Below are 72089 nucleotides of genomic sequence, written 5' to 3' on the forward strand. Positions count from 1 at the left end.
GATTAAATTTCATTTCTACACTGAGTTCAATCATGGTGGGAGCACAGGCAAGGGGTTGAAAAATCATGTCAGGTTCCAATATCTTCTGTGCATGCTGGACACAATGTAAAAGGAGTGCAGTTCCATGCTGTTCCAGTCGAACTATGTGCAAATACTTTTGCAAGATGCTGAAATGCATTCACACCAGTAATCTCAACGTTTTCAGGCACAGCTGGGAAAGATGCAAATTCAGGCAATAAGCAGACAGGAAATTCTGAGAATGAAAACTTGCTATTGTTTTAATATTGATGGTCAAGCAGAATATTCTATTGTATACAAATTTCTTCTGGGAATCAAAAAAAAAATCAATCACAGAATATATATTTAGTCTTCCAAAAATGGAAATGTTTACACAGTATTTTGATAACCTGTGCCTCAATAGATCAATTATGAATCTTTTGAGAAATATTAGTACCAGCGTTATGGAAATGGACACTAGAATCAACAAAATGGCAACAGCATCATTAGTTGCACAAATATAATAAGTGAAATGAAAATAAAAACACATTATGATGTCTGAGTTTCTCATGATTTCATAAAGTTACTTAAATGTTTTAATGTTAAAAAAAACCTTAATTGGATTAACACTTAAAATAATGCATTTATATGAACATTCTACCTTTGCCACTGGCATACAATCGGCAAAACACACAATACATAATCTGTAAATCATTATTGATCAAATGTATTACTCACTCATTAAGGTTAACAACTGGCATGCATTTTTATAGAAGGTACAAGATCAAGCACCACCAGTGTTTAAAATATTTGTATCGTTACCACATGCTGCAATTATAAATGTGGTAACACATGGCAGAGAGTGCTCTGAGACGCTGATTTTACAAAATATGCCTTATAATAAGGGATTAGTAATGACACATTCGGGATCTCCCTGAAATCCACTGCAGGTTATTTTCCAGTAAACTTGCAGTAGCAATGCCAGAGTCCAGTCTCAAAATGTAGTGCAATACTGAAAATGTTTAATGCTCAAGTACTTATTTACAATGTTAAGAATTTTCATATCCAATACATAGTACCAGGTTCTGGGAGATACAGGTTTGGTCCAACTGATCCCTGCCACAGGTTTCTGAACAAATTCACTTTCTAAACATTTCCCATGTCAGAATGGCATTGAGGGGACTTGAAAACTGTAACGTTGACCAGTAATGGTGGTGGAGCAAATTGTCTCTTCTGTGCAAACCGTAATAAAATCTTAACTATGAATGTTCTTCATAAGCTGAGTTTTGCATTCATGGGTTAGAATGCATCTTTTTCTGATTTGCAGATAGCTGCTATTATATTGATCTTTGGCAGCCAATTTACATCCACATGCACGGTAACAAATGCCTGGTGTCATCCCCACATCAAATCAATCAACAAAAATTAAATGAACATCCCTAGATTGTTAAAATAATTTATAAACACTTCAAGCCCAGTTGGCACCAACTGTTGAGACTGTGAATCAAGATTAAGTTGCCACCATCAAATTCATGCTATAACTGTTGAACAGCCAAAACCAGGTCTGGTTAATGCCAGTTCTCCTAACAAGCAAGACTCAACAATCTGCTGCAAAAAAGGGTGAGGAAATTCAATATCCCTCAACACATTAAATTTTTAATAAAAACACGGACACAACTCAGTTATGTAAGTTATCAATATACACTGTTTAAAATTTCACTTGTTATTCGTGCAAATGAAGGCTGATACCCCCATAAAGAGCAATTACAGATGTGGCTTTAGGAAGTGACTCAGGATAGCTTCTACTCTTCCTGCAAGCACCCAGTGGTTGTGTATTTCAGACTGCGGTTGACGGATTCAAATCGTAAACCTTTACTGTCAGAAGTTACGGTCGTGAAATTTCATCCTACTAATGTCTGGTGCATTTTGCTCAGGCTCCTTGAAGGCTTAACCTACGAGCAAAGGTGTTTTCTCTTTCCTTTCAAAGATGCTGACACATGGTGCATAACTGTTCCATCTGCAGCAACCTGCTTTAGTGCCTTGCTCACGTGGTAAATGCTTAACGTGTGATTGCTTTCATTTACAATCCAGACAAAAAAATGACAATGATAAAGAAATATCAGGCAATGCACTCAGAGACGCATTCACTTATAATTAACTTCAATAACCCTGGTTCTGGCAGGGGGAGGGTGGAAGCGATGAGGGAAAATGCCAAGGTTACTGCTCATGCAGACTCATGGAGCTATACAGAACGGAAACAGACCCTGCACCTCAGATTGTCCATGCCGATCAAGTTGGCATACAGGGCAAGTCCCTTTAAACCTTTCCTACCCATGTACATGTACAATGGTCTTTTAAAAGTCAAAATTGTATCCAGTTCTACAGCTTCAAGAGTTAGATAGAGCTCTTATGGCTAACGGAATCAAGGGATGTGGGGAAAAAGCAGGAACGGGCTACTGATTTTGGATGATCAACTATGATCATATTGAATGGCGGTGCTGGCTCGAAGGGCCGAATGACCTACTCCTACACCTATTTTCTATGTTTCTTCTGGCAGCTCATTCCAACTATAGATTACCCTCTGAGTAAAAATGGTGCCCCCGAGATCCATCTTAAATCTCTCCCCTCTCACTTTAAGCCTCAGCCTTTAGTTGTGGAATCCTCTACTCCAGGAAACCAGACAGTGAGCATCCACTTTATTCACATAGAAGTGCTTCAACATGCATGGGTGTTTCTAAGCATTTTTAGAAGCACAGGCTTTATATTTAAAATTACCCTCTAATGCCAATGGTGACATCTCCCAGATAGTGAAACTTTATTCCGCGTTAAATCTTTGGGACAAGGAGGGAGGAATAAGAAAACTGGAACAAATCTTTTCAGACATTTGCATTTTCCCTCCCAGTGATCGCGAATAACCAAAGGGGGGGGGGGGGGGGTAAAGAATTTGGGAAAAGAGGTAGGACCCAATATCCAATTTTACCTGGGTTTTACCACAGAGCCATGGGCACAGTTTGACTATTACAGGACTTATTCTAAGAAGTCAGACATTTGTGAAGTACAGCATGCCTCTTTGTGCAATGGAAGTAATTTCTTAGAAATCATCACATATGGTTTATTAAATGGCACACATTCATAAAATATATTTTAATGTTGCAAACCCCATGTACCAAAATAGTACCACATGGAGCATTTACACGAACATTTTACAGATACAGAATACTCTTAAAATGCATAATTAAAAAAATTACAGAGATTTTAGGTTGAGCTCTGCAAATGTCATCAGTCATTAATTATCCTGATAAATTGGCGGGTCTCAAGGAACATTCTGGTTACCCAGTAATTTAAGGAAAAGAAAATATCATTGTAAAGATAATATTGTAGAAAATCCAAACACTAGACTAACAGATTATAAAATTCACACTCTAATAGCAGACTGTGGTTATTTTCTATTTCTTTACTTTCGTCTTTGCAGACCCAATAATTTGCACCTAGCTAAAAAAAACAGAAGAGTAAAACACTATTTGTACGCCACCTCATCAGTAAATGAAGTTATGTCTACCTGTGTGCATCATTCCTACAGGTAAATTATTTTAACCCTTATCAAGAGTGCTTTCTACTTACTCAAAGCTCACGCTAACATAATTTTATTTACAACATAAAATATGGGGATAAGAGTTCAACATTATCTCTCACTTAAGCATTGGGTTATGGAGCATTATTTTTAGTTTTAAGAGCATTTGGGGGTTTCAGGGCAGCACACACATGCAGGACTTGCCTACATTTTACAAACAGGTTCCTACCCTCCTATATGCAAGTGCAACTTGATCCTTCTACAGATACTTTTTCCTTACCATCAATGCAACTATTATGGGCAAAGATAAATTATATCCCGCTTGCAAACACAGCAAGTTTTAAAGGGATGAGCAGAACTTGCCTAAATATGTCAGCTTTCCCTCTTCTGAAGGGGAAACCCATCCAGTTTTGCCCAAAGGTTTACATAAAGGCTGAAAACTTTCAGCAAAATGAAATTACATACACAAACCCCAAGCCCTCCAGCATTGAAGAATACCCGATGAACCTTTATTTCTTTAAACAGGTTTCCTATCGGAACATCATGTGGTTACAAGTGGGATGGTACTAACTAAACCTATTAAATTTTTATCCCGCATAAACAAAGACTGTAAAGATCTGTTAGAACTACGCAAAGCATAACATTTAAAATACTTCAAGTTTAGAACCAAATGTATAACTTATGCTACAAAACTACTAATTATTGAATGAAACTGGAATTTTATTTAAAGCACAATCTGATGCTACTAGCTTAAGTAAAAAAGGACTGTCATTTTAATGTATATATATTTTTTCAAAAATGTGCAATCTGAAAATCTAACTTCGTCTGCAAACATACTGCCCCTGAAGAGGAAAAATAAAAACACACCAGAGTGTTTTGATACCAGCAATATAATCAGAATTACCCTGAGCAGTAAAGGCAGGTTTATGTGAACATCAGAAGTCTAACATTTGTTCCCAGAAACTAATTCCTTTAGTGTTTATGTGGCATGTACACCTGCTCTTTGTCTCTAACGCTTGGTAGTTTTAGATAAAATCATTAAAAAAAATTATGTGAATGAGTGAGACAGGCAGAATTAGGTATCACAGCGATGGCATACACCAATCACACTCGCCCGTTCCCTAGACAATGTCAAAAATCAGCTCAGCACACACGATAACAGCCCGTGTCACAAAGGTACATAACTGACTGAGGCTGAACTGCTATAAATGGTATAAGTCATTAAAATGAGGAAAACACAAAGTGCTGGAGGATCTCCGTGAGTCAGGCAGCATCTGTGGAGGGAATGGACTGACGACGTTTGGACTCAGGACGTCAGTATTCACTGGAGTTTAGAAGGATGAGAGGGGATCTTATAGAAACATATAATATTATAAAAGGACTGGACAAGCTAGATGCAGGAAAAATGTTCCCAATGTTGGGTGAGTCCAGAACCAGGGGCCACAGTCTTAGAATAAAGGGAAGGCCATTTAAAACTGAGGTGAGAAGAAACCTTTTCACCCAGAGAGTTGTGAATTTGTGGAATTCTCTGCCACAGAGGACAGTGGAAGCCAAATAACTGGATGGATTTAAGAGAGAGTTAGATAGAGCTCTAGGGGCTAAGTTGAATTAAGGGATATGGGGAGAAGGCAGGCACGGGTTATTGATTGGGGACTTTCAGCCATGATCACAATGAATGGCGGTGCTGGCTCGAAGGGCCTCCTCCTGCACCTATTTTCTATGTCTATGTCTCCTATGTCAGGACTCTTCTTCAGACTGAAGTGACCCGATGCAAAATTTTGTTTGTCCATTCCCTCCACAGATGCTGCCTGACCCGCTGAGTTCCTCCAGCACTTTGTGTTTTGTTCAAGATTCCAGAGTTGTGAATCTGTGGAATTCTCTGCCACAGAAGGCAGTGGAGGCCAATTCACTGGATGTTTTCAAGACAGTTAGATTTAGCTCTTAGGGCTAAGGGAATCAAGGGATATGGGGAAAAAGCAGGAATGGGGTACTGACTTTGGATGATGAGCCATGATCATATTGAATGGCTCAAAGGGCCGAATTACTTACTCCTGCACCTATTTTCTATGTTTCTATTTGCAGTTCTTGTGTCTCCATTAAAACAAGGTCATTTTGAATATCCAAGGTCAGAAACACTCACCTGGTGCAGTGAAGCCTGGGTGAAGGCGCCTCATGTTAAAATATTTAAACACTAAAGATATTCATCCCATGATGGGGGGGGGGGGGTGAATGGGGGAGAGGTGGGGACCTATTCCTCGAAAATGGTCCGTAAAAAAAAGATTTGTTACACAAAGCTGCCTCGTCTGCAGATGCGTCAAGAAATGCAAGACCAATTATTGTTTCTTTACTTTTTTTAAATTCCAAGTGAGCAAATTTTATTCTGGATCATAAATTTATGGGGAGTGATTTGTGAATTCTACAACTAACATCATGTGGGTGTCACCTATACTTGGTATTCTTTCCCATTTCTTTGCAGACATCAATGGTCTGAGGGACTTTCAAAACATGGTGCTACATTAGAGGAGTGTTTTGGGCTGCAAGGAACTAAGAGTAATAATGTATAAAGAATCGTTAAAGCCAAATTCTAAATTTTCATTCCAAGTTTGGACTGGTGTTAATTCAACCCAGAATGCCAAAAATTAAACACCTGAAATGTAATCATTTTCTCATTTATACTTGTGCGATCAAATGCAAAGATTATATTGTATCATCTAGTATTAATTACTTAATTAAACTTTTTTTTTTGGTTTGAATCATTTTTCAATTCAGATTCATAATTTGCCTTATTGTGATTTTGCATGTAACAAAGGTGTTTTTAAAAGGAGTGTTTCATGGAAGTCATGAGTGCAAAGTAGGATTTGGGAGGATGAAAGCAGACTGGGTCAATTGAACATGTACATTCACTAGAGATAGACACAAAATGCTGGAGTAACTCAGCAGGTTAGACAGCATCTATGGAGAAAAGGAATAGGTGACGTTTCAGGTCGGAACCCTTCTGCAGATTCTGAAGAAGGGTCTCGACCCGAAACGTCACCTATTCCTTCTCTCCAGAGATGCTGTCTGATCCAGAGTTTCTCCAGCTTTTGTGTCTATGTTCGGTTTAAACCACCATCTGCAGATCCTTCCTACACATACATTTGCCATATGAATCTGCGGCTATAGTATGTAAAAATCAGCACAGTCTTCAATAAAGATAATTTCTTAATAAAATTTGCAGATGATCAAGTTGCAATTGTTAATCCTTCAGTGTGAACATCATCACGTTTTGGTCAGCGGGCATTGGGCTAGTGCAACTGCAACAGAAACTACAGCCCAGAAATGCAACAGGATAAATTCACTTTTATAAAACTTAATGTGTACATCATTAAAGGAACACCAGGAAGCACCAGAAGTGATTATCGGCATTATCCACAAACCTCCAGTTTATGAAGTCATCCAAATTATTTAACGACTCATAAAGCACCCCTGGGTTGATTATTCAAACTAATCCGATACAGAATCCTTTAGACCTGCTAAGAGTTCAGATTACTAACTTGTAATCTGAAAAGACATTTGATCACATATAGTTTTCATCATCCAACATGTTTTACTTTCTTCCCTGAAACTGACATATGGATGACAAACATGAAGTTTTCTTCAACTAATCATCCTGTAACTGTAGAATAGCACCGTTCATAACCTCAATTTAGTCCCAGGTACTTTTCAGCCAATGGTGTAGCTTTGAAGTTTTGTCAGAGATAGAACATTAGTCTAGTGCTCAGCAAGATCTCACAAATTGTGGGGAAATACAGAGCTAGATAACTTGCATGAATAATACTAGTCATAAGCTCAATATTAACCAAATCACCGGAAGAACGTACTGGCTTGTTTGCCTAAAGATTGCTTTGGGATTTTTTTATATCCATCCAACAGGAACAATTCCGCCTTGTTTTAAAATCTCACCAATGGCAACCAGCTAATTTAGAATGTGCATTTAACTAGGGCATTTTAAAAAGTGAGTTTCATGCAAGCAATGAGTACAAAGCCAGCATCCATGAGGGTAAAAGCAGTTTAGTCATAAGAACAAAGGCAAGTACTATGTGTTTAATCCCTATGCTACACCATGAAGCGGGACAAGATTAAGTGCTCAAGTGGAAGGCACAATTTAAAATGGAAACCATTACAAATTGGAGTGGAATGATTTTTGTCTATATTTATGTTACATTTTCAAATAACATTCTAAATTTGAAGGAAAAATTCCCAAATTTGTAAGATTTGCTCGAAGTTCCCCTTTATTGAGCAATATTACATGATGAAACCAACTTCCCTCTCTCAAAGAATGCGCCACAGGCTATTAGACAGAATTCCAAAATTCACTACACATTTAACTTTAAATTGAATTTGCAAAAGTGGAATGGGATTGGCGAGGCACATGGGAGTAGAGGGGAAATAAACATTTTAATTGCGAGAATCAAAGCATCCATATGAAGCAGACTAAAATTAAATTGTACAATAGCTTTAAACTGATGGTTTTGTTGTTGTTTTTAAAATGTATGATACTAATTTACAGAATTAGGTATGAGTGTATATTATGGATTGGTTCGAATGACTTGGCGATGCTGAAATAGACTGTATAGATTATAATCTATTCCAAAAGGAATTTAGGTCACCACAGTCTTACTGGAAAACATTTGTACACTTCTTTCTATTTCAATCACTATTTACGAACAGTTCTGACTTTTCTCAATTGGAGCTGAACACAACATGTATGCTGAATGCGATTCACGGTGCCAGAGAGAAAGGTGGAAATCCTCAGACTGCAACCTCTGTACTTCAATGTGATATTTCGCTTCATGAGTCCACCGCCACAATGCTATTGAGATCAATTAATATGTTTCATGTTGTATTGCAAAGTTATTTTAATGGGGGCTCTTCGAAATCTGGTTTGAATGACTTCTTTCCATGTAGTGTTTCAACGCAAGCTCTAAAAGAGGAAAGCTTTGTTACATATTAGTTTTTTTTTAATGTTATGTGCTGTTAAAAAAAATGTTTTGAGTATCACATTTACTCAACTGTTAGGTTTCTACATATTTGCACTATTTTCATTATCACGGATCGTTGCACCAAAAGGGCAGGAGAGAACAGGATCAAAATAAACATCCCCATCTGTGTGTGCAATTCCTTCCGAGAAATTCTTTGTAATGTTATAAGTATTTTCAAATGGACTGTGTTGGCACAATGACACTATAGAATTGCACCAGAAAATTATTTTGGATGGGTTTCAAGCACTCTGATGGAGTGCAAGCCAGAATGAAAATGTCGTCTTGGACGGGTTTGTCCGAATATTGTCAAACAGGAACAGATGCTCGACTCCTGGATTAGTTTTGAATAAAACTTCTTTGTGAAGGGAGCTGACTGCCACATCTGACAAACAACAAACCTGCAAAAACAAAAAGAATGCATTTTAATCAAAGATTCCACTGTTCATTTATATATTTCTTTTTACGAGTCTTTTGGTATTTAAAATCCCAGTGAGGGCACGAATAAAGTGTGGGGATTTACCTTTAACTTGCATAAAAGGATTACTAAATTTAGTTGCTCCCCACAGTAGCAGGAGACATTTTCCACAAAGAATAAAGGAAAACTAAAAAGATAGAAAAAAAATCCAGCTTCGCAGAACACTTTTCTGGTGGATATAATGCAACGGTGTAATAAAAAAGTCTGGATACTAATTTCCTACTCATCCTACACGCTGCAAGAACAAGAGACAGATTATCTGACCAAGCCACTGTAAAAGCAAGTTCTTAGATGAAGAATATGAACCACTAGCCATGCAAGACTTTGTGAACAACCTTGAATCAACAAGTAACTATCAAGTTGCATATGTTATAAATTTAGTAAAATTACAAAATAAACACAAAAATAATGTTATAAGGGGGATGTGAGAGGGAGATAGAGAGAGAGGCAGAGAGAGATGCAGAGAGACAGAGAGAGAGAGAGACACACACACACACACAGACAGCGACTGAATGGAGTTGGAAGAGGTAGTGTGGTTAAGAAGAAAAAGGGCAAGACATTGCGGCCTCACTCCCTAATTGATCGCAGGTGCGTGGCAGACACCAGGTTCTGACCCTATATTCATCCCGAGAACATCTGGATTCAGTCAATCCTGCTCCACTTTCAGCATCATCGTTGCAGAATATAGTTCTCAGCATTCTAGCGCAGCCGTTCCAGTGACAAAGTCCAATGTCCGCAATGAAGTAGAGGAGAATCTGACCGTACCCTAGCTTACGGAAGGATCATTCAGAAGTCTGATAAGAGGAGAAGAAGCTGTACCTGAGTCTGGTGGAGCTCTTTTTCAAGCTTCTGTATCTTCTGCTATTATCTCAATGGTGTTAGGTTAGGTAAGGGGAAGGTGCAGCGAAACCTGGGTGTCCTTGTACACCAGTCACTGCGTGCAGGTACAGCAGGCAGTGAAGAAAGCTAATGGCATGTTGGCCTCCATCACAAGAGGATTTCAGTATAGGAGTAAAGAGGTTCTTCTGCAGTTGTATGGGGCCCTGGTAAGACCACATCTGGAGTATTGTGTACAGTTTTGGTCTCCTAATTTGAGGAATTGAGGCAGTGCAGCGTAGGTTCACCAGGTTAATCCCCGGGATGGCGGGACTGTCATACGAGGAAAGATTGAAAAGACTAGGCTTGTATTCACTGGAGTTTAGAAGGATGAGAGGGGATTTTATAGAAACATATAAAATTATAAAAGGGCTGGACAAGCTAGATGCAGAAAAAATGTTCCCAATGCTGGGCGAGTCCAGAACCAGGGGCCACAGTCTTAGAATAAAGGGGAGGCCATTTAAAACTGAGATGAGAAGAAACTTTTTCACCCAGCGAGTTGTAAATTTGTGGAATTCTCTGCCAGAGGGCAGCGGAAGCCAAATCACTGGATGGATTTAAGAGTTAGATAGAGCTCTAGGAGCTAGTGGAATCAAGGGATTATGGGGAGAAGGCAGGCACGGGTAATTGATTGTGGACAATCAGCCACGATTACAATGAATGGTGGTGCTGGCTCGAAGGGCCGAATGGCCTCCTCCTGCACCTATTTTCTATGTTTCTATGCCCGACAGGAGTGGTGAGAAGGGAAAAGTGGCTGGGGTGGGAAAGGTGTTTATGTTGCCTGCATTCCCGAGGTAGCGCGGAGTGTGGATGGAGTCAATGGTGGGGAATCTGGTCTGTATCGGTCAAAGTCGGCATGGATTTATGAAGGGGAAATCATGCTGGACTGAAATTCTGTAATTTTTTGAGGATGCAACAAGTAAAATGGATAAGGGAGAGCCAGTAGATGTGGTGTATCTGGACTTTTAAAAAGCCTTTAACAAGGTCCCACACAAGAAATCAGTGTGCAAAATTAGAGCACATGGTATTGGGGGTAGGGTATTGACATGGATAGAGAACTGGTTGGCAGACAGGAAGCAAAGAGCAGGAATTAACGGGTCCTTTTCAGAATGGCAGGCAGTGACTAGTGGTGTGCTGGGACCCCAGATATTTTACAATATATACAAACGATTTAGACGAGGGAATTAAATGTGACATCTCTAAGTTTGCAGATGACACAAAGCTGGGTGGCAGTGTGAGCAGCAATGATGATGCTATGAGGCTGCAGGGTGACTTGGATAGGTTGGGTGAGTGGGCAGATGCAGTATGATGTGGATAAATGCGAGGTTATCCACTTTGGTGGCAAGGCAGATTATTATCTGAACGGTGTCAGATTAGGAAAAGGGGAGGTGCAACGAGACCTGGGTGTGCTTGTACTTCAGTCACTGAAAGTAAGCATGCAGGTACAGCAGGCAGTAAAGAAAGGCCTTCATTGTGAGAGGATTTGAGTTTAGGAGCAAGAAGGTCCAACTGCAGTTGTACAGGGCCCTGGTGAGACCGCACCTGGAGTATTGTGTGCAATTTGAGGAAGGACATTATTGCCATTGAGGGAGCGCAGCGTAGGTTCACCAGGTTAATTCCCGGGATGGCGGGACAGACATATGATGAAAGAATGGGTCGACTGGGCTTATATTTACTGGAATTTAGGATGAGAGATCTGATAGAAACATATACAATTCTTAAAGGATTGGACAGGGTAGATGGAGGAAAAATGTTCTCGATGTTGGGGGAGTCCAGAACCTGGGGTCACAGTTTAAGAATAAGGGGTGGGCTATTTAGGACTGAGTATAGGAATTTCTTTTTCACCCAGAGAGTTGTGAATCTGTGGATGTTTTCAAGAGAGTTAGATTTAGCCCTTAGGGCTAAAGGAATCCAAGGATATGGGGAAAAAACAGGAATAGGGTACTGATTTTAGATTAGCATTAATAGAAGTGGCTTGTTCTTGTGCTGCACTGTTCTACGTTCTAGCTCCTTCATTTTTGCTGACATTGAAGGAAAGGTTGTTGTTCTGACTCCACATTACTAAGTTCTCTATCTCCTTCCTGTTCTCCGCCTCGTTGTTCACGATTCTGTCCATCACAGGGGTATCAAACTTGCAGAAGGCATTAGAGCCGAATTTGGCCATACAGGTTTGATTGTACTACTGCGTGGTATGATTTGTCTGGGCCGCAAGCAAAAATATTTTTTTACTGTATCTCTGTGCACTTGACAATAATAAACCAATAATTCCCAATGTAGGAAGAAACTGCAGATGCTGGTTTCCACTGAAAATTAACACAAAATTCTGAAGTAACTCAGCGGGTCAGGACTGTAGGAACTTGTAGAGATAAAAGCCAACCCAAGGTGATATGAACACTAAAGTCATATTTGATTGATATTAAAGAAAGCTGCTTTCCTATTGACACATCTGAAGTTGACATTCTTTAATTTGTTTTGTCAGCGTATTTACAATGATTAAATTAAATCCTGTTTGCCTGCTGAGGAACAAATTCTTCCCAGATCAAGAAACAATTAGTAATTATACAAGAGGATTAAAATAGAATTTAAAACCATTAAATGCATGTGAATCGATTTTAACACTTTTGAGGGGGGGGGGGGGGGGTAGCAGGAATTAAAATATTTCAATTCGTATGTAAACTGCACCCAATCCAAAAACTATTAATGTACTGGATCGACATAAATCCTGATGCCATGAAAAATCAGTCACAGTGGCACACTGCCTTACAGCGAATACAGCGCTGGAGACCCTGGTTCAATCCTGACTATGGGTGCTGTCTGTACGAAGTTTGTACGTTCTCCCCATGATCTGCGTGTGTTTTCTCCGAGATCTTTGGTTTCCTCCCACATTCCAAAGACGTACAGGTTTGTAGGTTAATTGGCTTGGTAAAATGTAAAAATGTCCCTAGTGGGTGTAGGATAGTGTTAAAAATTGTCCCTAGTGGGTATAGGATACTTCCAGTATAGTCCCTGGTGGACTCTTCGGAAGTGATGACAAGCACAAGACCAGGCAAATTAAAATGAAAACACCTTGAACGTTAGGGACGGCACAGTGGTGCAGCATTGAGAAGTTGCCTCACAGCACCAGAGACCTGACTACAGGTGCTGTCTACATGGAGATTGCATGTTCCCCTTGTGACCGCATGGCGTTATATCCGGGTGCTCCTTTTTCCACCCATATTCCAAAGGCATGCAGGTTTATAGGTTAATTGGCTTTTGTAAATTGCCCCTCGTGTGTGGTATGTGAATGTGAGATAACATAGAACTAGTGTTCGTGTGATTGATGGTTTGCATGGACTCGGTGGGCCAAAGGGCCTGTTTCCATGCTGTATCTGTAAACTAAACTAAAAACAGTCACGGCCCTGTTTAAACAGCTTATTAACTAAAATCACTCATTATAACTTCTCAAAGGCATCCTCACTTCTCAAATTAAACCATTTCAACCGTGAACTCCATTTTATATATCCACAACCTGAACATTACAGAAATACAAATCAATTCCAGAATGGTTGTAAGTGTCAATTTGTCATTTCATTATGGTCTTAAATTCAGATTTAAAAAAGTGCAGGACTAAATATTCAGAAAGAATTGCCAGGATCTGTCACCGGTAGTTAGAAGAGTATCCAAGTACTCAGTAACTACTTAGTAAGAAGGGTTTCGATCCGAAACGTCACCCACTCCTTCTTTCCTGAGACGCTGCCTAACCCGCTGAGTTACTCCAGCTTTTTGTGTCTACTTAGTAAGTACTACTTACTGCTGAGTACTTACTAAGTAGTACTAAGGAACTAAGTAAAAGTGTGCATGCCAGACTTTATATCTATCTTCACATCTAATTTTTATTTAGAAATTTCACAAATCTGTTGATCTTAGGAATTTATCTAAAATCAGTTATTCACAATAAATTATTAACAATTTCCAGGTTCACCTTTAATCTCAAGCAGAAAGCTAAAAACAAATCTCCTACTTGCATCAAAAAAAAAATTTAAAAATTGTTTCTACCTACAGATGTTTTTATACCTCACAAGACGTGAGGGCTTGTGCAAGAGCAATTAGGCAGCGGTAGTGTTGCTGCCTTACAGCGACACAGACCGTGTGGGCTTCACTGGATGCTCCGGTTTCCTCTCACACACCAAGGTAGCACAGATTTGTAGCTTAATTAACTTCTGTAAACATTGTACAATTGTTCCTAGTGTATAGGATAGTGTTATTGTACAGGATGATCGCTGGTTGGCACTGACCTGGCAGGCCAAAGGTCCTTGCATCTCTAAGCTAAACTAAACTAAAGCAATAATTGTTTGGTCCTTCTCCTTTCATTGCAACTGACAATGTGCTTTAGCACAAAGGAAATCAACTACTTTGGAAAGCAAGCCTGCTTTACGAATGCTATGAACAAGTTGTTTTTCAAACTTCAGACTAAAACTTAAAATTAATTTTCAGCTTGTTGTCACCATTTTGGATGACAGTGCTCAAAAAGTAGGAGTTACCTGAGGCAACGCATTCATTGGAAATTAACTTGGCACCCAGCTACGAGAAGATGGCTGTGAAGTGCTGGGATAAGATGGGTTAGTGGCAATAGGATCCAAGTTGAAATCAAGTCCTTCATCATCCATGAGGTCATGATCAATTATGTAATCCACATCGCAGTCAAGACTTTCCATGAACATATCCAAATCAAGATCTCGGGGGAAATTCTCATGATTCATATTAACTCCTCCTGAAGAGTTGTTGCTGCTGTTCGAGTTGACAGTGGACGGCAAACCAATTTGCAAAGCCTGGCTTACTGGGCACTGGAGTTGGGCCTTCAAAGTGGGCATGTGGTTTGCATCAGGTGGTGGTCCCAACATACTCAACGCTTGAGGTAAAGTATTAGCATTAATAGAAGTGGCTGGTGATCCTGCAGATTTTTCTTGTTGGCTCGGCTGATTAACTTTCGACTCTGCAGATGGACTGCTGAGAGACTCAATGTTCAACAGCATCAAATTTTCACTGGTCAGTCGACCTCCAGTCTGTGGCATTACAGGGTCAACTTGGCTCATCATCACATCAGTATGAGTCGGCGAATCAGAAGTCAGGAGAGCTTCGAGAGTTGCGGGTACACTAAAGTGGCTTTGCACAGATGTCAGTTCTGATGGATCATAGAAAGAGTTTCCATAGGTGGAAGCCTTTGATCCAGAGACAGAATTTTGTGACCTAAATGCATAGGTTGAGCCTTGTTGCATCAATCCAGTGGACAATGATTGTGGAGTTGGCAACAATGCAGATGATGGTGACATGAGGTTTAAATTATCAATGAGTTCAAGTTCTTCAATTATATTTTCCGTGAGCGTTGATGGCAGCTTGCTCGAAGAGCTGGGATAGACAAGTGCAGAATGAAGTTCATCTTCCACGTCCTCCTGTTCTGGCATTATGGGGGACAAATGTCCAGTACTTAACGTACTAGCATTAGAGCTTGTTCTTGGTCTAAAACTGGTCCAAGTCTCAGAATCCTCATTGTTACGCGAGGAAGGACTGCCGGGCCATTTGGAAATTTGTGAACTAGGACTATCAGCATTTCCCTCCTGAGCTGTTTGAAGGGCAGCCTTTTTCCGGGCAGCTCTTCCTTTGCTCTTGACAAGCTTGCTATTATTGTCCATTGATGCTGCTCTTCGCCTGGGCGATTTTCCACTTTTGCCACCTTCAGGATTGAGTATCCACCAAGAGCTCTTCCCGGTAGCTTCATTGTGGACTCGGATGAATTTGCTGTGCAGAGAAAGATTGTGTCGAATGGAATTCTGAAAGAATCACAAAAATACAGGTTAGAAAACTACTTGGGAAAAGTTGAAAACAAAACGGCTTCAATCCAACTGAAAATTGACGCCCAAAACATTAATCATGCTTTACTTTTCAGAAGTTGATTACTGCTATGCATTCAGATGTTCAACACTTGACTTCAGATTTACCCGTTTTTGCTCAATCCAAAAGATGTTACAACTTTTATCTTGCTTTATAAAAGAGGCATAGAGTCATACAGCACAGAAACAGGCCCTTCAGCCCAACTCATCCATGCCGACCAAGATGTCCCATCTAAGCTAGTCCCATTTGGCTGCGATTGGCCAATATATCTCTCTACACCTTTCCTAGCCATGTACCTTCCCAAGTGTCTTTTAAATGCTGTTATATTACCTGCCTGAATTACCTCCTCTGGCAGCTCCTTCCATATACCCATCACCCTCTTAAAAAAAAGTTGCTCTTCAGGTTCCTATTAAATCTTTCCCCTTTCGCACCTTAAATGTATATTCTCTGGTTCTTAATTCCCCTATCTTGACCATGCATATCTTACATGCAATCACTTTAAAAAAAAATTGTATGCAAGAACATCCTGGGTTGACTCACATTCTAGTTTACTGTTTTGACCGTTTTGACCATAAGCATAAAAACATCACCACCATACTTTCAGAGCACATTTTTTTGCTATGATCAAAATAAGTTTGCATTGGAAGACAATAGAGACGTTTTGCAGATATTTATATAATTTTAAGAATGTTAGTCAAGGATTACAGAAATATTTCGCAGTTTGAAGTAGTCCATATGCCGTTGAGTGCGGCCTTTTGCTGAAGTCAAAGCAGCTCACATTGTCAGACCTAAAGAGGGGCTACTGCACTTTATTTAATGGGGAAACCCATTCCAACATGCCACAACGAATGTGTAAAGAGTCAACCTCAGGGATTTGTGGCACTTGCGGTTTTCACCCTTAAGTTGCTTATGTGGGAGTTAACATTTGGCTTGCAAGAGGCAGCTGTGAGAACAATAACAAGACTTGTGCCCAGAAGATATGGCAGGAGTGCCACGCTCTCCTGTACTCTGCTCCTCATTTTGTTGCAACATTAAAGTATCAACATCTAGACACACAAAACTATTCTAGCCAGAGGTTGCAGAAAGACTGGAGACATTATAATTGCATTGTAAATATGAAAGATAAAAAATAAAAATCACAAGTCTGTTCAGCATGCAACCAGAGTTTAAAAACCACATACTACTGCTTTAATGAACCCAAGATTTTAGTGGACTGGGTAAGAAAGAACTGCAGATAGATACAAATGCTGGAGTAACTCAGCGGGACAGACAGCATCTCTGGAGAGAAGGGATGAGTGACGTTTCGGGTCGAGACCCTTCTTCAGACTGATGTCGGGGGAGTGGATGGGACAGAGATAGAATGTAGTCGGAGACAGTAAGACTGGTGGGAGAACGGGGAAGGGGAAGGGATGGAGAGAGAGGGAAAGCAAGGGCCTTTTGAAGTTAGAGAAGTCAATGTTCATACCGCTGGGGTGTAAGCTACACAAGTGAAATATGAGGTGCTGTTCCTCCAATTTGCGCTGGGCCTCACTCTGCCAATAGAGGACAGAAAGGTCAGATTGGGAATGGGAGGGGGAGTTAAAGTGCAGACCGAGCGGAAGTGTCCAGCGAAATGATCGCGGAGCCTGCAGATGCTGGTTTAAACAGAAAATAGACACAAAATGCTGGAGAAACTTAGCGGGATAGGCAGCATCTTAGGAGAGAAGGAATGGGTGACGTTTTGGGTCGAGACCCTTCTTCTGACTGTATTCTAAACTTCTCATGCACAATTGACTTTTTGGTGTTTTCAGGAATATTGGTATTCCTGGCAAAGCCAGCAATTAGTACCCATCCCCAACTGCCTTCCACATAGTAATGGTGAATTGGTAGTCTTCTAATGAACATGCTCCCACAATGTCATTAGATAATGATTTCCAGGAATTACACTCAGCAATCATGTAGAAACGACAGAATATTTTTGGCTAAGAACATGTATGACCAGGGAGGAAAATCTGTAGGTAAAAATATGTTCTGAACTGCCTGCTATCCATGTGCTTCATCACAGATGTTATGAAATTGGGAGTAGCTATCAATGTAATCTATGCAATTAAGTGTCACACATTTTAACATAAACCATTGGAAGTTAATATGTAGATAAAGCAAGCAATTAGGAAGTTTAACAGGGTATTGGCTTTTAGCAGAGGAGGATTTAGTATCTTGCTCCATTTACACTGGGTGTGAGCGATACCATGCCTGGAACGTTGTGCAAGGTTTGGTGTCCATTCCCAAAGAGAGCTACTGAAAAGCTCACCACATAGGTTTCTGGATTTATCTTAGGTGGGAACACACTCTCATGTTTGGAAGCATGAGAGTTGATCTCATTGAATTTCTTGACAGATTTCTTGACAGAATAGATCAGGAGGATTATATTTCCCCTGGTTAGGGTGTCTGGGATCAGAGGTTTGGAGTCTCACAATGAAGGATCAGCTTTACATACGAGATGAAAAAAATGTCTTCATGCAGAGGGTGATAAATGTTTGACATGGTCTACCCCAGAGGGCTGTGGAGTATATTCAAGACAGATCAACAGATGCCTGGAAAGTAAGGAAATCAAGGCAATGGGGCAAGTACAGCAAGGGGTATTGGTGTTAAGAAATCAGCAACTGTATTGAAGAAGAGTCCCTAACTGAAACATCACCAATGCATGTTCTTCAGAATGCTTCCTGACCTGTTGTTACTCCAGCATTGTCTTTTGTAAACCAGCAACTGCAGTTCATTTTTCTGCTTATTTTAGACACAACAGGGAAACAGGCCCTTCAACCCACCAAGTCAACGCGAACCATCAATCACCCATTCACAACTAGTGTAAGAAAATAACTGCAGATGCTGGTACAAATCGAAGGTATTTATTCACAAAATGCTGGAGTAACTCAGCAGGTCAGGCAGCATCTCAGGAGAGAAGGAATGGGCGACGTTTCGGGTCGAGACCCTTCTTCACTGATGTCAGGGGGGGCGGGACAAAGGAAGGATATAGGTGGAGACAGGAAGACAGTGGGAGATCTGGGAACTTTAGATAGTTCCTCTGTCCCTCTCTTCCCCTCCCCCTTCCCAGATCTCCCACTCTCCACCTATATCCTTCCTTTGTCCCGCCCCCCCTGACATCAGTCTGAAGAAGGGTCTCGACCCGAAACGTCACCCATTCGTTCACAACTAGTTCTATGTTCTCCCCACTTGCTTATCCATTCCTGACACATTCGGAGTAATTTTACAGAGGCCAATTAATCTACAACCCTGCACATTTTTGGGGTGTGCAAAGAAATTGGAGCACCTGGAGGAAACCCACACGGTCGCATGGAGAACCTGCAAACTCCCAACAGTCAGCACCCAAGGTCAGATTTGAACCATAGTCTCTGGCACTGTGAGGCGCTTGCTCCAACTGATGCCGAAGAAAGTGAATGGTTGAGGTACCAATCATGCAAAATGATACATTTTGGATGTCACTAGACTTCTTCTGTTGTAAGAACCACCTAGAAATTGGAGCGAGTTCTCACATCCCTGAGCTGGGCATTGTAATGGATAAAACCCTTTGGAGAATCGTGAGGAGAGTCATCCCCAAGATACCCAGTTATGACTTGTTCTTGAAGCCAATTACATTTCTAGTCAATCTAGTCAATGATGATCTAGAGGATATGGATTGTTGGGGGGGGGGGGGGGCAATGATGGCAATGCCATTGAATACAAACATAGTGGATAATTATTCTCTCTCACACTAGAGATGATAGTTATTTGGCACTTGTGTAGTATGATTGATATTTGTCTCTAACCGTCCACACCCAAATGTTGAATAAGAAAATCACTGCAGATGCTGTATCACAGAGGGGGAGCAGCAAGAAAGCATGTTGCTAAACTCTCGTCGAAGAGAGGAGGAGAACTTCTTCAAAGTGGACATACCTTGAAGAGAAATCGCAGTGGAGCAACAAGTGGTATAAGAAAATAACTGCAGATGCTGAATAATTCTTGCTGCATATAGAGGGGGATTTATTGTTTTGTGCTTATGTGAATGGAACCAATTATTGTGTAATGTTCATTAAACATCCTCATTGCTGACCTGATGATGGAAGGTCATTGGTGAAGCAGCCAAAGATAATTATATCTAGGATCCTACCTGAAGGATATCCTACAGTAACATCATAGATTTGAAATGATTAATCTCCAAACGATCACAACATCCTCCTTTGTGCAATGTATGATTCCAATCGGTAAACCAGTTCCCTCCTTTAAGTTCACTGGCCTCAGTTTTATAAATGTTCCGTGATGACATACTGCTTTACCATCAAGGACAATCCTTCTTTACTTATTTGTTAAATTCGGCTTTTTGGTCCACGTTTATATCAAGGCTATAATGAGGTCTGGAGCTGGAGATTCTGGCAAAACCCAGTCTATGGATTTTCAAACAGGTTATTGTTCATTAACACTTGCCACCCCAGTCAACAACACCAACCATTACCTTGCTACTGGTTCAGCATTGAAAAGTGGCTAAGGATGACCTAAATTGGAAAGATTCTGTTTTGTGGAAAAAAATATTTGAGTATGTTTTAAAAGCAAATATTGAAGATGCTGCAAAACCAAAATAAAAACAAAATAGGTTGACAATGCTCAAGGTTCATGAAAGATTAATAGACATCATATCTGAAATTAATTTTGTTTCTCTCGTCATAGATGTGTCCTTACTTGTTTGGTACCCAACATTTCATGTTTTCATGAACAATTTTCAACCTAGTTTAGTAAATGCCAGTGTTATAAACGCAGTGGAATAGTTTGGCTTATGGCATGACGAGCTCTATGGTCTTTAGCATCTCAGCAAGGAAGTTTTATTAATTATACCCAGCAATTTCTTTTCATCAAGTGGAGTGAATCAAATTGGCTGAAGACACGTATATGGCAAAGATCGACTTTCCAGCACTTCTGGTCAAGGATGGCTGCAAATGCATTTAGCTATATCATCACCATGCAGGTACTGGTCTCCCTATAGTCAACGACATGAATTACCATCTTTTTTGACCAGACGAGAGAGAGAGAGAGAGAGAGAGAGGGAAGAACTTTGATCTCCTTCACTCGTTGTGGAGTCAACTAGTTGCATCATGAATGTTTCTATTTAGCATTTACAGAACCATGGGTTGTAGCTTCTATGCGTTAGCATTTAACTTTAAATTTGGTGTTGCTGCTCGCAAGCCTTAGGAAAATGAATAAGTACCACACAACAAAATGGAGGATGTTCTCCATGTCCAGGCATTACTTTTATTCCTACAATGACAAAACAATGGTTAGTCCTCTCAAAACTATCACAGTAGATTGACAAGGATAAGTTTGGTTCTCTCATCAGCTGTCCCACTCTCTTCCCAGTCCCTATAGATTCCAGGAATCAGGCAGTGCTGATGCTTTCAGAGTACAATGAGTACTCCTGCTAATCTCAATGCATCCAAATGCCATTTAATGTGGACATGTGTGGATCCATCAGCAGAGTTCAATTGGCAAGTGGGTAACTAAACATAGCACAAAAAGTAAGGCAATTTGTGTTTGGTAGATTATTTCTTTGTTGTAACAATGCTTCTTGGCAATAAATCTTATACCGTTGGAAAGCCTGTTTATTTCCCTTTTAAATGGTGCCACATTTGTAAGGAACATGCATTTGTGGGATGAGCAGCAGAGCTGAGTATATGGGTTGCGCCCATGAAAAATTTGCCAAATCTTCTCTGCCAATGCCAAACAGCTTATTCTGCTGGTGCTATTGACTCTTGTTTTGAGCTTCTGGTACCCCCAGGTGCTGACAAGAATGGGATGCCATCCCACAACAGTGTGCGACCAGGCTGGTGACCAGCATGAGGAGGAGGTGCCAGGCTGTTATGGCTGTGTATGGTTCTTCCACACGCTACTGTGGCTCCTGTTTATTAAATGAATAAATTGTTAAATTGCCAATATGTCTTGTTTCTTCAGACTTCAATCATCCAATCCACCAAACAACACCGAACAAGAGTCAATGGCAGAATAAGCTGTTTGGCATTGGCAGAGAAGATTTGGCAGGTTTTTCATGGGCGCAACCCACATACTCAGCTCTGCTGCTCATCCCACAAATGCATGTTCCTTACAAATCTGGCACCATTTAAAAGGGAAATAAACAGGCTTCCCAACGGTATAAGATTTATTGCCAAGAAGCATGGTTACAACAAAGAAATAATCTACCAAACACAAATTTCCTTACTTTTTGTGCTATGTTTAGCAAGTTTCCTTGTATATGGCTGATCATGTGTTGTTGTGGGGTATGGAGTCAATGTCATGGATACCAGGGCCACTCCTTCGTATCTGTACAACCTATTTCACCATCTCAGATTGGTCTATTTTGCTTGTGGAACAGCAAGTTCTGGGCTGCTGACTTTAAGGTATGATTCACACAGTTTCATGGCAAGTCTGTGAGGCAGTTCTACCAGTTTGATTCCAATCCCCACCTTTTAACCAGGACAGGTTAATCAAGTGATTAAAAAGGCTTACAGGAGGCTTTCCTTTAGTCGCAAAGACAAGGATCAGAAAGCAGGGAGGGTAGAATTATACACAATGAGTGAGAGTTTCTCTTAGCATTCAGGTCACAGTATAGGGAAGATATGACTATATTGAAGAAGGTGCAGGAGGAGATGTTGGAGGCTGTTGCCAGGACTAGAAAATCACAGCTGCAAGGAAATATTGTGCAAGGTAGGGTAACGTTCTTTGGAAGAGAAGTGATTGAGAGGAGACTTACTTGAAATGTAGAAAATTATGAGGGATGTAGAAAGTAAATAGGAAGTATCAACTTTCAGAATGTAGAAGCAAGCAACTGCAGTTGCTGGTTTACAAATTAAGACACAAAGTTCTGGCGTAACTCATCAGGTCAGGCATCATCTCTGGAGATCATGGATAGATGACGTTTTGGGTCAGGACCTTTCTTCAGTCTGACGAAGGGTCCCAACCCGAAACGTCACCCAGACGCTGCCTGACCTGCTGCGTTACTCCAGCAGTAAGTATCTAATCACTCCTGATATAGGGTCAAAAACTAGGGGTGGGGATTTAGAGGAGTATGAAGATCCCCCCCACCACCTCCTCCACCCAAAGGATAATAGCAAATTTAGTGATATCCATAGTTTTTGTTACCAGCTGGCAGTCCATTCCCTCAAACCCTTGAATGACTTAGTGGCATTGAACTGGAAAGTAACCGTTTCACTACAATGACTGCCCGTCTGCTGAATATGCCAGGATTTTCTTCTTTTTTTAAAAATTGTATCTAATAATTTTGTTACAGATTCCAAATAATCCATGAAAAGGAATTAAATTTATACATTTCAACAGCGATTAACCTATCGTATCATGAAATATAAAATTAATAGTGCTGGTCCATTTGCGCAACTTAACAGGATTATACAATCCACAAATATAATTACGCTGTTGGTTTCCTCAATAAAGCTAAGCTGGGAAACCATTCCATGTACATACTAGACCTTCAATGGAATTACAGAAACTAACCAACCAAACATGTATTTTACTGTAAAATAAAAAATAAAGACAAGGTTTCTGTTCAAGTTGGCGAAGTGAGGACATACCATTCATATGAACTCCATGCTCCGCAATAACTCCAGCATAATATGCCAGATGTAATGCCAAGTATTCTCAGTGTTTTACTCAAATCAGGTTTTTCTACTAAGTAGCATCTCCAGTCTATTGAGTTTTTTTAGACTTGCAATAAAGCAAGGCAGCCTTACTATAAAAATGTCGTAAAATGTCTCAAAAATGATGCACGATGACACAAATGTATCATGACAATAAACTGAAAAGCCTCAGCATTACAAGCTTTGTAACCAGCAACAGATTTAGTTGTCATTTGTTCCCACGACTAGACTAATGGCATGATAGTGGCTGTCATTCTGCCAAATTTGCAAATCTACTGCAGTAATTCTGGCCTGTCTGTGTTGGCCACACACCTCAGCATATTGACACGATCATCTGCACACTTTCAAATACTTCAGTGGACTTTATACGAAAAACATCCTCATGACATATTAGTTTTTCGGCCACTTCCATATTATGATTTACAGTGCCCTCCATAATGTTTGGGACAAGGACCCATCATTTATTTATTTGGCTCTGTACTCCACAATTTGAGATATGTAATAGAAAAAAAATCACATGTGGTTAAAGTGTACATTGTCAGATTTTAATAAAGGCCATTTTTATACATTTTAGTTTCACCATGTAGAAATTACAGCAGTTTGTATACATAGTCCCCCAATTTCAGGGCACTATAATGTTTGTGACACAACAATGTCATGTAAATGAAAATAGTCATGTTTAGTATTTTGTTGCATATCCTTTGCATGCAATGACTGCTTGAAGTCTACGATTCATGGACATCACCACTTGCTGGGTGTCTTCTCTGGTGATGCTCTCTGTCAGGCATGTATTGCAGACATCTTTGGCTTGTGCTTGTTTTGGGGGCTAATCCCCTTCAGTTTTCTCTTCAGCATATAAAAGGCATGCTCAATTGGGTTCAGATCGAGCGATTGATTTGCCCACTCAAGAATTGACCATTTTTTTATCTTTGAAAAACTCCTTTGTTGCTTTAGCAGTATGTTTGGGATCATTGTCTTGGTGTAGAATGAACCGCCGGCCAATGAGTTTTGAGGCATTTGTTTGAACTTGAGCAGATAGGATGTGTCTATACACTTCAGAATTCATTATGCTACTACCATCAGTAGTTGTATCATCAATGAAGATAAGTAACCCAGTACCTTCAGCAGCCATACATGCCCAGGCCATAACACCCCCACCACCGTGTTTCACAGATGAGGTGGTATGCTTTGGATCTTGGGCAGTTCCTCCTCTCCTCCATACTTTGTTCTTGCCATCACTCTGATATAATTTAATCTTTGTCTCATCTGTCCACAAGACCTTTTTTCCAGAACTGTGGTTGCTCTTTTAAGTACTTCTTGGCAAACTGTAACCTGGCCAAGTTATTTTTGCAACTAACCAGTGGTTTGCATCTTGCAGTGGACTCTATTTCTGTTCATGAAGTATTCTGCGGACAGTGGTCATTGACAAATCCACACCCGACTCCTGAAGAGTGTTTCTGATCTGTCGGACAGGTGTTTGGGGATTTTTCATTATTGTAGAGAGAATCCTTCTGTCATCAGCTGTGGAGGTCTTCCTTGGCCTGCCAGTCCCTTTGCGATTAGTAAGCTCACCAGTGCTCTCTTTCTTCTTAATGATGTTCCAAACAGTTGATTTTGGTACGCCTAAAGTTTGGCTGATGTCTCTAACAGTTTTACTCTTGTTTCTCAGTCTCATAATGGCTTCTTTGACTTTCATTGGCCCTGAAAGGGCCAAATGGCCTCCTCCTGCACCTATTTTCAATGTTTCTATGTAACTTTGGTCCTCATGTTGATAAACAGCAATAAAAGTTTCCAAGGGTAATGGAAAGACTGGAGGAAGGACTTGGTGCTGAGAGCTCTCTTATACCTGCATTAAGGAGGCAATTAAACACACCTGAACAATTACAAACACCTGTGAAGCCATGTGTCCCAAACATTATGGTGCCCTGAAATGGGGGGACTGTGTATAAACATAGCTGTAATTTCTACATGGTGAAACCAAAATGTATAAAAATACCCTTTAATTAAATCTGACAATGTGCACTTTAACCACATGTGATTTTTTCCAATTACAAATGTCAAATTCTGGAGTACAGAGGGAAAGAAATAAATGATGGGTCTGTCCCAAACATTATGGAGGGCACTGTATTTCCTGCACCTAAAGCCAACACTTTAAAACACTTTCACTGCAACTCTTCCTACCTTACCCCTCCTCCAAAATAAAAAGCAGTCTATAAATCACACACATTTCCTGTTAGACATTAATCTGTACCCTTTGGAAAACATTTCTTTTTTAATAAAATAGACACAAAAATTACATTGTTGTTCCTGGTATTGTATGAATATTAAACATAATTGTCTAGAATCTGCAAATGGAAACACTTATGACCAACTAGGCCCACATTTCACAGAACTGGATGAAAGAGCGAAAATCCATCACATCACTGGAATATTTATTGCACTTAACTGTCTTCAAGCCAAAGAACATAAGGTGAAAAAAAGCACAGCCTCGAGTCTGATTTTATGGTTAGTAACAGCTGAAATACTACCAGATTCAGGCATGTCCAAGCCTATGAAGTAATCAGAAGGAAATCAGACCTGTGGTTAAAATAGCTTGCAGGCACATGTGGTATCAATCATCCACTATCCAACACAAAATCAGTCCCAAACACCAAATTCACCCAAATTCATACATGGTCTATTAACACATGCTATTATACAAGTAGTATTGTACATCTAATCAAGGAGCAGTTTCACCCCAGTCACTTGCTCCAGATTCAGTGGCAGGTAGTATTTTAAGTAACATATTACCAATACAAAGAGAATGCCAAGCTTAAAGAAAATGACAACATCATTGTATGTGGAAAGTTTGATAATGCAACATGGTGTGGCGGCTCCCAAGGGTCGGGCCATACTTCTACCGACCCCTCGGCACGGGAATGGACCAGTCCCGGGAGGCGGTCCTGGACTCAGGTATATAAGGACAAGGTTTGGGCGCCAAGCCATTCCGGCAGACTAGACCCGTCTGATACCACGATACAATAAAATATACCTTCCCGAAATACCTGGCTCCTTGCCTTTATCGACACGCTACAATGGAGACATTTAGATAAAAATGTCTGATAGAAAAATCAGGGTAAACCTGTTGCAAATTGTTCTGACTGTACTGCCCCCCTCCATGGAATGAGCAATTCAAACCAAAACAAATCTTGGTTCAACTCCTAGACTTAATTCAATGATCTACACTAGCACAGGATAGTGCATCATCTCAAGCATCTCAGATTAAAAAAGCTCTCAAAGGATTTTCACCCTATATTCGTAAGTAGTCACTTTTCAGAAAACTGTGAAATGCAGATGAATAATAGACCACACTTCTCTGGTCAGACATCATTGAATGTTCAGGATCATGATAAGCAGGAAGCATACGACCCAGGTCAAGTTACCTTCTTGAGAAAAATGGGGGTGTGTGGGGGTGTGGGTGTGTGTGTGTGTGTGTGTGTGTGTGTGTGTGTGTGTGTGTGTGTGTTATATATCAGTCTCACTAAAAAGGAAGAGAAAGCAGTTTTTTTTTTGTTCAACCAAAACACTCTTATAAATTGTTCTTGGAGACACTGCTTCATGAAAATAGGTGGGCAAATCTTTATTTTTTTCCTATGACAAATCACTACAATATCACACCAATTTAATAATTCAGCAAAAATAAGCAAGCTTCCTTGGTTCACACTTGGTTACAAGCCCAAAAATAGCATCCATTTAGTGCCCTTGATGAGATTATAGATTAACAAACATGCTTCCCATATGTGGGAGAACAAGTAGATCCAAATGCCTTTGGTGCTGAGTGTATTTCTATATATCACTCAACAGAAGCCAGGACTTGCATTCTAATCAACCTTCTCAACATCAGGACCCCCTGAACAGAGGCAATGAAGAAATGCTGAAGCATCCCCCAGCAATAAATATTTTCCCTCTATTGTGCCTAATTATATCCGACTCCTGTACATCAACGGCTCGGAACCCTTTCACCATTTAACCAGCACTTTTTCTGACAATCTGGACACTCACAAATCTCAAGTTACACTCCATTGCCAAAACTTTGCCCACTCACTTAAACCAATCTATATTCTTTTGTTAAAGCACAAGGGACCTTCAATTTATGAATAATTTAGCACAATTTGATTCCTCTCGATGCTTCCAATGAAGTAACAACAACATCTATTTTCAAAGTAATTTATAATGCCATCACCAATAGACATAAATGAGTGCTCTGGAAATAACTCGGTAACAGAGTAAATACTAGAAATTAATATATATCTCAGTATTTTATCCAAGTATTATGTAAATAAAGTGGACAATATCCTCTAGCCACCAGTCACACCAGTTTCAAAAACAAAAAGAATGTACGGTGGCACAGCGGTAGAGTTGCTGCCTTGCAGCCCTTTCAGCACCAGAGACCCGGGTTCCATCCCAACTACGAGTACTGTCTGTATGGAGTTTGTACGTTCTCCCCGTGACCGCGGGGTTTTCCCCGAGATTTTCGGTTTCCTCCCACACCTCAATGACGTACAGGTTTGGAGGTTAATTGGCTTTCTATAAATAAAAATTGTCCCCAGTGGGTGTAGGATAGCATTAATGTGTGGGGATCACTTGTCGGTGCAGATTCAGTGAGCCAAAGGGTCTGGTTCCATGCTGTATATCTAAACTGAACTAAGCAATAGACCGTGGTATGCTCCTTCCAATTATAGCATTGTCACAAATCAAAATAAACTTATATCCTCTCTTGCATGCCATACTGACATTATCTATCAGAACGATCTCACTTAAAATCTAGTGCATGTTTCTCTGAAATGATAAATGTTTTAAACCTGGACTGTTAATTATTAAATGTTTTATTTCCACCCTTCCCAGTCCCCATTTCAAATTCTAACTTGGAATGCTTTATTTCTTAAAATTATAAAAATGTTGCACCTCTCTTAAAATTTAGCCATTAAAACCGCCATAGTTATATTTGAATATAACCATGCAAATTTAAGAGTGTGAAATAAGAGAAGGAATACAAAGACAATATTACCAAAGGTGTAGATTTTTTTCAATGCACCAATGAACTAAGTGTTGATTCCTCATTTACCATAGACTAAAGGGCAGACATTTCTCACCCACAAGTAGATAAAGAGCAGAATCTTAGTAAAAACACAAAAGAAATCGCTGGCAAGATTAACTTTTCTTTTGAAGTTATGGTAGCCCCAGTTAAATCAGATAGTGTTGTCTCATTTCAGTACTACTTCTCCAATTCCAAGCTCACAATGAGAGCATTGTCTTGTAACACAAGCAGCTCCACTCTCACCCACGTAAACATGGGAGTCTTTCTGTACAGAAATGTCAAACGTGGACAGCATCTATGCGACAAAAACAAACTACAGAATGGGAGGGAGCCATTCCTACAAGACAAAAATAAAAGACACTTTCAGAAAGGAAACGGAATCATTTAAATAGGCAAAATTCTGACAGGAAAACAACTAACGTCTTACTTGCCAATGTCACATCGTCAATTCACAGTAATAGGTTTATGGCTTTAAACTACTGGTCAGAAGCTCTCTGCAAAATTTTGACTGCCATAAAATGATTAGGGATAAAAACAAACAAGTCACTGTTCTATTCCTGCCAGCTTTTTCCAAATCAAATTAAAATTTGCAAGAGACAATATTGGGAACAGAATGGATAGCAACATCATGTGAGCATTAGAATAGTATGGCAATCAGCTGACACTTGATCATTAGCTCATTGGACTTCGGAAAATAAAAGTTACATTTTAATTTATGCTGAAAGTGATTTAGGATTATTAGGAACAGGCTGGGGGGGGGGGCACAAAATTACCAGAAAGAATGTTGTTTATACCAGTGGCAAAAAGCCATAGCCCATTCAGCTGACAGCTTTGTTGAATTCATTTATAACTCATCGAAAGACGACAAACTCAAAGAATTACAGAAGTAACAGGAGATGAAATCACCCTCTTTCTCTTGGCTTAAAAGACTGTTATCAATGCACCCAAAATGTAAAAGATTGAAGATACAGGTGCTCTTCAACTCCCGATGGGGTTACGTACCGAGAAATCCATCGGAAACCAAAAATATAGCAAATGGAAATGCATTTAATACACCTGATCACATGGCTGGAAGCGAGATGCGGTTCGCTACGGATTGCTGCCATTCGCACCATCGCAAAGTCAAAATATCGTAAGTCAAAGCATCGTAAGCCGGGGAGCATCTGTACTGCATTCTTCAATCAATTTGGAGGCTCCTTGACATTTAGTCTGTGGAACAGTGTTTTCAAATGGCTAAGCCATGATTAATTCTCATCCTAATAACCAAACTTGAAATATTACCACTATGGAGGTCAGGCAACGAGGTTCAATGAATCTAATCAAGCTGAAATCAGGCTTTTTGCCCAGGATAAATGTCTAGTGTATTTAGTTTGGATGTAAAGAGCAATTGTGCCAACTGAACACTAGGGCGGCATCCAGCACAGTTGGCTGTGGGGCCCTGTCAAAACTGTATGGACCTTCTAACAATCCAAAATGTGGCTGACATTTGGAGACAATTAAAAAAACTTATTTCAATTGTCTCATAATGGCTTCATTGACTTTCATTGGCACAACTTTTGTCCTCATGTTGATAAACAGCAATAAAAGTTTCCGAAGGTGATGGAAAGACTGGAGGAAAGACTAGGTGCTGAGAGCTCTCTTACACCTGCATGAAGGAAGCAATTAAACACAGCTGAGCAATTACAAATGCCTGTGAAGCCGTGTGTCCTAAACATTAAGGTGCACTGAAATGGGAGGACTATGTATAAATACAGCTGTAATTTCTACATGAAATCAAAATGTATAAAAATGGCCTTTATTAAAATCTGACAATATGCACTTTAACCACAAGTGATTTGTTATTGTGGAGTTCAGAGGCAAATAAATAAACGATGGGTCTTTGTCCCAAACATTACGGAGGACACTGTATTTACTCAGCACTGTCCAAATACCAACAGGTCCCTCTGGAACCATTGGCTACAGCTAACATAATTCAGCTCAACAGGGATACCAATTACTCTGCTTATGTTCTGAAGTTCAATTTCCATATACTTTCAACAAATCTTATACTGGTTACATAACTAACAGCTGCATGCCTGTTTACAGTCTATGTACTAGGGTCTCAAATTTCACTCAGTTGTGGCCAAGGTGACGTCAGTACTTTTCTTGTAACTTGAAATGACTGAACAGGGGGTTGCAAACAAAGCCTTTTTTAAAAAAATCTGAAACCCCAGCACTTCTAATTAGCTTTTTCATTCTCAATTCATGCAGTTTCAGAACTAAAGTTCAGTATGGGTTTTATAAAATGTTTATGATCTATATACTAAAACTCCCGTTTGTTTGTTTGTTCCTGAACTACAGCCAAAACAGTACACGATAGCGGGACAATTTTAGGCCCATCTTACTCACCACTGTCACTTTGGTGCTAATGGAAGAGGTTTCATTGAAATCGGTGTTATATTTTTAAAGTTAGTCACATTTTAAGGTTTAAATCTACCTTCTAGGGAGGGAGGGGGGAGTGAGGAAGGGGGGGTGGAGGGTAGAGGGAAGGGTGGAAGGAGGGAGGGGAGGGTGAGAGGGAGGAGGAGGAGGAGGAGGGGGAGGGAGGAGAGGGTGCTGCACCAAAGCAGGAGAGGTTTGGGCCCAAGGTGTCCACTTGGTCTAGTAGTTTATTAAATTGCCAGTGGGCCCATGTTGAGTAGAACATTAATCCTTGTATAGATTTCGTTGCTTCTAAGGTATATGATCTATAATTCATTCTAAGATGGTGCCCAAGCCAGACAACTCTGCATGCTGGTCCCAGAAGTAGATCTGCAATTGCCCATTACAATCACCTCATTCTTTTAAACCTCTACTTCCACAGCAGCATTACGTTAACTGTGCTACTCTTGGACCATCTTTAACCGGACTTTGCCTTGCACTAAACGTTATTCCCTTTATCCTGTATCTGTAAACTGGATGGTTCAATGGTAAACAATAGACAATAGACAATAGGTGCAGGAGTAGGCCATTCAGCCCTTCAAGCCAGCACCGCCATTCAATGCGATCATGGCTGATCACTCTCAATCAGTACCCCGTTCCTGCCTTCTCCCCATACCCCCTCACTCCGCTATCCTTAAGAGCTCTATCCAGCTCTCTCTTGAAAACATCCAACGAACTGGCCTCCACTGCCTTCTGAGGCAGAGAATTCCACACCTTCACCACTCTCTGACTGAAAAAGTTCTTCCTCATCTCCGTTCTAAATGGCCTACCCCTTATTCTCAAACTGTGGCCCCTTGTTCTGGACTCCAACAACATTGGGAACATGTTATCTGCCTCTAATGTGTCCAATCCCCTAATTATCTTATATGTTTCAATAAGATCCCCCCTCATCCTTCTAAATTCCAGTGTATACAAGCCCAATCGCTCCAGCCTTTCAACATACGACAGTCCCGCCATTCCGGGAATTAACCTAGTGAACCTATGCTGCACGCCCTCCATAGCAAGAATATCCTTCCTCAAATTTGGGGACCAAAACTGCACACAGTACTCCAGGTGCGGTCTCACCAGGGCCCGGTACAACTGTAGAAGGACCTCTTTGCTCCTATACTCAACTCCTCTTGTTACGAAGGCCAACATTCCATTGGCTTTCTTCACTGCCTGCTGAACCTGCATGCTTCCTTTCATTGACTGATGCACTAGGACACCCAGATCTCGTTGAACCCCCCCTCCTCCTAACTTGACACCATTCAGATAATAATCTGCCTTTCTATTCTTACTTCCAAAGTGAATAACCTCACACTTATCTACATTAAACTGCATCTGCCATGTATCCGCCCACTCACACAACCTGTCCAAGTCACCCTGCAGCCTTATTGCATCTTCCTCACAATTCACACTACCCCCCAACTTAGTATCATCTGCAAATTTGCTAATGGTACTTTTAATCCCTTCGTCTAAGTCATTAATGTATATCGTAAATAGCTGGGGTCCCAGCACCGAACCTTGCGGTACCCCACTGGTCACTGCCTGCCATTCAGAAAGGGACCCATTTATCCCCACTCTTTGCTTTCTGTCTGTCAACCAATTTTCTATCCATGTCAGTACCCTACCCCCAATACCATGTGCCCTAATTTTGCCCACTAATCTCCTATGTGGGACCTTGTCGAAGGCTTTCTGAAAGTCGAGGTACACCACATCCACTGACTCTCCCTTATCAATTTTCCTAGTTACATCCTCAAAAAATTCCAGTAAATTTGTCAAGCATGATTTCCCCTTCGTAAATCCATGCTGACTCGGAATGATCCCGTTACCGCTATCCAAATGCTCAGCAATTTCGTCTTTTATAATTGACTCCAGCATCTTCCCCACCACTGATGTCAGACTAACTGGTCTATAATTACCCGTTTTCTCTCTCCCTCCTTTCTTAAAAAGTGGGATAACATTTGCTATTCTCCAATCCACAGGAACTGATCCTGAATCTATAGAACATTGAAAAATGATCTCCAATGCTTCCACTATTTCTAGAGCCACCTCCTTAAGTACTCTGGGATGCAGACCATCAGGCCCTGGGGATTTATCAGCCTTCAGTCCCATCAGTCTACCCAAAACCATTTCCTGCCTAATGTGGATTTCCTTCAGTTCCTCCATCACCCTAGGTTCTCCGGCCCCTAGAACATTTGGGAGATTGTGTGTATCTTCCTCAGTGAAGACAGATCCAAAGTAACGGTTTAACTCGTCTGCCATTTCTTTGTTCCCCATAATAAATTCCCCTGCTTCTGTCTTCAAGGGACCCACATTTGCCTTGACTATTTTTTTCCTCTTCACGTACCTAAAAAAACTTTTGCTATCCTCCTTTATATTATTGGCTAGTTTACCCTCGTACCTCATCTTTTCTCCCCGTATTGCCTTTTTAGTTAACTTTTGTTGCTCTTTAAAAGAGTCCCAATCCTGTCTTCCCACTCTTCTTTGCTATGTTATACTTCCTCTCCTTAATTGGTTAGCGCACAACAAAAAGCATTTCACTGTACCTCGGTACGCGTGACAATAAACGAAACTATAAAACAGAGTAAATCTTTGACCGACAAGGCAAATCATCCCAAGGCTAGAACAGAATTTTTTAAAAGGTGCAAAAAATTGGAAACTGAAGCCAAGATTATGCTTTTTTCAAAATGTTTGCAAACTGAAAGAAAACAGCAAAACTGAGGCATGGACACTCTTCAAACGTTTTGCAATACAGGGAACAAATGAGCGGTGGTCAGAATCCTTGGATAAAATTTCTGTCACCCAGCTCTCTCATATACCAATACTTCCAAAGGATTAAAGTGCAGCAGTTAAATCTTGGGAAAGAGTTTGGTTTCATAGAAGTTTGACCTGTCAAAATACATTTTAAACATCTTCTTTTGAAGTTGTTTGCAGGACAAAAAACTTTCCGGAGCAAACATCAAACAATAGTTACACTTTCATTTATACCAACAGGCAAATGCATTGGCCAAAAATGATGCAGCAATTAAGTGAAGACCGTTCTATCCAAAGCACAGACGAATCCAACAGCATGTGCATTTCTATAATTAAAGAATACATGCATTTCCTGTCCGCTACATTACAAATATTAAAGGCAAAATTTATGCAGCTGTTTTGTCTCCATTATAATTCCAGTTGTCTCGGATTTCTTCCAGTTATTTGCAATGTCTGCCACTAACAGAAAGTGTTTTGCTAACATATATCATCTGGGATAATTTCAAAGCACAATATCGGGGAGCAATGAGGCAGAGCGGAGACTAAACCATATAAAACTCAAATGATTTTCAAAACCACCGATTCTTCATGTTGGCCAAAGAGTGACAAAAATCACTCAAATATACAATGAAAGCTAAACTTTCCATTGTGCTTTCTAATTCGAGCCTGTCAGATAACCTGCTATGAATATACTCTGATACTCTCTTCCACGGTGGGATGTTTTGAAATGAATTAATATTGACAGACTGGGTTTATTGTCATTTGCAAACATGTAGCAAGTTACAGGTATAGTAAGAAACTTGTTTGCAGATACAAGTGATCTTTCCTATTCCCTTACAAAAACCCATTTCTAAAAACTCAAAATATATTTCGTCCGTTATCATATCATCATATCATATATATACAGCCGGAAACAGGCCTTTTCGGCCCACCAAGTCCGTGCCGCCCAGTGATCCCCGTACATTAACACTATCCTACACCCACTAGGGACAATTTTTTACATTTACCCAGCCAATTAACCTACATACCTGTACGTCTTTGGAGTCCGTTCTCATGCGTTTGAGGCCAATTTATAGCCCAGGTTGATAGTGCACTAGTAAAGCATAACGCAAGGGTGGATGGTATTACTCTCCCATCAAAGCGTCCATGTTCTCTCATCGATGTAGCTGCTGGAGCAACTTCTTGGACAGATGGTAATTTCTCCCAAATTTAAATTTATACTAACTCTAACTATCGTAAAACTGTATAATTAAAAATATGTGGTTACCTAATGGTCACCCCCAAGAACATTACCTAGTGGTCACCCCCAAGAACAACACCAGGCAATTGTAGTGCAAACCTTAGGGATTGTAACATCTAGTCCTATTAATCAATGCTAAGCTAGAGCATTAGTTGGAGAAACCAGTGGGAAAGAGACAAGAAGTTCACTCAAGGAAAGGAAGCAAGTGATAAATTGAAGATAAGACACAAAATGCTGAAGTAATTCAGCGGGTTGGGCAGCATCTCTGGAGAAAAGGAATAGGTGAAGTTTAAGATAGAGATCCTTCTTCAGACTGACCTATTCCTTTTCTCCAGAGATGCTGCCTGACCCACTGAGTTACACTCGCATTTTATTTTGCATTAGACGAGAAATAGTATTGGGTAGACTGATGGGACTGAAGGCTGATAAATCCCCAGGGCCTGATGGTCTGCATCCCAGGGTACTCAAGGAGGTGGTTCAAGAAATCGTGGACGCAATGATGTTCATTTTCCATGTTCAATAGATTCAGAATCAGTTCCTGTGGATTGGAGGGTAGCTAATGTCATCTCACTTTTCAAGAAAGGAGCAAGAGAGAAAGCAGAGAATTATAGACCAGTTACCCTGACATCAGTGGTGGGGAAGATGCTGGAGTCAATTATTAAAGAGGTAATACCGGCGCATTTGGAAAGCGGTGAAAGGATTGGTCCAAGTCAGCATGGATTTATGAAGGGGAAATCCTGCTTGACTAATCTTCTGCAATTTTTTGAGGATGGGACAAGTAAAATGGATGAAGGAGAGCCAGTGGATGCAGTGTATCTAGACTTTCAGAAAGCCTTTGATAAGGTCCCACACGGGAGGTTGGGGAGCAAAATTAGAGCACATGGTATTGGGGGTAGGGTATTGACATGGATAATTAGTTGGCAGACAGGAAGCCAAGAGTCAGAATAAACGGGTCCTTTTCAGAATGGCAGGCAGTGGAGAGTGGAGTGCCGCAAGGCTCGGTGCTGGGGCCGCAACTATTTACAATAGATATTAATGATTTGGATGATGGAATTAGAAGCAACACTAGTAAGTTTGTGGATGACACAACGCTGAGTGACAGTGTGAACTGCGAAGAGGATGTTAGGAGGTTGCATGGTAACTTAGACAGGTTGAGTGAGTGGGCAGATGCATGGCAGATGCAGTATAATGTAGATAAATGTGAGGTTATCCACTTTGGCAGCAAAAATAAGGAGGCAGATTATTATCTCAATGGTGTCAGATTAGGTAAAGGGGAAGTGCAAAGAGACCTTGGGGTCCTTGTACACCAATCACTGAAAGTAAGCGTGCAGGTACAGCAGACAGTGAAGAAAGCTAATGGCATGTTGGCCTTCATAACAAGAGGATTTGAGTACAGGAGCAAAGAAGTCATTCTGCAGTTGTATAGGGCCCTGGTGAGACCACATCTGGAGTATTGTGTGCAGTTTTGGTCTTTGCTATGGAGGCAGTGCAGCATAGGTTCACGAGGTTAATCCCTGGGATGGTGGGACTGTCATATGAGGAAAGATTGGAAAGACTGGGCTTGCATTCACTGGAGTTCAGAAGGATGAGAGGGGATCTTATAGAGACGTATAAAATTATAAATGGTCTAGACAAGCTAGATGCAGGAATTTTTTCCCCAATGTTGGGGGAGTCCAAAACTAGGGGGGACAATCTAAGAATAAAGGGGAGGCCATTTAAAATTGAGGTGAGAAGATTTTTTTTCACCCAGAGAGTTGTAAATTTGTGGAATTCTCTGCCACAGAAGGCAGTGGAGGTCAATTCACTGGATGAATTTAAAAGAGTGTTAGATAGAGCTCAAGGGGCTAGTGGAATCAAGGGATATGGGGAGAAGGTAGGCACAGGTTACTGATTGTAGATGATCAACCATGATCACAATGAATGGCAGTGCTGGCTCGAAGGGCCAAATGGCCTCCTCCTGCACCTATTTTCTATGTTTCTATGTCTACCTTCAATGTAAATCAGCACCTGGAGTTCTTTCCTACACAAATGATAAATTGAGGCTACAAGAAGTTTTGCATATTGATTTTTAAAAAATTAAGCCACAATCTTTTTCTTCAATTTTAAGGATGGATAGAGAAAACTATGAGAGAGGGGACTATGGACCAGTCGGCCTGACCTCAGTAGGAGGGAACGTGTTGTAATTAACAACAGATAACCAGGCACTTGGAAAATAATAAGTTTGGGCTGAGACAACATACATTTATAAAATGGGGAAATAGTGTTTCGCTAATCTTTGGGAATATTTTGAAATCACAACCAACAGATTTATAAGGACAAGCCAGGTGATGTGGAGTACTTAAATCTTCGATAAGATGAGACTATTAAACAAAATTAGAGCACACGTTATTGGCTGTAATATAGCAACACGGATTAAGGACTGGTTAACAGTTATACACCGATCAGCCAAAACATTATGACCACCTGCCTAATATGCTGTTGGACCTCTGTGTCCTATCAAAACAGCGCCGACCCTCCCAGGCATGGACTCTACAAGACTCCTGAAGGTGTCATGTGGTGTCTGGCACCAAAACATTAGCAGCAGATCCTTCAAGTCCTGCAAGTTGCAAGGTGGGGCCGCCGTGGATCGGACTTGTCGATCCAGCACATCCCACAGATGCTCAATCGGATTGAGATCTGAAGAATTTGGAGGCCAGGGCAATACCGTGAACACTTCATCATGTTCCTCAAAACATTCCTGAACAATGTGTGCAGTGTGGAAGGGCGCATTGTCCTGCTGAAAGAGGCCACTGCCATCAGGGAATACCATTGCCATGAAGGGGTGACCCTGGTCTGCAACGACATTTAGGTAGGAGACACGTGTCAAATTGACGTCCACATGAATGGTCCACCCAGGGTTTCCCAGCAGAACATTGCCCAGAGCATCACACTTCATCTTCCCACAGTCGGTTCGGACCAGACGGGATAGCCTTCGTGCATCGATGAGCCTTGGGCGCCCAACACCCTGTCGCCAGTTTGTGGTTTGTCCCTCCTCGGACCATTATCGGTAGGTACTCACCACTGCTGACTGGGAGCACCCCACAAGCCATGCCGTTTCAGAGATGTTCTGACCCAGTCGTCTGGCCATAACAATTTGGCCCTTGTCAAAGTTGCTCAGGTCTTTACTCCTGCACATTTCTCTTGCCTCCAACCCCCATCAAGTTCAAGAACTGACTGTTCACCTGCTGCCTAATATATCCCACCCCTTGACAGATGCCATTGTAACAAGATGATCAATGTTATTCATTTCACCTGTCAGTGGTCATAATGTTTTGGCTGATCAGTGTATATTTATACAGCATGGAAGCGGGACCTTCAGCCCAACTCATCCATGCCGACCAAGGTGCCTCACCTAGTCCCATACACCTCTAAACCTTTCCCATCCATATGTTAAATTGAAGCTGCAAGAGATTTTGCATATTCCCAGCCTGTCCAAATGTCTTTCCCTATTGCTTTGTTTGGCAGCTCGGACCATCTAACCATCACCCAATGTGGAAAAAATTGCCCCTCAGATCCCTTAAAATGGTTCCCTCTCACATTAAAGGGAGTAGGAATAAATAGATCATTTTTAACTGGAGTCTATGAGCAGAGTCCTAGAGGGATCTTCACAATCTGATTTTGATGAGGGAGAAATCAACTATAATATATCCTAATCTCAGTCCAGATGTGGGTCTCAATCCAAAATGCTAAATATCCTTCTACCTCCACAGATGCTGCTTGACGAGTCCCTCCAGCAACTTGTTTTTTTTTGTGCTTCAGATTACAGTATCTGCATTCTCTTGCATCTGTGCAATATATCCAGGGTTAACGATGATAGGTAACTGTTCGAGACCAGAAAGATGCAAAAGAGACCAGCTGGATACAAATTGTCTAAGCGAGAGGGCAATAAAGTAACAGATGAATAAAATGGGGTAAAATACAAGGTTATCCACTTTGACAGAAATACAGCATTATTAGAGATTGAAAGGGATGGTGTTCACAGGAGCTGGGTGTTTTTATTCACAAATCACAAAATTAACCTGCAGGTACAGCAAGTGGTGGCTTTTTTGTTGCAAGAGAATTTGTGTATGCCTGTGGAGACATCTTAATCCAATTGTAAAGCGCCCTGTTGAGGCCACGTCTGGAATACTGTGAATAGGTCTAGTCGGTCTAACAAGGCAAGAATGTACTCAAAGAGTGCAGCTAAATTTCATCAGGTTAATCAAAACAAAAAATGCTGGAGGAACACAGTGGGTCAGGCAGCATCTGCGGATGTTGGTGAGGTGACATTTCAGGCCAGGACCATCCATTCATGGGATAGTGAATTTATCATAATGAAAGGAATTATGCAGACAATGAAAAAGAAGTGACCTCGTTTAACTGCACACAAGTCTTCAGGTTCTTGATACGGTAGATTCAGAGATGATACCTCCCCTGGCTGGTACGTCCGCAGCCAAGGGTCACCATCTCAAAATAAGGTTTAAGACTTCTGAATGGAATTTGCTTCACCAGGAGAGCTGCGAATCTTTTAAATTCACTACTTAAGCAGGCTTTACAGTGAGCAAGCATATTAAATGCAGACAGTGACAGGTTTTCAGATAGCAAGGGTTTCAAGGTATACGAGGGTTAGTGCAAAGAAGCAGCGCCGAGGTAAAAGATCAGTTATGATCCCAATGAATGGCGGACGGGCACAAGGGACTGACTGGTTACCGAGTGCTCCATTTCTTACTCCGTCATGATGAAATATATACACAGAATGGCGCACTTCATAAGATTCTACATTTTTCCAAGAGTATTTTTCCAATTAACAAACTGACTGATCCCCACTTCCACCTTCCAAAACAAAACAATGCCATCACCACAGACGGTTTTCAAGAACAGCACACAGAATGATCAGACTTTAAGATTCCACGCACTTCCACTCAAACAAAATTTTAAAATGTAAATAAAACACTTGTATCAATTACTAAATAGCACAGTAATTTAATGTGCGGTTAACCCCCCAATTTCAGAAGTTCATGGTCCATCGTGGGACTGTAATCGATGCATAAGAACTCTTGATATTCATGCCTTTTTAGTACATACAATGACAGATGAAATGATCCAGGATTATACATAATGAGGCAATCTAGACTCGCATGGCAATTTGGTTTCCAATGACTGGCTATCTATGTACATATATATATATATAATTATATTACTAAAACTCTCATCTTGAAAGTATATATATTTGTTTGTTCCCGAAATACAGCCAAAATGGAACACGTTAGCGTGATAATTTTAGGCCCATCTTAGTCACCATTCGCCTGCGGTCTCGATTGATCAAGTTTTGTTACATTTTAAAACCAATTAACTTAATAAACTTTAATAAATGCACTACCCCCCCAGCCCGTCCCAGCATGCCCCGCGCCTGACCTTCCTCCCGTGGTGTAGTGCGGCGGCAGAGGGTCAAAGAAGTTGGCCGCCGGCAGGATGACCATGCGGCAACGCCTTGTGGCCACTCTTCTGCTGCTGGCCGCCACGATGGACGTCCAGGGCCGGGGTGAATGGCCCTATCTCCCCTTTGCTCTCCCCCCCTCGCCTGCCCCCAGCCCCGGGGGAGACTCGTCAGTTTGGGGAGAGTTGCCGGGCCCGCAGGAGAGGTTTGGACCCAACGGGTCCACGCTGCACTAGTACACCACTAAATAAATCAATGTTCAGCTTACCCATTGATCCAGTTTTAAAATTTCAGCGTGGTAGACTTAATTAATTGACAAATTTTGCTTACAAAGAACAGTCAGTTTAGAAATGCATCACGTGGTAAATTTCTGTATTTGGTTAGTGAACTGCTGAATGAATATTAAGCCAAAAATCCTGGAAATACTAGGTTTAGGCATATTTTACAGAGAAAAGGGGGTTAACTTATTAGGTTGCCAACATCCAATCTGGTTTCTCCCGATGATGCAGCTCATCAGATTTTGAATTAATATTTAAATTTTCAGCATTGACAGCATTCTGTAATTTGTTACGGTACAAAATATTAATCAACAACGTCAAAGAGATCCACATTTAACAGAACAAAATGTTAACCTTTTCAAATAAAAATATCATATAATCATCACTGGATCGTACAGAAAATTGCTTTAATTTATATTAGCGAGTTGCCAATGCTGAAAACATCTTGGGAGCAGGCACCAGGTCCCTTGTCAAACTGGAAAATATTATAGAAGAGCATTCATAAAGCAGAAGCAAGGAAACAACACTGTAAAAACACAACAACTGGAAAATAGGTGCTGCCTAAATGAAAAAAATCACATCAGCACACAAGAAAAAAATAAACAAAAATAATATAAGACCACCGAAAACTTGTGAATTGTTGCACAAAAAAAACAAAGACAAAAAAACAAACACAAAAACTCAGCAATCAAAAGCCTGAAAGTGAGAAAAGGTCAACACCAAGGCTACTCAATACTCTGCCAGAACAGTATTCAAAAGACAAATCTCCAACCCAAATATCAGCCCTTTTGGTCTCCCAACCCCTAAAACACTGGCAAAACCAGTCCACATTGCCAGCTCAAAGAGAAAGCGGAGCTATTATTAGGGTCTGGTTATTGAAATCAGTAATTAGGCTGGAGGGCTACACAGCATTCAATATATAAAGAGATAGCACTGACCTTCAATCTGCATTGAATTTCATTTGAAAAACAAGAGCAAAAATGGGAGAGATCAAAGTGAAACAGGAAATTAAAGTAGCAAGCAACACGTGTAAAAATTGTGGAGGACAAAGAACAAGAGAAATTAAATAGATGTAATCAGCATTGCTGGATATCAAGATAAGAAAAACAAATGAGGAAAAAAAAGATGCTTTGAAATTCCCCTGTGGAAAATGAAGGTGATGGGATCCTCACCACAAAAGGAATGTGCTCCAATGATATGGAATGAGCTAGTTTAGTTACATTTTACCAATGTAAAAGCCCATAGAAGAAAAAGATTGATTAAATGACAGGGTGGAATTTGAGCAAAAATTAACTTTGTTGGTATTTGTCACAATCTGATTTTTGTATTAAATAAAAAGGGAAGTATTGGATAAGGAGTCAGTGCAGGAAAATAATGCCATGGTAAGAGACTACCACGATCTTACTGATCAACAGAAGCCGGCCATTCTGCCCTGCTTGCCTGCCTTAATTATCTTAATTAAGTTTTATGCACTAACTGTGCTTTACAAATAAAAAGAAAATGCATTTAGGCATTTGACAGTCAAACTAACATTCAAAAACTTATTTTAAAGCAGTCAACAATGACAGACAAATTTCAATAGTATTTTAATATCAAGATTACAAGAAATACTAGATTTTTAAAAATGTTACGTAAACCCACCAAAACCTGGACACGTTTTCAAATATCCAACTTCTAAAAAGAAGCCTGGTGCTCTAATCCTAGGGAAGAGACCGACATGCAAATACAAAATACAAATACAAAAAGGTGCAAATACAAAATAAAATTACTGTATTATTAACCTGTGGCTGCATCGATTTACAATCGATCTAATGATCTCAAAAAGGGATAAACACACACACTATCCTACCAGAATTTTATATTACCATATTTAATGCACATTGTCCATTCAAAATAGTTCATGCTTTTTTAACTTGCCATTAGAGACCAACCACCTTTTGCCAATTTGCCACATTTTCATAAAAGTCATACACTGGGTAGGAATCTTCCGGAAAGTGGTAAGTGAAGCATCTGTCCATGGCACAGTTCCAATTCCATGGATAGGTTTTTGAAAGTAATGATTCGCCTTTGCGAAAGGCCGTGAAAGTTAAAGTTTTTATGTTTTTATAAGACAATAACTGCAGATGCTGGTACAAATCGAAGGTATTTATTCACAAAATGCTGGAGTAACTCAGCAGGTCAGGCAGCATCTCTGGAGAGAAGGAATGGGTGACGTTTCGGGTCGAGACCCTTCTTCAGACTGATGTCAGGCCCATGTTTTTTGCTGTCTGAGCTATGCAAATATTATAAATACCAGTAATGCAAAATAGTCTCACAAGGCCCATTTAAAAATAATCCTTGGCTAATAAAATGCTAACATTGAGAACAAATACACAAATAATTAATGTGCGATGAATACAAGTGATTTACCCAAAAGCCAGCAAGCTCACTCCTCGTTTCTCTCAAGATAACTGAACTCAACCAGAACAACAATGAGGGCACCAAAACTTGCTCTGTTCTAGATGGCTAGCATTTTTCTAACAATTTTGGGGATGCTTTCTTCTCCCAATCATGGCTGATTGAAATTGCCAAAAAGAGCACATTTTGTTTGAGCATATGATCAAGATTGCAATCCTTTCCCATGATTAACCAGTTGATACTGCCTTGCATTGAATGGCGACTGAGTGGGAAAAGTTAAGTACTGTTGCTAACTGTGTACTGTGTACCCAACAAAATCCAACTCTGGATGACACGAGTCCCACTTTTTTTGTGCAGAGTGCATCCAGCACAAGTACAAGGGATCTAACAAATATTTTTAAATATTTATAGATAGAAAAGACAACAGGGAGAACTGAATGTACAGGCTGATCCAGAGCTTCTGGAACTCTGCAGCTGCCAAACCCAAAATTAACTCCAACACGACAACATTCCTCCAATATAAACATTTTTTACATAAGGATTAGTTGGAAATAGGGTAGTGTCAGAGCGATAAAGATGTACAGAACAGAATCAAGCCATTTGGCCATTACATTGATGTTGACGTTATTGCCTAAATGAACTAATCCCATTTGCCCACATTAGGAACAGATTCAGATCATTTGCGTACCAACAGGTATCAATGTGAAATATGAAGAGAGTGGTATTTGCCCTGCCGAGTGGTCGAAAAAATAGTTAACATTTAAACACTCCAGATAAGACCAGCACATGAGCCAACAAAGGATTCTGGAGGATACAATTTGCAAGCTGTGAATGATACCATGAATAAAGCGGTAAAACCAGCACTGCGCCATGTCCTCATTCGCAATGCAAAAAAAAAAGTATATCCTTTACAAAAATGTTTTACAGACTGAACCAGACAGCAAATGTTACTTGACTCTTGAACAAATCTGGAATGGAGTTTAAATTTTTTTTGTCCCCACCCACCCCAAAAAGCTGAATTCTTACCTTCCACCCAGCTGAACTGTTGCTATCGCCTTTGTCCTTGAAGTAAGGCACAAATTTAACCATCCAATCATAGATCTGAGACAGTGTCAACCTCTTGTCAGGAGAGCTCTCAATAGCTTTGGTGATTAGGTCTGCATATGATTGATGGCCCCATGCATTTCTTCTCGAAGAACTCTTCCGCTGAGCATTTGCTGCACCACTTTGGGAACCAGCCTCTGCATTCAAACCAACTTCATTCTCTGATTTTATAGCACTTGCATCAGACACATCCTGCTTTTCTTCTTCAGTGGGAGTTCCTGTGGCAGAGTCCTCCTGCTTCACAGTTGTCAATTCTGGTCTTGGTAGAGGCCAGGTGCAGGATCTAGGACGACTTTTTGGTTCAAAGTCAGGATCAATCTCAGCCTGCGTTGGTTCTTCAGCCATCTTTTGTAAAACCTTTTATCAACTAAAGTTTCAAACAAGGATGCTCCTATCTTTCCTCAAATAAAAATCTGTGATTTCTGTTTTACAAAATACATGTAATTGCCTTTTCATTCAAATCTGTCCACATCTTCAATAAAAAATAACTTGCATCCTACTGATGTTGTTCCAGTTATTTGTAAAATCAAGGAAGATATAACTATTCAGATATACTGATAGTTTTCAGTAATTAGTTTGATTTCAAACCAAGGTCAGTTCCATATAATTCAACGCAACGTAATAAACTAACATCCACTGCAATATGTTCTGACAAGTCTTTTCCAATATTTGCACACTCTGGCTTCAAAGCATAATTGCATTTAAACACGTTTCATTTTTCCCATAATTCAGAATCCGATTTGAATTTGATTTTATTTTGAAAAATTGCGTAATACTGCAAAGGTTTAAACCAGTTTAAAATTGTTTAGAAACGCTAACAGCAATGCTCACAAAATTACTTTTACATTTTATGCACCAACCTCCGTGACTTTCGATGATAATGTAATATGAAAAGACGTTGCAAGAAGGAGAATTACAGTTCACAATTTCCTTTCGATTTACTCATAATTCAAAATTAACTGCAGTTCTGAGATGCTTTCTTTTCTTCTTCTCTATCCAAGAAAAAACCTAAAACGTTGCTTTGCAACCAGTTAGAACGTGTCGCAAACAAGAGCCTTCTATTAGCTGACGTTAAAAGGCAGTGTAAAAGAGCGACTGTGAAAATGAATGTCCAATGCCGGTCTGTGTACGATCACGAACTCTCCTCACTTTAACTATAATATGGTGTACACGTTTTTTTTTCAAACAAACAAAATCGACGGGGGAAGGGGCGATCTGCATAAACCCCTTCGTCGGTAGGCAATCTTTGTTCAAGAGGTGCAGGCGTGCAAAACCTTCGCGAGTCCCCAAGGAGCTACTGAGCTGGCGGAGTCTCCAAAGAAGCTTCTCCACACCAGGGGCTGTTGATTCTCCTTCTGCCTTTTCTCACTCAGTCGGTCCCCGTCGGCCTCCGGTTGCAGGCCGCGGCCACAAGGCGCCTCCACTCCAAGCTACCATGTTGTCCGAGAGGAGGGGTGGGGGAATGCGAAGGCGCCGCTGATCCAACCTGTGTGCCTTCAACTGGACTGCGAGCTCCTCCGAGCGGCACGTCGGGCGCCTTGGCCGCCGCCGCTGCAGCCTGGGCCGGCACCGCCGTCAAACCTCATCGGGCTCCGCAAGCCGCGGGATGTCCGTCTTAGGAAAATATCTCGACCCCTCTCCACGTCCCACGCATCGCCTTTTATTTCTTGCCACCTTTCCCTCTGTTTTGACCCGTCTCGCTGCTTTTGACGTCTTTCAACGTATAGTAAACATTGCCATCGATGAAATGCTGTGGGGGTGGGGGGGCACCACGGAGCGGCGATGGGAATTGTAGTCCAACGGCAGGTATTACCCAGCATCCGGCGGGTACTCCGGCAGAAGTTGGACTACAACTCCCACGATGCACCGGGGCTACAACAACAAACGGCGCCATTGCCCTGGCAAGATGCTTCTGGGCGCTTCACAGCCACAGGGCCGCAATCGCACAATTTGGCTGTTAACCGCTGTGTTATGTTTCGTTTCTGGAACATGGGTCCAATCATTGCTACGTGGGATTATTGATGATATACTTAGAACAAGATTAGAACCTCCCATTCTTGTGTGCCTTCATTATGCCGACAGAAAATGCCACGCCGACGACGCCAACGTCGGACAGTGTGTGGGTTGGCGCGTTGCCTTCTGGGCGTTGTAGTCCCCTATGTCATCCACCCTCAGCATGTGGCAGCCTAATGGAACTACAGTATCCAGAAGACACTGGATTTGAACATACTATCTGTACACCCTCTAATTACACAGCGAGCAAAACCATTTCCCAGTATCGAATGACTTACCAACGAAACAAATATCTCAGTATTTTGGGTAGCAATATTTTAAAATAGTATGTCAACCAATAAGAAGCGGATGGAAACGTTCACTCGTCTTCAAGAGAAAATGGTGCAAAACATGTGGCAGGGACATCATATTATATCAATTGCCACCAGTTGGTGAGGATCCCCACACTGGTAAATATATTAAAAATAAAACATGTTTGACGAGTTTCTGAACTGGTTTAACTAACCATTCTGAACCTCCCTTTAAGAAACAATTGAGGACCACATTTCTCAGGGCTAGAGGTCAGCATTCAGGATGTACAATGATAATGAGTTCCTTCCCCAAGATTCTTAAGATATCTTTTTACAGACAATTAAGTACTTTAGTAGCGAAACACAGGAGGTTATTTAACATTGTTAGAGTGCATAGAATTGAAGATTAAGTACTGACATTGAATGAGAGTCGGTTAACTGGCAGGCAACAAGAACTGGGATTAATGAGATCTTTCTCAGGTTGGCAGGCTGCGAATGTTGGGATATTGAAGAGCTCTGGCTTAAACAATTCACAATCTATATGAATGAATTGGCTGGGAGGGCCAAATATCACATTTCTAAATTGGTGCAAAGTCCACGAGTTTTGCATCACGGCAACAGACCCTTTGGGACTACTCATCCCTGCCCACCAAGTTGCCTAACTGAGCTGGTTCCACTTGCCTGCGCAAGGCTCATATCCCTTCAAAGCTTTTCTATCTATGTATCTGTCTAAGTGTCTTTTTAATGTTGTGATTACCACTGCCGCTTCCTCTGACACCTCGTTCCGTATGTGCACCACTCTCCCTGTGAAAATGTCGCCCCTCAGGTCGCTTTAAAATCTTTTCTGTCTCATGTTAAAGAGAACAGGAACAAATACTGGTCCTGTAGGGATCAACACTGGGACGCTGTGTGTTCACAATCTGATTTGGATAAGAGGGAAATCAATTGTAATGTGAATGACATCCTTCCTATAACAAGGCAATCAGAACAGGATGTAGTGCTCCAAATGTGGACTTACCAACATCCTGTAACATGATGACCCAACTCCTGCACTCAATACACTGACGGATAAAGGCAAGCGCACCAAACATTTTCTTTGCCACTCTGTTCACCTGTGTCGCCACCTTATTGAAATGTACCTGCATCCATAGGTCTCCCAGTTCAACAAACACTCGGCAAGGTTGTACCATTTACGGTGTAAGTCAGCCCTGGTTTGTCTTAGCAAAGTGCAATGCCTTGCATCTGAGTTAAACTCCGTATGCCATTCCAGACTCATCGGAACATTGATCAAAATCCGTTGTAATCTCAGATAAGCATCACTGTCCATTATACCACCAATTTCAGTGTCACCTACAACTTCCCAATCATGCCACCTACCTTCACATCCAAATTGTTAATATATGTAACGAAAAAACAGTGGACCCAGCACAGATCCCGATGGTACACCACTTATTACAGCCCTCCTGTCTAAAAGACAACACTTTACTGCCATCATCTGTCTCCTTCCTCCAAGCCAACTTTGTATCTGATTGGTAAACTCATGCCAGATCCCATGTGTTCTATTCCTCCAGATTAAACTTATATTTTGTCAAAGGGTTTGCACAATGTCATCTGCATCGATCTTCTTGGTCACCTCTTCAGAGAACCCAAATTATATTTGTGCAACGCAATTTCCGACGCACTAAACCATGATGACTATTGCTAATCAGTCCCGCCCCCCTGACATCAGTCTGAAGAAGGGTCTCGACCCGAAACGTCACCCAGTCCTTCTCTCCTGAGAGTATAAGATAATAACTGCAGATGCTGGTACAAATCGATTTATTCACAAAATGCTGGAGTAACTCAGCAGGTCAGGCAGCATCTCGGGAGAGAAGGAATGGGTGACGTTTCAGGTCAAGACCCTTCTTCAGATTGGACACCTTGTGGTCTCCTGAGATGCTGCCTGACCTGCTGAGTTACTCCAGCATTTTGTGAAATAAATTGCTAATCAGTCCTTGCCTTTCCAAATTCCATGTGTGTTCTGTCTCTCTAAATCACCTCCAGTATCTTATGCACCTCTGATGTAAGGTTCACTCGTCTATGGTTCCCAGGTTTTGCCTTGCAGCCTTTCTTAATCAGAGACACCAACATGAGCCACTCTCCAGGCTTTTGGCACCTCGCCCATGGCTTCCTTAACTTCCCACAATATCCTAGGATACCTTTGATCAGGTCCTGGCGAATTATCTATCTTAATGCCTTTTTGGATCTTCAGCACATCCTTTTCTGTAATGTGGACTCTTCAAGATATCACTATTAGCTTCCCTGAGTTCCCTTGCATCCATGTCTTTCTCCACTGGAAGTCTTTCTCCATTCTCCAGATGGAATTACCCGCCGAGGTACAGTGAAAAGCTTTTTTTTTCCTGCAGACAAATTTTTCACATGGATTGTGAATAGCTGAAGCCCATGCTCTGTAGTACTCCTCTATTTGCAGCCTGTCTCCCAGCTACAGTGCTCTAGATTCGACCCTGACCACTGTTGCTATCTGCATAGAGTTTGCACATCTTCCCCTGTGAGTCATGGAATTTCCCCTAGGGCTCTCTCTGGTAACTGATGTCGTGAACTCACTGAAGTCATATGCATACTTAAAGAAGTTCAAGCCAGTATTTGAAGGCATCGTAAAATTGCATGATCGTCAAGTCAAACTCAAGATGGACCCAAATGTTAAGACTTTAATACAACCAACGCGAAGAATTCCATTTAGATTAAGAGAAAAGGTTGAAGCTACGATCCAAGAGCTCATTGAACCTGTTGAAGTATCGCGCCATGGTCAGTCCAGTTGTAGTAGTACCAAAACCAAACGGAGAGGTGTGGCTTTGCGTGGACACAAGACGTGTAAATGAGGCAATAATACGAGAGAGACATCCCATACCTACTGTCAATGAGGTCCTACAAGAGTTATCTACAACCAAAGTATTTTCAAAGCTAGACCTAAAGTGGGGTTATCATCAGTTAGAGTTAGACCCAGAGTCAAGGAAAATAACTACTTTTGTCGCACATTATGGACTCTACCGATATAAGAGGATGTTGTTCAGAGTCAATGCAGCACTAGAAATTTACCAGTATGAAATTCACAAGGTAAGTCAAGGATTCCTGGAACTACAAACATCTCAGATGATATCATTATTCATGGTACTACACGTGAGGAACATATGAGAGATTCAGGCACACACACGAGCTCAGTTGAAGGCTGCTGGATTGGACAGTGAATGCGGACAAAAATTTGCTTGGTGCTTCAGAAATGTTGTTTTTCGGGACCACAAGGTGTCCAGTAATGGCATCAATGCAACTGAGGTCAAGATGAAAGCTGTGAAAGAAGTCCAGGGACGCAGCAGACTGAAGTTGTGACTGAGGCATCAGACTGGAGATGACCAAATTTATAAGCCGAGAATGCACGAGTCTGACGCAGTGACTAGGCAAAACCAGAATCGAGATGATGAACTTTTGGAACAGGGCATGACAGATCAGAATCCAGTACCAGTGCAGACAGAGGCAGCGATCAGACCAAAAGGTCAGAGAAGTCCACCCAAGAGATATGAGGACCTTGAGATGTGTTAACATGTGAAAATGATGCGTTATCAATGTAACAAATGCCATATCCTGAATGGTGTTGGAATGTTCAGTTTACAATATGATGATGTGGAAATCCTTTTTGTTTGATAGGGATGGATGTCAAGGAACTGACATTGTATTTAAATGTATCATGTGTTACTATGAGTAAGGAAAGTCAGCGGACACATGTTACCTGGATGTAAAGGAGTGGAGGAGGAATAAACAGCACATAATGTGTCCTTGGAGTGTGTTTGTTATATTCAGATCAAGCAGAGGATCTGACAGGCTACAATTTCCTCTGGCATCCCAAGGAGTTGCTGCTTGGTTGGCCAATTAGCCGCTGCACACTATTCCTGGTGTAAGTGGATGGTTGAACAATCAGTGGAGTTGACAGGAGTGTGAGAATTAATAGGTTAGAGGAAAGTTAATGGGAAATAGGTTTGCTTTGAGAGTCAGCATACCACTTGGTGGGTTAAACAGCCTCCTATTGTGTCCTAAACAATATTTTTAAAATAGGAGTATGTAAAGAGGGAAGAGGATATAAACAAGGTAATTCTTCTTCTTCTTTCGTGTCCATCATCCATGTTTCAAATGCTACATCACTGTCATCGTCCGTCCTGAAGAGGGCGCAAGCCTCCGGCGACAGTCAGTGGGAGCCATCACTTGTATGATAGATGGTGGTGGTAGCAGAATGAGCTCAGGACACTTCCAGTTTCCAGCCCCGCGACATGGACACTTCTGCTTTGGGGCCAACAAGGTAATTGATTGGGCAAGAACCTGGTAGATAGGATAGAATGTGAAAAAATGTGAGATCATCCTCTGGTGCAAAAAGCAGGAAAATTATTGTTAATGTGGAGATAGATTGGGACATGTTAACATTTAATGACCTCTCCCTTCCCAGATCTCCCACTGTCTTCCTGTCTCCACCTATATCCTTTCTTTGTCCCGCCCACTGACATCAGTCTGAAGAAGGGTCTCGACCCGAAACGTCACCCATTCCCTCTCTCCTAGATGCTGCCTGACCTGCTGAGTTACTCCAACACTTTGTGATACCTTTAATGAGACATTGGTGTCCTTGAAAGTTAATATTCACTGGAAGGTAATATTCAGGACCAGCAAACAGTTAGGAAGGTAAATGGATTTTTTTTGCAAGTCACGAGTGTTTTAGAGTGTTTTATTGTCATATGTCCCAGATAGAACAATGATTTTTTAACTTGCAGCAGCATAACAGAATATGTAAACATAGTACACTGTAAACAATATAATAAATAAGAAAAAAAAGTTCAGTGTGTGTATATACACACCCAAACACACATGTGTACTCATAAAAAAACAAAAACAATAACAGTGCAATTATAAAAATAATAGTCTATGTAGTTCAGAGCTTATTTGAGGTTGTAGTGTTTAATAGCCTGGTGGCTGTAGGGAAAAAGCTGTTCCTGAACCTGGACGTTCCAGTTTTCAGGCTCCTGTACCTTCTTCCCGATGGCAGGGGTGAATGAGTGTGTGGCCAGGGTGGTGTGGGTCTCTGATGATGATGGCTGCCTTATTGAGGCAGCGACTCTGGTAAATCCCTTCGATGGTGGGGAGGTCAGAACCCGTGATACCCCAACAGGATTGCACCTGAAGTATTGTGTGATGTTTTTGTTACCTTACTTAAAAGAGCATACATTTCAAATAAGGGTGCAATGAAAATTCAATAGATTGGATTCTGAGGTGACAGGTGTGTATTATGAGGAGAGATTGTGAGGGTTAGACTTGCATTTACTAAAGTTTAGAAGACTGAGATGTCATGTGATTGAAATTACACAGGACCCAAACAGGTGGATGTAGGTAGAATCATTTCCTCTGGCTGATAAGTCTGGAACCAGGAATTAATGTTTCATAATAAGGGGCAGACAGGAGAAAAACAAAATCTTCATTCACAGAGGTTGGTGAATCTTTGGAATTTACTGTCCTGCATGGTTGTCGGAGCTCCATAATTTAAGCTGATTCAGAGCATATTTCAACAGATTTCTGCATTTGAAGGCTTCTGGGAGATTTGGAGAAATGGCAGGAACATGGTCCTGAGGTGGAATATCATCAATAATCTTGATAATCCTAATATTCCTGAACAATAACCTGGAGCAATGAGAGGACAAGATTTTGATGATGGCCATTGAACTGAATCATTAATGATGCTTCTCTCTTCAGGGTCATTGTATTTTGAGAATGCTCTAATTTTATTTCATATAAACGTCATTCACTGTTTTACATTTGGGAAAAAAGTAGGTGTTTACTTCCAAAATATTTCCTCTCTTTTAAAATGAATTTGTGCATAGAGAATTTAAATATATAATCTGGACTGGCACCCCACTGCAGTTTTGAAGAGATCCCTAAATGTCATAACATCATAAGACATTAGGCTGTTCGGTCCATTGAGTCTGCTCTGCGATTCGATCATGGCTGATCTATTTTTCCCTCTCAGCCCCATTGGCCTGGGGGTGAACATTGACATCCATACTAATCAAGAACCTGTCAATCTCAGCTTTAAAAATACTCAATGACGGCCTCCACCACTGTTTCTGCCAATGAATTCCACAGATATGCCACTCTCTGGCTAAAGAAATTCCTCCTCATCTCCTTTCCAAATGTGCGTCATTTTATTTCTGAGGCTGGTCCTCTGCTCCTAGACTCTCCTACTTTTGGAAACATCCTCTCTACATCTACTCTATCTAGGCCTTTCGTTATTCGGTAGGTTTCACTAAGGTTCACACTCATCCCTCTAAACTCCAGCGAGAACAGACCCAGAGCCATTAAATACTCCTCATACATTAACCCATTCATCCCTGGGATCATTCTCGTAAACCTCTGGACTCAAAAGTACCTTATTTGAATGAATGACTTAATGATTCTATCTGCTAATCCTTCTGCTCCTTGACCTTAACAAAATATCAAGGTCATTATAACGTTGCTGACTGTTGGACCAGTCTGTGCATTATTTAACTTCAAATGAACTTAATTGATCAATAAACTGCTTTGTCCTTTACCTGAAAGGTGCAATGAAAACTAAAGCAAAATTCCTTCTATGGCAATAAAAACACTTTTCACTTATTCCACATCATAGAACTCGTAAAATACAAATCCCTTTGACACAATTTCACTATGACATGCATGCTGCTATACAAATGGACATTTATCTTTCATTGAATTGAAAGAGTGGCAGAGTGTCTCAGTGGTGGAGCTGCTGCCTTACCTGGGTTCGATCCTGACCATGGGTGCTGTCTGCCCGGAGTTTGTACACTCCCCCTGTGCCGTGTGGGTTAGGGTGATCTCTAGTTGGCACGGACTTAGTGGGCCCAAAGGCAGACCTCCCAACATTTGATTTTACAAATTTATAATTTGATGTCCAAAATTCAGAATTTTACATCAAAATTCATAATATGGCACGTAATGCACCTTTTCAGCAAAAAAAAAGTATGCACGCCAAATGCGTTTACGCGTTGCGCTACATTCATGTGTGAAAAACGTCTATTATTTCCAACAGTCTGTAGTTCTTGTTCTACATGTACAATGTCAGGCCTATCATGAGTATATTCTGCTATTTATAGAAAGGTTATTGAACAGAAATACTTTTTACAACAAAGAAAACATTGTTTTGTTTTGTTTTTTCTATTTTGCTTTTTCCTTACACATCCCAATTCTCTTGGTATTGAATACAAGAACAATGATCATAAAATGTATGACTAAGTTATGTAGAAAGAGTTTCATTTAAAACTGCACATACCTAATTTCATTGAGGACATACTTGCTCCAGTGGTCTTCGACAGCAAATCACAATGATCCAGGACTCCCCCCCACCCCCCAGATCTATGACCAGATCTGAAGAGAACAGATATTTATTCGTGCAGTACAGAAGTTTATAATTCTGAAAATATTTTATTGACTGCACAAATATATTTTGAGAATGCAATAAGCTCAATTTGATTATATATCCTGAATGCTGACATCTTTACCCCCGAACTGTTTTAACCAGATTACCAGATTGACCATGCGAATCACTTCTGACTGCCATTCACTTAAAACAACTGTTATTTTAACCTTACAAAACTAAATACTATGATTTTTAGTCACACAAGTGAAGATGGAAATGTTAGGGGTTATTATTAGCCATGTTTCTGTTCAGACAGCAATCAAGCATCAAAAAGCCAATAGTGGTTTCCTTATTTAAATTATGTCTGGTATTTTTCTGAGTTTGCCAGAAAAATTTGATTGAAGTTCTTTTTAGCACTGTAGAGTCGGTAACAGTCTGGGTTTTTGGCCCAACCACCATTTCCCAACTTTGAAATATTTCATCTTACAAATTGGATAAGCCTGTGCGTAGTGTCATTATATTTACATTTAGGATTTTTTTGTTTCTCCAGTGCTTGCAGAACTTTGGTAATGGTTTTAGTATGAGTTTATTATTGTCACGTGTACCAAGATACAGTGAAAAACTTTGTTCCCATGCTTTCCACCCAAATCATATGGTACACGAGTACAATCAAGCCTATTTAAAGAACAACAGGTAATGGAAAGAAAAACATATCAGAATGCAGAAGAAAGCATTACAGTATTATTTCATTACAGTTATAGCAAAACTGCAGATAAAAAACATTGCAAGAGCCTAAATGAGTTAGGTTAGAGGATCGGAACGACACCCTAACGGCTGCAGCTCGCTAGCAGTCTGTTCGTCTTTTTTCCTTTTTTTTTGTTGTGTGTCGGTGTTGGGATGTTTTTTGTTTTTTTTTGGTTGTGTATGTGTGAGGGGTGGTGGTGTAGGTGGTGTGGGTGGGGGGGTGGCGGGGGGGGTGGGGGAAACCTTTCTTTTTTAGGTCTCTTCCTCACGGCGCGGGGTGCGGCTCGGCCGCGGGGCCTAACATCGCCCGGTGCGGCTCGGCCGCTGGACTTAACAGTGCCCGGTGCGGCTCGGCCGCGGGGCCTAACATCGCCCGGTGCGGCTCGGCTGCGGGGCTTAACATCGCCCGGTGTAGCTCAGCCGCGGGACTTTTCATCGCTGGTGTGGCTCGGCCGCGGGACTTAACATCGCACGGTGCGGCTCGGCCGCGGGGCTTTACATCGCTGGTGCGGCTCGGCCGCGGGACTTTTCATCGCTGGTGCGGCTCGGCCGCTGGACTTAACATCGCCCGGTGCGGCTCGGCCGTGGGACTTAGCTGCGCAAGGCTCGGTCGCGGGGCCTCCCATCGCCCGGCTCGGCCGCGAGACGTTTCAGCGCCCGGTGCGACTCGGCCGCGGGGACTTCCACCCCCTTGCGGGGACTGTGCAGGTTGGTCGGGGACGAGCTGTCTGTCCGTGGGCGTGGGGAAGAGAGTGGAAGTTTTGTTGCCTCCATCACAGTGAGGGGGTGTTTGGAGTCACTGTGATGGACGTTTGTGTTGGGGTTATGTGTCTTGTGTTCTTTTTTGTGTGACTGCTATGTAGTTTCGTTCGGTACCTTGGTACCGAATGACAAATAAAGCTCTGTTGAACTGTTGTTGAACTATCTTATGGAAGGATCATTAATTTGTCTGATAACAGTGGGGGAAAAAGCTGATCCTGAATCTGGTGGTACATCCTTTCAAGCTTTTGCATCTTCTGCCTGATGGGAGAGGGGAGAATAGGGAATGACTGGGGTTAAAATGGTCCTTATGTTGCCTACTTATCCCGGGCAGTGCAAAGTGTAGATGGATTTATGGGGCGGAGGTTGGTTAATCCAAGGACTGTAACAGATCAAGAAATGAACTCTTCCCTACTTTCTCAGCAACAAATATAAAAATACATTAAATGTTGAAATTGCCAGCAGCACTCCCATCTGTGAATAACTAAAAAAAAGCAAATCTTCAATTAAACTTTAACAGGAAAACTAGAATTGCTTGCAATTAGCATGGTAAGCTCATGATTTGTAGTTATGTCAGGCCAAGGTGCTGGTCAGATTCCAAGCAAGCTAGTGAAACAAGAGTAATTTAAATTACTGGCAAGTGTCATAATACATGGGCTTATAGACTGATGTGTAATTATGATTGAGTTCACAAACAGAAAAGCTTTATTCATAGAGGAATTTCATATAAAAAAGAAACGGTTAATTGAGAAGCCAAGAGATTACCATTCACAATTACTTAATTGTCAGAAATCATTGCCATTTCAATTACCTGACTAGTGGAAAGATAGTTTGATCATGAGATAGTTTAACATTCAAGTCAAAACAAATATAAACGACAAGCAATCTATAATCTCCAGTTCCTGCGTGTCTCCTTCAGCCACAAGAGGGAGCTGCAAGAGCGGCGCGTGAGCTTAAACTAAAGGAAGTTCAATTAATTTTGGATTTTCTCTTATTCCAATGCAGTTTATGTTTTGTTTAAATCAATTATTTCACTCTGGCAACATAAGGTAGTACTTCCATGAATTACGTGCAGATACACTGAATACATAGACCACAGAAAACTCCTTCGTACCTAGCCCACAGCGAACAATGGCCTGTTTCCTTTATCATCGGTACTTTCTTCCATATCTTTCATTCATTTGTTCTATATCTCTCTTTATCACCGTCTACATCACTCATTTCCTTTTCCCCTGACACTCAGTCTGAAGAAGGGTCTCGACCCAAAATGTGACCTATTCCTTGTCTCCAAAGATGCTGCCTGACCTGCTGAGTTACTCCAGCTTTTTGTGTCTATATTCACAGAAAAGCAGTTCCATCAAGCTCCTCTGTGTTGGCATTACACTTCACAAACTCTCCTCCCATTCCATTTACTTTGTCTCTACTTCTCAGAACCTTTCTGCTCCTTTTTCACGTCAACCTATTTAGTTGCACTCTGAAACAATTCCAAAAATGTAAGGAACTCATCCTTAAGCCGATTCAATCTTTATGATGATTAAAATTAGCCATAATTATTGTAATAATTTTCTTACCGTCACCTCCCCACTTGATTTATACTCCATCTTATGACAGTATTCGGGGTATCTATATACAACCTCTATCAAAGACTTCAGACGCATACTACTTTTTATTTCCACCCAAACTGAATCTATTTCTTGAGCATCTGGCACATTCTCTATATACAGGTGAACATTACTACTTAGTTTGTAAAAATATGAAATGATGTTTCCCCCAATTATGGGGGTTAATGTTTGAGGAAATATAATGAAGTGTTAGAAAACAATAAATATATATTTAGATCACATTAAGGTATTTATTCACAAAATGTTGGAGTAACTCAGCAGGTCAGGCAGCATCTCAGGAGAGAAGGAATGGGTGACGTTTCGGGTCGAGACTCTTCTTCAGATAACCTTTTCTGTATTTTTGGGCCAGAAGGTGATCATCGATGGACATCGACAACCTCCATGAACAGGCACAAGGAGGATAAAAGCCTTATATAACTATCAATGCCGTGCAACAACATAAATCAGTTTTCTGTTCAGTTTTTATACTTCATCTCTTACAAACTGATAATAATTTTAAAATTCATACGTCAATTTACTTTAAAATATCAATTTCAATATTTTCCGTATTTTTTGGACAGAAAAATGAACTCAAACTTTCACCTCAACGTGAGGCAAAAAACAATGGCTGAATTTCAGTTGTATCAAAGTTAGAGCAATAATATTCTTCTTCATTCACAAATAAAAATCCAATGGTGACTGAGCGTAGGAAGAAAAAAATGCCTGAAGAGATTTCCATTTCGCTCGTTACGTTTGGACCTCGAGTAATGAGCGAACCCGAGGACAGATTTTAGAGACGAAGAAACAAAGTTCGTCGACCTTTCTCGAAAGCTTCAACTCTTGGGATCGTCCATTTTGCTATAGGGGTAATTATTATCAAGCGTGTTTTCAAAATTTGCATTTTACCAACTCTGCACGATTCCCATTTTTACAGTCATGTCAGCTTTGTTGTCCCGCTCATAATATCGTGCACTTTGTTATTATTTGGAAAGACAATGTTTGCCTCACATTAATTTTTCTAATACTGCATCAAACTCATTATGGTATTTATATAACTGTGGTACTTCTGAAGGCACATCGACCAAACAATGTGGCGAAAATTCTTCTGCAGGATGTTCTTGTTCTGTGATGGGAAAGAATTGCGTTCGTTACGAGGTGGAGAAGACGGACAGGGGAAATGAGTCACGAACGCAATGTTGATGTCGCGATGCAAAGAAAACGGGACTTGCTCCCGTTGTGAAAGCTTACTTAAATAATTACTTGGCATGTTAATATATTGTTCCCATTATCTTCTTTATACATCGTTAATATAGTTTTCAATCAAATAGTGACATTGAACATTTGACATATTGGACAGACAACAGTAACGCGCGGGACCAGGCAAATCATTTTTTTATGTTCTCATAATGGAAGGTTCCATCGTAAAATAATAAAGTGGATGTAATACCAGAGCACCAATCACTGTAACATCAAGTATGCTTTTGGTTCTTCTTTGTCTTTATTTCGAGAACCATGATGTTGAACTTGATGTTAACAAAAACAAGTAGATCATGTCTGTCCTATATTGTCACAAAGTGAAACCTATGTTTTTACCTAAAAAATATATTTATTTTAAGTATTGAACAAAGTAGTTTGTAGTTTGTCTGAACTAGCTTACCAACACAGAAATAATACACACAGCACACAATTGTTTTTGCTTTTTATGATAAAACACATTTTATTTTTGGACACCATGAACACCATTATATAGAGAATGTGCCATCTGAGCTGTATCATTCTCCCCCACTACAGTGATGTCACCCTTTATTAATAGAACCACCAAAATGTCTTTCTACATATCCTTCCAAAATGTCAAACCTCCCATAATATTTAATTCCCAGATTAAATAGTTACCTTAAATTATTTATCTCTGTTACGTCTATCAGATCAGAACTTTTTATTTCTGTTTATGTTTCACTCAACTTTTCAGTTATGTGTTGTGTGTGTTCTGATAAAAAGCATTTAATCTTATCATTTTCCTTTTACTGAGTCTTTATGCCCTGTTCCCTTTTCTATAAACTGCTCCTGTTGTTGCCCCTCTTTTTCTTCCTTTTCTCTGCCTTCATAAATGCCCCCTCACCTGACTCCCATCTTTTATTTCCTCTTTCACCTTTCTTTTTTCACCCCCCCCCCCATCAAGCCACATTAAAGTGTTGCCCCAATCAAATGTAAGTATTGGCCCTATTCCCCTTGAAGTGCAGGCCCCACTGATTCCCAGAAATTGTCCCAGTTCATCAAACACTTAAAGCTCTCTCTCCTAACATCATCCCCCCATCAGATGAAAGAAATTCCTTTTCATCTCATTTCTAAAGGTACGTCCTTTTATTCTGAGGCTATGACCTCTGGTCCGAGACTCTCCCACTAGTAGAAACTTCCTCTCTACGTTCAGTCCATCTAGGCCTTTCACTATTCTGCACGTTTCAATGTGGTCCCCCCTCATTCTTCTCAACTCCAGCTGTGCCTTCAAACGCTCATCATATGTTAACCCACTCATTCCTGGGATCTTTCTCATAAACCTCCTCTGGACCCTCTCCAGAGCCAGCACATCCTTCCTCAGATACGGTGCCCAAAATTGCTCACAAATGCGGCCTGACCAGCGGCTGATAGAGACTCGGCATTACATCCCTGTTTTTGTATACAAGCCCTCTCAAAATAAATGCTAGCATTGCATTTGCCTTCCTTACTACCGATTCAACTTGCAGATTAACTTTTTGGGAATCCTGCACTAGCACATCCAAGTCCCTTTGCACCTCCGATTTCTGAATTCTTCCCCCATTTAGAAAATAGGCTATGCCTTTATTTCTACTACCAAAATGCATAACTCCACATTTTTCTATGCTTTTTCCCATCTGCCATTTCTCAGCCCACTCCCAACCTGTCCAAGACCTTCTGCAGAGGCCCTGCTTTCTCTGCACTGCCTGCCCCTCCATCTATCTTCGTATCATCTGCAAACATGATCACAAAGCCTTCAATTCCCTCATCCAAATTATTTATATACACCGTGATGAGTATTGGCCCCAGCATCGACCCCTGCGGAACTCCGCTAGTCACTGGCACCCAACCAGAAAAAGCCCCCTTAATTGCCACTCTTTGTCTTCTGCCATCCAGCCAATCTGCTATCCATGCTAGTATCTGCCCTTTGATACCGTGGGCTCTCATCTTCTTCAAAAGCCTCAGGTGCGGCACCTTATCAAATGCCTTCTGAAAATCCAGGTAAACCACATCCACTGTCTCTCCTTTGTCTATCCTGGTATTTACTGCCTCAAAGAATTTTAACAGGTTTAGAAGGCAAGATCTCCCCTTCACAAAACCATGTTGACCTTGGTTCATCTTTTATCATGTGCTTTTAAGTAGTCAGAAATCGCGTCTTTTATAATGGACTTAAAATCTTACCAACCACTAAAGTCAGGCTGACCGGCCTATAGTTTCTACTCTTCCGCTTTGCTCTCTTCTTGAACAGCGGAGTAATATTTGCAATGTTCCAATCATCTGGAACCACCCCTGACTCTAGTGATTCTTGAGAGATCATCACGAATGCCTCCACATTCTCTAAAGTCACCTCTTTCAGAACCCTGGTGTGCAGTCCACCCGGCCCAGGCGACTTATCCACTTACAGACCTTTCAGCTTCCCTAGCACTTTCTCTTCAGTGATAAGGCACTCCACTAACTTCCACCCCTTGACTCTCTTGAACTTTTGGCACGTTGCTGGTGTTTCCCACTGTGAAGACTGATGCAAAAAACAGATTTATTTCCTCTGCCATTTCTTCATTCCCCGTTATCACTTCTCCAGCAGTCCAACGTCCACTCTTGCCTCTTTCTTACTCTTTGTATACCTAAAGAAACTCTTGCTATCCTCTTTTATATTATTGGCTAGCTTACTTTCGTATTTCATCTTTTCTCCCCATATTGCCTTTTTAGTTACCTTCTGTTGTTTTTTTAAAAGCTTCCCAATCCTCCAGCTTCCCAATCCTCCAGCTTCCCAATCCTCCAGCTTCCCAATCCTCCAGCTTCCCAATCCTCCAGCTTCCCAATCCTCCAGCTTCCCAATCCTCCAGCTTCCCAATCCTCCAGCTTCCCAATCCTCCAGCTTCCCACTAATCTTTGCAATGCTATATGCCTGGTCTTTTGCTTTCTACTGTCTTTGACTTCCCTTGTCAGCCACGGTTGCCTCACTCTCCCCCTGCTATCTTTCTTCCTCTTTGAAACATAGAAAATGGGTGCAGAAGGAGGCCATTTGGCCCTTTGAGCCAGCACCGCCATTCATTGTGATCGTGGCTGATCATTCACAATCAGTAACCTGTGCCTGCCTTCTCCCCATATCCCTTGATTCCACTAGCCCCTAGAGCTCTATCTAACTCTCTTTTAAATTCATCCAGTGAATTGGCCTCCACTGTCTTCTGTGGCAGAGAATTCCACAAATTCACAACTCTCTGGGTGAAAAAGTTTCTTCTCACCTCAGTTTTAAATGGCCTCCCCTTTATTCTTAGACTGGTCCCTGGGTCTGGACTCTCCCAACATTGAGAACATTTTTCCTGTATCTAGCTTGTCCAATCCTTTTATAATTTTATACGTCTCGATAAGATCCCCACTCATCCTTCTAAACTCCAGTGAATACAAGCCCAGTCTTTCCAATCTTTCATATGACAGTCCTGCCATCCCGGGGATTAACCTCGTGAACCTACGCTGCACTGCCTCAATAGCAAGGACGTCCTTCCTCAAATTAGGTGACCAAAACTGCACACAATACTCCAGATGTGGGCTCACCAGGGCCTTGTACAATTGCAGAAGGACCTCTTTGCTCCTATACTCAAATCCTCTCGTTATGAAGGCCAACATGCCATTAGCTTTCTTCACTGCCTGCTGTACCTGCACACATACTTTCAGTGACTGGTGCACAAGGACACCCAGGTCTCGTTGCATCTCCCCTTTGGAATGAAAAGATCTGGCATCTTCGGAATTGATACTAGAAATTCCTGCTATTGCTGTTCCACCATCATTCCTGCTTGGGTCCCTTTCCAATCAACAAGTTCACACTTTCTAATACAAAGGTTTAAGAAGTTTTGGAGTACCACATTGTACAATATCAAGCTTGGTGTAATGCTAATCCCCAATCTTTGCACATCCCCAATCATTTACATTCGTCACTTTAATGTCATGTTTCATGACTTTTGTGTTTTATGACTGTTGGCAGATCAATTTCCCTCCTGGGATAAATAAAGTTCTGTCATATCGTATCGTATCTTGGAATAAACCCACGCGGGTAATGGGGAGAACGTACAAACTCCGTACAGAAAAGCACCTGTGGTTAGGATCAAACCCGGGTCTCTGGCGCTGTAAGGGAACACCTGAAGAAAGGGAAACAGAGAAATACAAATGTGGTTGCCCGTAGAATATTGGAGACACAAGGAACAGCAGATGTGGAATCTTGAGTAAAGCACAAAGTGCTGGAGGAACTCATTGGGTCAGGCAGCATCAGTGTAGGGAATGGCCAGGCGACATTTATCACGGCAGTTATACAATAGACAATAGGTGCAGGAGGAGGCCATTCGGCCCTTCGAGCCAGCACCGCCATTCAATGTGATCATGGCTGATCATTCTCAATCAGTACCTCGTTCCTGCCTTCTCCCCATACCCCCTGACTCCACTATCCTTAAGAGCTCTATCTAGCTCTCTCTTGAATGCATTCAGAGAATTGGCCTCCACTGCCTTCTGAGGCAGAGAATTCCACAGATTCACAATTCTCTGACTGAAAATGTTTTCCCTCATCTCAGTTCTAAATGGCCTACCCCTTATTCTTAAACTGTGGCCCCTTGTTCTGGACTCCCCCAACATTGGGAACATGTTTCCTGCCTCTAACGTGTCCAACCCCTTAATAATCTTATACGTTTCGATAAGATCTCCTCTCATCCTTCTAAATTCCAGTGTATACAAGCCTAGTCGCTCCAGTCTTTCAACATATGATAGTCCGGCCATTCCGGGAATTAACCTAGTAAACCTACGCTGCACGCCCTCAATAGCAAGAATATCCTTCCTCAAATTTGGAGACCAAAACTGCACACAGTACTCCAGGTGCGGTCTCACTAGGGCCCTGTACAACTGCAGAAGGACCTCTTTGCTCCTATACTCAACTCTTGTTATGAAAGCCAACATTCTATTGGCTTTCTTCACTGCCTGCTGTACCTGCATGCTTCCTTTCAGTGACGGATGCACTAGGACACCCAGATCTCGTTGTACGTCCCCTGTTCCTAACTTGACACCATTCAGATAATACTCTGCCTTCCTATTCTTTCCACCAAAGTGGATAACCTCACACTTATCCACATTAAACTGCATCTGCCCACTCACACAACCTGTCCAAGTCACCCTGCAACCTCATAGCATCTTCCTCACAGTTCACACTACCACCCAGCTTTGTATCATCTGCAAATTTGCTAATGGTACTTTTAATCCCTTCATCCAAGTCATTAATGTATATTGTAAATAGCTGCGGTCCCAGCACCGAGCCTTATGGTACCCCACTAGTTACTGCCTGCCATTCTGAAAGGGAACCATTTATCCCCACTCTTTGCTTTCTGTCTGTCAACCAATTTTCTATCCATGTCAGTACCCTACCCCCAATACCATGTGCTCTAATTTTGCCCACTAATCTCCTATGTGGAACCTTGTCAAAGGCTTTCTGAAAGTCAAGGTACACCACATCCACCGGCTCTCCCCCGTCAATTTTCCTGGTTACATCCTCAAAGAATTCCAGAAGATTAGTCAAGCATGATTTCCTGCAGCTGAAGATGTTCCAGGAACTTGTCTCTTCTTTCTGTCTGAAGAGGGGTCTTGTGAGATCGATCGACTGACCAAATGGTGCCAGCACAGTACCTGGCTCTCACTGCAATAAGACCAAGGAACTGACTGTGGACTTTGGAAGGATGAGGACCCACTAACCAGTCTTTATATCGATGGGACAATGGTGGAGAGAGTCAAAAGCTTCAAATTCCTGGGCATGCATATTTCCGAAGATCTCTCCTGGACCCAGCACACTGATGCAATTATAAATAAAGCACATCAACGCCTCTACCTCCTGAGAAGATTGTGGAGATTAGGTATGTCAGAGAGGATTCTCTTGAGCTTCTACAGGTGCACAGTAGAGAGCACATTGACTGGCTGCATCACGGCCTGGTTCAGCAACTTGAACACTCAGGTGCAAAGAAGACTGCACAAAGTTGTGAACTCTGCCCAGTCCATCACCGGCTCTGACCTCCCCACCATCGAAGGGAGTCACTGCCTCAAAAAGGCAGCCAGCATCATCAGAGACCCACACCACCCTGGCCACACACTCATTTCACCCCTGCCATCGGGAAGACGGAACAGGAGCCTGAAAACTGTAACGTCCAGGTTCAGGAACAGCTTCTTCCCTACAGCCATCAGGCTATTAAACACGACAACCTCAAATAAGCTCTGAACTATATAGACTTTGGGGAATTGGTTATTGTCTGTTTGCACTATTATTGTTTGTTGTGTGTGTGTGTGTGTGTGTGTGTTTACATAAACAACTTTTTTTATATTCGTTTATTATATTGTTTACAGTGCACTGTGTTTACATATTCTGTTGTGTTGTTGCAAGTAAGAATTTCATTGTTCTATCTGGGACATGTGCCAATAAAACAGATTTTATCTTTAAAAATTATAATCTGTTTTATTGTCATGTGTCCCAGATAGAACAATGAAATTCTTACTTGCAGCAGCACAACTGAAGATGTAAACACAGTGCACTGTGAACAATATAAACTAAACTAACCTAAAATACTCTTGACTCTAAATAGAATGTTGGGAGTTTGCAGTGAATGGAATAGAAAAGTAATTGCCACAATGACACAAGAATAGGTCACATCTGGAACTCAACTTGTACTTGGGTCGAAGGTAGAAACAAAACGCTGGAGTAACTCAGCAGGACAGGCAGCATCTCTGGAGAGAAGGAATGGGTGACGTTTTGGGACGAGACCCTTTGTAGGAGCCATTTATGCTTAATTCAATTACTGTCATTGTGTTGTGGCTATGTTTTAATGTTTCTAGTTTATGTCCTTTTTGCCTGCTTGTGGGTGTGACTTAATGCGTAATGGGGAGTGTCTAGATGGGAGATGGCTAGCGTGTGGACAGAGGTTGTGGGTCAGTTTTAGACTCAGAGGATGGTGAGCATACAGTTCTTTACCATGTGCTCGCACCGGTTATATTTGTAAGAACCATACGGTAATAACTGCAAGATTTCTAGATATTGTTTGAAGAAGACAGTTGATAAAAGTACGGAAACTGATGAATTACTCTATGATTTGTGCTATTTTAATAAAACCAATTAATGAAGAAAAGAAGTTTGGAAGATTCGTTTTGTCTTATCAGGGTGCGACGTGTGCGTAAGCTATAACTACATTTCATCCCCGAGAAGTGGGATTTCGAGATGGTATAGAAACTGCCATTACACCCTTCTTTAGACTGAGAGTCAGGGGAGAGGGACACATATGGAAGGGTAAGGTGTAAAAATGACAGATCAAAGCAGACGATGATCAAGAAAGTGTAGAACGGTTCATTGTAAGCTGATGTGACGGTGACAATGAGGCATACAATCAGTAAAATTAATCAGAAGGACAGTGAAACTAGTCGGAGAGGACAGAGAGAGAAGGACAGCAAGGGTTACTTGAAGTTAGAGATAACTTCTGTAAGCTGCCCAAGCGAAATGTGAGGTGCTGTTCCTCCAAAGGTAGTTGGAACTTTTGGCTATAAATCAAAAGTCCTGGTTGAGGTAAAACATACATTTACTACAATAACTCTAGTGCTGGAGAGTCTGACTTACCAGGAGGCTGCAGAGTGACTTGGATAGATTAGGCGAGTGGGCAAATGCATGGCAGATGCAATATAATGTGGATAAATGTGAGGTTATCCACTTTGGCGGCAAGAACAGGAAAGCAGAGTATTACCTGAATGGTGACCGATTGGGAGAAGGGGAGATGCAACGTGACCTGGGTGTCATGGTGCACCAGTCATTGAAAGCAAGCATGCAGGTGCAGCAGGCAGTGAAGAAAGCAAATGGTATGTTGGCATTCATAGCAAGAGGATTTGAGTTTAGGAGCAGGGAGGTTCTGCTGCAGTTGTTCAGGGCCTTGGTGAGACCGCACCTGGAGTATTGTGTGCAGTTTTGGTCTCCTAACCTGAGGAAAGACGTTCTTGCCTTAGAGGGAGTACAGAGAAGGTACACCAGATTAATCCCTGGGATGGCGGGACTTGCATATGAGGAAAGACTGGATAGACTGGGCTTGTACTCGCTGGAATTTAGAAGATTGAGGGGGGATCTTATAGAAACATATAAAATTCTTAAGGGGTTGGAGAGGCTAGATGCGGGAAGATTGTTCCCGATGTTGGGGGAGTCCAGAACCAGGGGTCACAGCTTAAGGATAAGAGGGAAGTCTTTTAGGACCGAGATGAGAAAACATTTCTTCACACAGAGAGTGGTGAGTCTGTGGAATTCTCTGCCACAGAAGGTAGTTGAGGCCAGTTCATTGGCTATATTTAAGAGGGAGTTAGATGTGGCCCTTTTTGCTAAAGGGATCAGGGGGTATGGAGAGAAGGCAGGTACAGGTTACTGAGCTGGATGATCAGCCATGATCATATTGAATGGCGGTGCAGGCTCGAAGGGTCGAATGGCCTACTCCTGCGCCTATTTTCTATGTTTCTATGTTTCTATTATAGACAATAGACAATAGGTGCAGGAGGAGGCCATTCGGCCCTTTGAGCCAGCACCGCCATTCAATGTGATCATGGCTAATCATTCTCAATCAGTACCCCAATCAGAATCACAGGGAATTTGAAGAATGAACCACATTTGGAAAGGTGAGTATGTTTTTCACTAAAGTGCTGTTTCATGGTTGTGTAGCCTACACTGCTTTCAAAATATTCTGGTTTTCATTCAGAGCTGTACTGTTTCTTCAATGTGGAATGATTGGGATAGGGTTTCCAACATCCTCACTCCCAAATAAGGGAGAGGGTGATGTCACAGGCCCGGGGGACGCAGGAGGCCCGAAAGCTGTAGGCCCCGACAGTTTAGGCCCCGACAGTTTAGGCCCCGACAGTTTAGGCCCCGACAGTTTAGGCCCCGACACTGTAGGTCCCGACAGTTTAGGCCCCGACAGTTTAGGCCCCGACACTGTAGGCCCCGACAGTTTAGGCCCCGACAGTTTAGGCCCCGACACTGTAGGCCCCGACAGTTTAGGCCCCGACAGTTTAGGCCCCGACAGTTTAGGCCTCAACACGGTAGGCCCCGACAGTTTAGGCCCCGACAGTTTAGGCCCCAACACGGTAGGCCCCGACAGTTTAGGCCCCGACAGTTTAGGCCCCAACACTCTAGGTTTCCAACATTTTAGCTCCGGACAGTCTAGGTCTGGAGGCCCGGGCGCCGCCTGACGGAGGTTGCGTGGCAACCCGCCTCCCGGCCCGGGCGGCCGCCATTGGTGGAGCGGGAGCACGTGGCCGCTGGCTGGGTGAGGTCACGTTGGGCGCGGGGCGGTGACGTCACCTTGTCTGTATTTGGGAGTGAGGGAGATGGCACCCCTAGTGGGGGTGCAGGGTAAGAGGGGAGTTTCCATCAGTATGCTCACCTCCCTCTCAGTCACATATTTCCCTTTTAACCCCTTCACCCCCACCCTGTCCTATTACACCCGTACACCTCCCTCAAGCTTTACATTTCACGCCTCCTCTCCTTCTGACACATTCTCACATTTTCATCCCTTGCCTTTGTCACTTACTCCACAATCACCCCCTCACCTTATCCACCCATCACTTGCTCAGCTTTGCCTCACCCCCCCCCCCCCCCTCACGTTCCCAGCGTCCCCCCACTCCAGTCCACAGAGTTCCAACCGGATACATCTATCCATTTGCTCCACAGTTGCTGCCTGACCCATCAGGTCCCTCCAGCACTGTTGTGTTTGTTCAAGATTCCAGCGCCCTGAATTGAAAGAACCTTGAATTTTAAATAATTTATTTAGTTTAGAAATATAGTGTGGAAACAGGCCCTCTGGCCACTGAGTCTGAACAATCCAGCGATCACCCCGTACACTAGCACTATCCTACACACGAGGGACTGTTTACTAAAACCAATTAACCTACAAATCTGAATGTCTTTGTGTGTTGGAAGAAGCCAGAACACCTGGAGAAAACCCACATGGTCACAGGGAGAACGTACAGACTGTACAGATAACACATGTTGTCAGGATTGAACCCAGGTTTCTGGCGCTGTGAGGCAGCAACTCTACCACTGTGCTGCCCAATCTTCCCCCAAACACTGAAACCCAAGAGAGGGTTTGAAACAGGGGCCTTACCTTCCTGTCATCTCCATAGAGACCAGATCCTGATGGAGTTGACAAAGATGTACAAAAGTCAAATTAATACACCACAAATATTAAACTCTACTTCCCTGTAACAGGAGCCAACTACAATTACTTTAACCAGAGAACATGGCTTTGTCCAAAACAAAGTGCTGGAGGTATTCAACAGTTCAGGCATCAACTAGCTGACTGCAAGGTGAATGGACAGATGACATTGAGATAGAAACATAGAAAATAGGTGCAGGAGGCCATTTGGCCCTTCGAGCCAGCACTGCCATTCATTGTGATCATGGCTAATCATCCACAATCAGTAACCCGTGCCTGCCTTCTCCCCATATCCCTTGATTCCACTAGCACCTAGAGCTCTATCTAACTCTCTTTTAAATTCACCCAGTGAATTGGCTTCCACTGCCCTCTGTGGCAGAGAATTCCACAAATTCACAACACTGGGTGAAAAAGTTTTTTCTCATCTCAGTTTTAAATGGGCCTTTATTCTTCGACTGTGGCCCCTGGTTCTGGACTCCCCCAACATTGGGAACATTTTTCCTGCATCGAGCATGTCCAGTCCTTTTATAATTTTATACGTCTCTCTCAGATCCCCTCTCACCCTTCATTTGCCAGGCTTTTCCTCACCTCACCCCCTTTTGCCAACTTTCTCCCCCTACTCCAGTCTGAAGGCTTCTGATCAAATACATCTGCCCATTTCTTCCACAGATGCTGCCTGACCCTCCAAGTACTTTTTTTGCTCAAGATTCCAGCACCCTGCATTACAAGAACTTTCTCCAAACAATTTGGAAAAGTCATCATTAATTTAAAACATTTATCCCATTAAACTAAAGAGGGTTAGAAATAGGTGCCTTGCCTTCCTATGACATCCATAAAGACCAAATCCAGGTAGACTTGAAGTTATGCAGAAAAATCAAATTAACATACCATTTTAATGTTTGAAATGTTCCAACGTCCTTCTCTACAAAGAGACAAAGAGCTGGACTAACTCAGCGGGTCAGGCAGCATCTCTGGAGAACATGGATAGGTGATGTTTCTCAGAGTGCTGGAGTAACTTAGCTGGTTAGGCAGCATCTCTGGCAACAAGGAACAGGTAACGTCTTGGGACAAGATCCTCCTTCAGACCCTGTAATCTTTGACGCCCTTGTTAATCAAGAATCTATCTCATCCTTAAAAATATCCATTGGCAGCCTCCACAGCCTTCTGTAGCAATGAATTCCACAGATTCACCACACTCTGACTAAAGAAATTCCTCTCACTCTGTGGTATGCGGTGTAATGCAGGCAAAGCAGTAAGCATGCAGACAAAAAGACACTCCTGTCTACGTTCTCCAGAGATGCTGTATGACCATCTGAGTCAAACCAGTACTTTGTCCACATATCAGATTGGCCTGCAGGGCAGCGAATGGGGGTGTTCACCACAAATTGGACGGGCCTGCAGTACAGCGGGTCACCACACCGTGGGAATGTTGACCACAAATTGGACGGGCCTGCAGTGCAGCGGATCACCAAAAATATTCACTGCACATTGGGAGCGCTGTCTTCAAATTAGATATAATTGTGCTCTTTACTGCAAAATGGTTCTTTATTGCTCTGTTTTCCCGTAATGCACCCATTGCCCAGATGCCAAAGTTTGTAAAAGCCCCGAGACTAGGGAAGATTTGCGATGAAAATCAAGGAACTGCAGATGCTGGTTTACAAAAAATAGACAGTGCTGGATTAACTCAGCGGGTCAGGCAGCATCTCTGGAGAACATGGACAGGTGACGTTTCGGTTCAGGACCCTTCTTCACATTGCACTAAAAGAAATACATTAAGACCAACTAAAATAAGGGTGGCACAGTAGTAGAGTTGCTGTCTTACAGTCGCAGAGACCTGGGTTTGATCCTGATCTCTGGTGCTGTCTGTACAGAGTTTGTATGCTCTCTCTGTGACCACAGAGATGTTCTCCGGGTGCTCTGCTTTACTCCCACATTCCAAAGACGTGCAGGTTTGTAAGTTAGTTGGCTTCTGTAAATTGTCCCTAGTGTAGGTTAGGGAATGGGTGATTGCTGGTCAGCATTGACTCGGTGGGCCGAAGGGCCCATTTCCATGCTGTCTCTCCAAACTAGAGACTACTGGAATGGGCTGGATTAATAAATTGCAATTGCCATAAAAAAGGTCATGAATATTAAACTCTAACTTTAGCACTAATTTAACCAAGGAATATAACTAGGTCTAATCAGTGCTGGAGGTACTCAGTGGGTCAGGCACCATCTGTCTGAACACAAAGGGGATGGACAGACATTTTGGGGTAGGATCCTTCTTCAGACTGATAGTAGGGCAGAAAAAGAGGGGAGAGAGATGGGAGCAGGACAATGCCTGGCGAGTGATAGGTGGATACAGGCGAGGGGGGAGGGTTAGCAGATGGATATACAGTTTATTTGAACAATCTATTTGATGTTTATTTTATTTTCATGTCAAACGTTGGGTCAACAATTGGGGACAATAAATATGCAAACTCAATCTGTGCAGAGAAAACCCAACAAACGACAAATTTGGAAAAATAAATAAAGTTTCATTGGTTGGAATCATGATAAATACGTGAAATTAGTCAAATGTGTTTTAGTGTCAGATGTCCCAGACAGAACAATGACATTCGTAAGACAGACACAAAATGCTGGAGTAACTCAGAGGGCCAGGCAGCATCTCTGGAGAGAAGGAATGGGTGACGTTTCGGGTTGAAACCCTTCTTCGGACACTTTCATTTGAACAAAATTCTTACTTACAGCAGCACAACAAAATATGTAAACATACTACTCTGTAAACAATATAATAAACAAGAAAAAAGTTCAGTGTATATATATATATAGACACACACACATATATATATATAATGCATATACACATACACACACACACAAGTATATAGACAATAGGTGCAGGAGTAGGCCATTCAGCCCTTCGAGCCAGCACCGCCATTCAATGCGATCATGGCTGATCACTCTCAATCAGTACCCCGTTCCTGCCTTCTCCCCATACCCCCTCACTCCGCTATCCTTAAGAGCTCTATCCAGCTCTCTCTTGAAAGCATCCAACGAACTGGCCTCTGTTGTACTTCGTGGTCCGGTACCTGTTGTACCTTTGTTGTGACTCTGGAAGGACCACGAGTACACATGTTTAAGATGTTATCATGGTGGAGCTTAACTCCAGGCTGTTTATTCCAAGGTCGCCTGGATCCAGAGTGACCGCCTAATCACACCAATCACTTATATACACAGGCATACAAAGTAGTTCTTGGATACACAAAGTAGTCCCAGCAATATCGCAACATCCACCTTGTCTTATATATTACAACATCCCCCTTGTCTTATATAAAATTGTTTTCTTTACCATTCGAGGGCTAAAATATATTTAACAAACAAAACCAAAACACCATTGCTTTTTGCAAACAAAACCAATAACACAACTAAACACAATTAAACACAATTGCTTTTTTTCGCCTTCATGGTGGTCACTCCTCTGCGGAATTTCACTCATCACCGGGTGGTCACTCATCTCCGGGTGGTCACTCCACAGATATATACATTTATATACAAAAACATCAAATATAAAACATTAAGCTTTCAGTACA

General features: G+C 41.6%; 1 protein-coding gene across 1 annotated transcript; it reads right to left on the reverse strand.

The window, feature by feature from the left end:
• Positions 1 to 251: 251 nt before the first annotated feature.
• Positions 252 to 46018, reverse strand: foxo4 (forkhead box O4). Its single transcript, XM_078412108.1, has 3 exons — positions 44148 to 46018; positions 14461 to 15747; positions 252 to 8987 (listed from the first exon to the last, which is right to left on the reverse strand). Exons 1-2 carry the CDS (start codon positions 44568 to 44570, stop codon positions 14485 to 14487), a joined length of 1686 nt encoding a protein of 561 aa, XP_078268234.1. The 5' UTR covers positions 44571 to 46018; the 3' UTR covers positions 252 to 8987; positions 14461 to 14484.
• Between the last annotated feature and the right edge of the window lie 26071 nt (positions 46019 to 72089).

The sequence above is a fragment of the Rhinoraja longicauda genome, chromosome 15, assembly GCF_053455715.1.
Source record: "Rhinoraja longicauda isolate Sanriku21f chromosome 15, sRhiLon1.1, whole genome shotgun sequence".
Lineage (NCBI taxonomy): Eukaryota > Metazoa > Chordata > Chondrichthyes > Rajiformes > Arhynchobatidae > Rhinoraja > Rhinoraja longicauda.

Coding starts and splice junctions, on each gene's coding strand:
- foxo4 (XM_078412108.1), bottom strand. CDS start 44,570: ATGGCTGAAGAACCAACGCAGGCTGAGATTGATCCTGACTTTGAACCA. Junction 15,748..44,147: donor ACAGTTCAGCTGGGTGGAAG/GTAAGAATTCAG, acceptor TGATTCTTTCAG/AATTCCATTCGACACAATCT.